Below are 60,948 nucleotides of genomic sequence, written 5' to 3'. Positions count from 1 at the left end.
GGTGAGGAACAGAGGGGTGGAGAAACTTACCTAAGGTCACACAGAGTAAGTGGGGGAGCTCGGATTTTGGCCACAGTATTTTGGATCCAGAGTTTGTGTAGATGACCACTCTGCTGTACTATCAAGAATTCAACCAAAGGTAAATTCTCTATTCTTTTAAAAATTATTGATTGATTGATTGATTGATTGAGACAGGGTCTCACTTTGTTGCCCTAGCTGGCCTCAAACTCCTGGGCTCAAGCAATCCTCTCTCATTGGCCTCCCAAAGTCCTGAGATCACAGGCATGCACCACTGTGCCCTGTCAAGTTCTCTACTCTTACTAGATGTCCAGAACAATTCCTTGTGCAAAGAATGTGTCTTCCACTGCAGCTCAGGGACTCCTGTGCACAGGGCTGACTGGACATTTGAGACTCCAGCACGGTCGGGGTTCATATTCCCCACAGTGTCTAGGGGGACTCTAGCACGGTCAGGGACCATATTCCCCACAGTGTCTATTGGGACTACAGCCCGGTCGGGGACCCTATTCCCCACAATGTCTATGGGGATTCCAGCACGGTTGGGGACCATATTCCCCACAGTGTCTAGTGCAGTTCCAGCACGGTTGGGGACCATATTCCCTACAGTGTCTAGGGCGGCTCCAGCACGGTCGGGGACCATATTCCCCACAGTTTCTGGGGGGACTCCAGCATGCTCGGGGACCATATTCCCCACGGTGTCTATGGGGACTTCAGCATGGTCAGGGACCATATTTCCCATGGTGTCTAGAGGGACTTGGAGAGTGAATATGGAGCAGCCCATAACGTTTGACATCCTGGGAGATCGGTGGCTGTGGGGCCTGATCACCCAGCTTGACTGTACCCAAATAAAGCAGAAAATACCTACTAATTTAGTTCCAGGGTTAGTTACAGGTGAAACATAGAACTGAGGAGCGATTTTTCTCCTTTTGACCTTAAAACAAGGGTGAAAAGGCAGAGTGAGCTGAGCTTTGCTCCCCAGAAGCTGCCAGTCCCAGTTGTTTCTGTCTGAGGGGAGTTTGGGAATTGGGGCTCTGGTCCCCATGTGCAGTGAGCAGATGGGGCAAGTGGGTGGTGTGGGTGGGGGAGGGGCATCATCGGTTGTGAGGTCAGCAGATATTTATCTTCAGAAAGAGAAAGTCTCAAAGCCGGGCGCAGTGGCTCACGCCTGTAATCCCAGCACTTTGGGAGGCTGAGACAGGTGGATCATCACTTGAGGTCAGGAGTTTGACACCAGCCTGGCCAACATGGTAAAACCCCATCTCTACTAAAAATACAAAAATTAGCTGGGCATGGTGGCACATACCTGTGATCCCAGAGAATTGCTTGAACCCAGCAGACGAGGCTGCAGTGAGCCAAGATCGTGCCACTGCACTCCAGCCTGGGTGATGGAGCAAGGCCCTGCCTCAAAAAAAAAAAAGAGAGAGAGAGAGAGAGAGAGAGAGAGAAAGCCTCAAGCAAAGGGAATTGTCCCCTGGAGGAGAACTGTGTGCTGAGCAGGCAGTGGGTCCTGACTCAGGGGTGTGGCCAGAGCAGGGTGGGTGCTGCCCTTCACTCTCATCGCCCCAGTGGAAGGTGACTTCCAGATCTGTTTCAGGACAGGGACACCCAGGTCCCCCTTCTCCCCTCAGGGGTGTGAGATGGCCTGAGGACAGTATGAGTTTGGGAGTAAGCTGCCTCCCAGCAGCCTCCCACACTCTCACATGTGCACACACGTGCACACATCACACACACCCAGGGCACACATGCACAATCACACACACATAAGCATGCACACACCCAGGGCATACATGTACACACACATGCACCACCACACATATGCTCATACATGCATGTGCACACATGCATAAGCAGGCACACACTGATGCAGGGCACACATGTACACACATGCACAACCACATACACATACATACATGCACGCACGTAAGCACACATGCACTTATACAGTGCATGTGTGCACATATATGCATGTGCACACACAATAAGCATACACACACGGCACACATGTACACGCATGCACAACCATACATGCAAATACATGCGTGCTCACACACACAAAGCATGCACATGCTTATATAGAGCACACATGTATGCACATATGCACAGATGTACATGCACACACGCACACACGGCACACATGTACACACACATGCATACATGCACAACCACATACATGCACCTACATGAATGGGCACACACACAGAGGCATGCCCCCACATACACACTCCCCCAGGCCCAGACTCCCAGAGCAGGAATAGTTCCAGGGCTCTCCTTTAAGGCTTGGCATCCTTGCTGGGGCACTGACAGACACTCCAGGGTTTACCCTGGGGACTCAGCGCCAGATGCCTTTGGTAGCCGGGGCTGCTCCCAGGAATTTGAGGGGAAGCCTGCCAGAAGAGAAGAGCCAGTTAAGGCAGACGACCTGCAGCACCTGGAGAGATGGCTGCCCTGGGGAAGGGAGGGACGCTGCCACTGTGCCTTTAGCATAAGTCTTCATTTAGATGTTAATTATTCACTCAAAAAGATCTACTGAGCGCTTACTGGGTGCCAGGCACGGCTGTCTAGGGTGCCATGGTCAGCAAAGCAGACAAAGCCCTGCCCTCGTGGAGCTGGCATACCAGTGGAGTTAGCAACAGTATTTTAAAAAGTAAAATATGTTTCTGTTTGAGGCTGAGTACTGTGGAGAAGGCATAAGGGATGAGGCAAACGGAGAGGAGAGCCGCGATTGGAAGCAGGTGACCAGGGAAGGCCTCCTGAGAGGGCGAGGAATAGGTGCAGACCTGGAGGAGGGGAGGGAGGAGCCCTGCAGACAGCGGGGAAAGAGCACTCCAGCCAGACGCACAGCAAGTGCAAGTGCCCTGAGGCACTGAGAGGGTGTGGCTGTGTCCTCACCCGAATCTCATCTCCAATTGTAATCCCCATCATCCCCGCGTGTGGAGGGAGGGACCTGGTGGAAGGTGATTGGACCACAGGGGCGGTTTCCCCAATGCTGTTCTCGTGATAGTGAGTGAGTTCTCACGAGATCTCATGGTTTTATAAATGGCGGTTTCGGCTTTGCGGTCTTTTCTGCTGCCTTGTGAAGAAGGTGCTTGTTTCTTCTTTGCCTTCTGCCATGATTGTAAGTTTCCTGAGGCCTCCTCAGCCATGCAGAACTGTCAATTAAACATCTTTCTTTTATAAATTACCAGTCTCGGGTGGTATCTTTATCGCAGTGTGAGAATAAATGACTATGGGCAGAAACACATGGCCAGTCTCCAGGAGCAGACAGGAGGCCCCGGAGCGGAGCCAGGGAGAGGAAAGCGAGGGACGCTGAAGCCGCGTCCCGAGGGCCTGGAGGGCGGCTCTGGTGACCTTGGCTCTTGCTCTGTGTGAGCCAGGAGCCATGTGAGGGTTTTGAGCAGAGGAGTAACGTGGTCTGATTTCATCGTTTTGGGCTGGAGGGACTGGAAGATGGAGTTGCCGCTGAGCTGAGAGATGGCTGGGGACAGCTCTGGGGAATGTGGATTTGGACGCGGTAATATGCAATGCTTATTGGACATCCCAGTGGCGCTACTGGGGAATCTTTAGGAAAAGTGGACCTGACATTTGGAGGAAAGATCACAGATGGAAAACGTGCTTTTGGGAGATTTGAGTGTAGGGCTGAGGCTGGACGCGCTCACCAGGGGTGAGTGGGCAGAGAGGGAGAGATCCCAGAATGAAAACCTGGGCCCCACTGTTAGGAGGCAGGGGAGGAGTGGGATCCACAAGGGCAAAGCAGCCACGTCCCCTGACTACGGGGTCACCATTCACCTCGCAGGCCATGTGAATCGCACCCCTGGAACTGTGCAGGGCCCACCTGTGTGGCCACACGCAGTGACCCTGAGCAAAGGAGTGACCAGAGAAGTGCATGGCAAAGCAGAAAGGTGTGACGTCTTGGAGGACCCGGGAGGAAAGCACACCCAGCGGACAGGAGCCATCACGCGGCTGCGGGCTGCTGCTGAGAGCCTGGCGTGGGCCACCGTCGTCAGCAGCGTGGAGGTAACTGACGACCTTGGCCAAGAAGTTGGGTGGCAGCGTGGAGGTCATGCTCAGAGTGAGTGGGCGCAAGAGACGGTGGCGGGAGAGGGAGTGGAGATCATAGGCGTGGATGGCTCTTATGAGCCTTTTCTCTGTAGAGGGGAGTGGGGGAACAGGGGAAGCCAGGAGGGAGCTGTGCCTTGTGCATTGTGTGCTGTGTGCTTATCAGTTAAGGGGAAAAAGAGCAGCAGGTGAGTTTTGTGTGTTGCGGGGATGGCATGGCAGAGGGACTATCCCACGAGGGAGCAGACGGAAGCAGGCTTGCTGGGGTGATGGCCTGGGCAGGGGCGAGGGGGTGAACTTAGTGCACAGGGGGAGGGCTGGCACTGGAGGGGGGCCTGGACTGGCCCCTGGGGTGACAAGGGAGAAGGTGGAAGGCATGGGCACTGAGGTGGGTTGTGGAATCTCCTGGAAACTCCCATTTGAGACAGTGACATGATGCCACCACTCAGGAGACCAGCGTGTGGAGGGGCTGGGGGCCGGGCCAGCAGGGAGGATGAGGGGCCCCCTTGAGATACATGGGCTGAATGTAAAGTGAGGCCGATGACATGAGCTGTTCCTCATCCTTGTTGAGCCGAAGGATGCGGGTGCTGCGAGTTGGGGGACGGGCGACTGTCCCTGGGACTGGAGCTTTGCAGGCTGCCAAAGCGACAGGGCATGAGGGTCTTGCAAGGAGACCTCTAAAGATGAAGCAAAGGCGAGGGGGGCTGAGGAGCTGTTGGAGGGGTGGGAGTCGGTGGCAGGAGTGCAGGGAGGGCCACAGGGGTTGGGGGGAAGGGCTGTGGCAGTCGGCGTGGCCCAGGGAGGGGCCGGGAGGATGGCAGCGGTGGTTGTGAGGGTGTCTGACATTGCGTGGACATGGGGGAGGAGTTCAGCCAATGCTCGGTGAGGGCCGAAGTGGGGGAGGGGCTGAGAGGAGTCAGACTCCCCATGACTGGGTGGGAGTGGGACGGGGGCAGGGCGTGAGTGACAGAAGCTGAGTCTTCTAGGAACCAGGGCTGGAGGGGGACTTGGCAAAGGGGACGGGGGCCACCACACCCACTGACATGGGACTCAGAAAGGAGGCTTTGACTGTGGAGGGAGGGTACGGGGTCTGTGCATAGACTGTTGGCAAAAATGACCCCACTCCCGCCCTGTGTCTCTGCTCTTGGTGGGGCGGGGTCCCACACAGACTCTGGGCTTGGCTGCGTACCTCACTTTGACCAGTGGGACATTAGAGTCGAAGGCTAGAAAGCCCATGTCCACTGGGGCTTGTCCTTTTGCTGGGCCTGGAGTCCCAAGGCTCCCACGGGCACAGGCCCAAGCCAGCCTGCTAGAAGGTGAGATGCTGCCCGGGGGAGAACTGGGGAGCCCTGGCCGATGGTCTGCTGCATGCAGAATGGGTGAGGAAGCCCAGCGAGATTATCCAGCTGCTAACCCACCAGCCTGGGGAGCATGACACATGAGAGAGCCCAGCCGGGACTAGCAGGGCCCAGAAAATTCACCCAGACAACCCGAGATTCGTGGGAAGGAACCATTGTGACTGTGGTGTGTAGCTTTAGTGCCACTGTTTTTTGGTCATTTGTTAGACAGTGAGCAGAAGCTCACCAGTGTAGCCTGAAAGCCACCGTAAAAAGCAGAAGGCCACCCACCCAGCTTCAGCTCTGTGGGCCGAGGCCGTGGGAGGGAAAGCGGCCCCCCGCTAAGACAGAGCAGGGGAGGCATGCACCATGGGGGAGAGAGCCGGGGCCCTGCTAGAGCCAGTGGGTGAAGGGACCCTCTAGAGGAGTGCTTGGAGGTACAGGGGATTTTGCTGATGACTGGCTGTGGGATCTGAAGGTCAAAAGTGGAGGGGCTTTTGAGAGCTGGAGTGGGTGGGTAATGGGGTCAGAAGGGTGAGCGCTGTAAACAGGCTCGCGGGGCTTGCTAAGACAGCTGCTCCAATCCAGTTCAATTAAGATGTCGTGAGGTCCCGCCAGGGCACGGCCCGGGGCCAGCTGCTGCAGGACGCGTGTCTACTGTCCACTGAGTGTGTAGAGCTGCCCCCAGCCCTGGCAGCACATGTGGCGCTACTCACTCACCATGCTGAAGAAGGAGCCAGTCCTTAGCCCTTCCCACTAACAGTCAGTGGGGTTTTTTCTTTTCTATGGGAACATGTCCTTGTTTTTAATTATGAATGTCATAGGAAAATCAGATTTACCTAGCAGAAATGTCATTTGTTATCCATGTATCTGTTTTGTGGGGTGAAGCCTACCTAGCGGGGTAAGTGACAAAGCAAGAGACAAGAGCTCCCCTGCCATGAGCCCCAGGCCCTCTTGGTGCTCTGCTTGGTCATGGAGAGACCTTGAACTTGCTGCTTTGAGGGCTCGTTAGCATGTAAACCAGCTATTATTAGATTTCCAAGCTCATATTTATGTTTTAATAATCTGTGTAATGAAGTTCCCTTTCTCCCGACACCATCAGGGAGGCATTTGCCCAGGAAGGCTGTGCCTGTGGCGGAGACTCATGGCTCCGGCCTATAACAAGGGCCATGTACATCTTGCAGCCTGGTGGAGGCCGTGGAACACCATCCTGCAGTTCTGGGTCCCCTGACAACTGAATGTAGCCCCCACCAGCTCTCCTGGAAGGGCCCTCTCTCTCAGAACCAACCTTCAGCTCAATTGCTTCCCACTCTGGAGGGATGCTGGGGAGCCCCGTCCAGAACCCCAGCCTACTCCAAGTCCAGCAGCTATTTCTTTCTTGTGTTTCAAGGATTTGCAGCCAGAAGCTCCCATTCCTTGGAGTCTCAGAGTGATCAGCTTTTCTGAGCTGTAGGTTTTGGAAAATATGGCTTTCTTGAACTTGGCCACAAAACCATTTGATTTTATAGGCCAAGGAGCCCCCTTGGAACATCCCGTGAAGCCCCCTTGAGAAATAGGCACAGACAGGACCGGCGATTTGCCAAAGTCTGGTCTGACCTGCGTGAGTGTTTGCGGTGCCTTCCTCTCTGTGACAGTCTTCATGGTTTAGATAGATTTTTCTGCCTTGTTGCTCCAAATTAAACAATCACTACATTTTATTTAAACAAGTTTGTGTTTGAAGGGCACTGTGGTCCATGAGGAAGATCCCTGGGCATTTATTAATTCATCTGTGTGAGTCTGCTCTCATGCTGCTAATGAAGACATACCCGAGACTGGGTACTTCATAAAGGAAAGGGGTTTAATTGACTCACAGTTCAGCATGGCTGAGGAAGCCTCAGGAGACTTACAATCATGGTGGAAGGGGAAGCAAACATGTCCTTCTTCACATGGCGGCAGCAAGAAGAAGTGCTGAGTCAAAGGGGGAAAAGCCTCTTATAAAACCATCAGATCTCATGAGAGCTCAATATCATGAGAACAGCATGAAGGTAACTTCCCCCGTGATTCAGTTACCTCCCACTGGGTCCCTCCCACGACATGTGGGAATTATGGGAACTACAATTCAAGGTGAGATTTGGGTGGGGACACAGCCAAACCATCCATATCATCCATCCATCCATCATCTGCCCATCCTTCTCTCATCCACCCTACATCCATCCATCCATCATCTATCTGGAGTGGTGAGACAGATGAAGAGTTGCCCACCTCACAGAGTGTGCAGGGTCTTGGGGAGGGTGACAGTGGGTATTTTAGCTGGGGTTATCAGCGTGGGTTTCTCCAATCAAGTGTTTTGATCTGAGACCTGAAGAATGATAAGGCATCAGCCACTCAGAAAACAGGACAAACTCTGTGGCTTCTTGCCCATACCCCGGAAGACCATTTTGAAGTGTCGGACTCTTTTCCCTCCTTGCCGTTGGTGTCACTTTTATGTCCCGGCTGTCCTCTCTCCCCTCCTCTTTGCTGTCCCTAAATCTTTGTGACAAGATGTTCAGAGGAAAGTGGTGCAGGGCTGAGACACAACCCAGGCCCCTTCCCTTGTCCTGCCCTCCGTAGCAGGTGCATTTAATCTTCAAGGCTGCAGAATGGCTGCACTGCTTCCAGGTACTGCATACACATCCCAGGCAGGAAGAAGGCAGAGGGGATGGAGAAGCCATCTCACTTAGATTCCCTTCCCAAGGCCTGCAGGGTTGATCTACAGGGAAGGCTCTGAGCTGAAGGGAGTTCTCAGCAGGGCTGTAGGTGGCAGGAGTTTGGGAATCACAGAGCCTGGACATCCAGTCCCTTCAAATCAGGCTTATGATTCACCAGTGTCCCAGCTGCCTCTAACAAGACTCACTGCTCAGCAGACAAGCTGAAGAGCCCGCTGGAAGTGGCACATTCCTAGCAAAAGCAGCTCAAAAGGATTAGAAAGGAGAGGCAGCGTGCATTCCAACCCTGTTGGGCTTCTGGCCCAAGGCCTGCATATGTTTACAAGCCCGGCTCACACCTTTGTGATCTGATGCTCACTGGGGCCGATGTGTCTTGGGAGCCACTGAATCTGTTAGGGACCATGTTTCTCCAGCATGGTCCTTGAGTTGCTGGCTTTGAGCTGTTGGCTTTGGAAGGGTTGGCTGGGCCCAAGCGTTCACAGCCTGGGAACTGCACGTGAAGAGAAATGGAGCTTTGATCACAAGATGTGAAATTTGTCATCTCTTTCCCCACCTGGACATTCACCCAAGCCTCTCCCTCCCTGTTCCTTTAATAACATTTATTTTAACCAGTCACTTGTATCATTTTTCTTGATTCACTTCACCTTGGGCACTTTCATTATTTTCCTCACAAAATCAAGGCTCAGATTTAATTTCCCTCTCCCGTTCGATGGCCTGGCAGAGTGGCCAGGAGGGGGAGGAGGATGTGTGGAAGAATGAGGTGAGGGGCCCTGGGGGCCTCCGGCAGGAAGGGCTGTACCTTCCAAGGGGTGTGCGGGCAGGAGGGAAACGCTGCATCTGGGAGAGCGGGGACCCTCACAGGCAGTGGGTCGGGCTGCTCATTCCTTGTGGGTGGGTGGGGGGAGTTTTCAAGCCCTTCTCCTGGGGTCCCTCCTGGGAAATCTTTCCCCAGAGTCCAGGCAGGCCCCTTCTGGCTCTCAGTCTGGCCAGGGTGCCTGCTGGGGATTTTGCTGAGACCCCAGAGGGGAGTTGTCTATGCCAGGGTCTGCCTGGGTACCCAGAGCCTGTGGCCATTTGGAGAGCACTGGGCCGAGCGCCAGGAGACCAGGCTGCAGTCCTGTCAGTTGGAACTCTGTGTGACCTTGGGCAAGTGGTTCCCTGTCTCTGCACTTTCAGGAAGTGAGGGAGCTGAGCTTGGTGGCCACGGCTTTGTGCAGCTTTGCAAGTCAGCATCGCTGATGCATCCAGGTGCTCCATCTCTGTGATGGGATCACAGATTCAGCAGGCGTGCGGGGACCTGGGGACCTGGCAGTGTTCCTTTGCACTGTTGAAGCCACATGCCTAGATTTCCCCACAGGGTGGTGAATGAGGCCAGCCTGGCGTGAGCCAGCGGCCAAGTTCCTCTTCTGTCTGGAGTCTTGTGGGGCTTGGGGAGGCCACAGCATCCTCTGTGGGTCTTCCTTTCCTTTCAGGTCTAGGCGATGGCTCTCAGGGAGGGGGTGGTGTTGTAAGCCCTCCTCCCAGGAGACATTTGGCAATGTTTGGAGCTATTTTCAGTTGTGGCAATAAGAGATGTGTGTGTGCGTGTGTGTCCAAACTGTCAATAGAGTCCCCTACCCAATTTGTATGTTGAAGTCCTAATAATCAGAATGTCAGAGTATGACTGTATTTATAGTTTTTTCGGAATTAAGTTAAAATGGGATCATTAGGGTGGGCCCTAACCCATTATGATTGTGTCCTTATAAGAAGAGGGGATGGAGACACAGACACACACAGAGGGACGACCCTGTGGGTACAGGGAGAAGATGGCATCCACAAGCCAAGGAGAGAGGCCTCAGGAGAAACCAACCTGCCCGTGCCTTGATCTCACTTCCAGCCTGCAGGACTGTGGGGCAGTAAGTGTCCGTGTTTAAGCCGCCGGGCTGTGGTGCTTTGCCATGGCGGCCCTTGTAAAGCCAAGCCAGTGATGGCATTCCAGGAGTAAAGCCAGGATGGCTGGCAGAGCAGGCTTCGGACAGAGAGTGACTCCTGTTGAGGGGTGTGGATCTTTCCCACTGCTTGGCTTCTCTTCCCCTTCTTGCTTTCTTTATTTTTAAAATTCCTGTTTTAAGATTGTTTGTCAGCTCCATGGGTTGAAGCACTGGTATAGGGAAGAGACGGGCTTATGGGGTTTTGATTCCAACTTCCTCTCTGCCTCCGCTCTGGGTGGCTCTCGGACCCCGAGGCTTGGGGTCTCTGAGCTGGGGGAGCTGTCTGGGTGAGGCGGTTCCTGCCAATGTGGTTGAGGCTCCAGAAACTTGAACTCCTAGCATCCCTTCCCATGGCAACCACAGACAGTGGCTCACTGAATGGCAGCAGCTTCCGAGGTCCCAGCAGGAGGGGACATGGTGAAGAAAACAATCTGCAGTTTCCCCACAACGAGAGGGCGGCAAGCAAGAGGGAGGAGGAAGAGGAAGAGACCGTGGGGGGTAAAACCACCTGGATCACGGGAAAAAGAAGACCAGGAACAAAAAGAATGTATACAGTGTTCAGTCCCATTTTTATTAAAAAAACTATAGAAAATATAGTTTATCGACTCTCAGACATCATCATGATTATTACAGGGGTATTATAGCTGGACGGTGGCAAGGTGTATGAGCTGAAGGCGTTTTTACATCTCTTTTATTTATTTATTTTGAGACGGAGTCTTGCTTTATTGCCCAGGCTGGAGTGCAATAGCGAGATCTCGGCTCACTGCAACCTCTGCCTCTGGGTTCAAATGATCCTCCTGCCTCAGCCTCCTGAGTAGCTGGGATTACTGGTGCGTACCACCACTCCTGGCTAATTTTTGTATTTTTAGGAGAGACGGGGTTTCACCACATTGCCCAGGCTGGTCTCGAACTCCTGACCTGAAGTGATCCACCCCCGCCTTGGCCTCCCAAAGTGCTACTATTACAGGCATGAGCCACTGTGCCCGGCTACACCTCTTTTAAAAATGATCTAAAACATATTATTTTTGTAATGAGGATAATATAATAATAAAAAGACTTGCTTCTCTCCAGGAAAGACAGGGATAAGGGCTGCCCCTTTGGCATCAGCCACCTGTGCTCCTGTCCTCTTGTAAAGCCGTGGGGACTTGAAGAGGTCACACCAGCTACCCAAGCCTGTTTCTTTGGCTGTGAAATGAAGAAAGAAAGAGCACTTTATCCTGAGGTTTAAAGTAAGGATTCCAATTAAGTCATATCCGTGAAGTACTGGGCACACCATCTGCCCTCAATAAATGTTAGCTATTTTTGTTGTTATGACATTTTCCGGCCAGAACCATCCCTCAAGAAGAGGAAGTCTTGCTGAACAACCTCTCAATGAAACCAGAGTGGCCAATTCTGCTCTTCTTTTATTAGAAAGTGATTCTTCCCTTCTTGTTTGGAAATGGGTTTCAGGGAAGCTGCCTGCGAGACAGAGACACCCCAGCCCCTCTTCTGGCTTGTCTGAATGAAGCTGTTTGACTACAGCTCCGAGAGCTGGCCCTGCAATGGACTCCTGGCCAGGTGTCACAGAGAAAGAACACCTTGGTCTCTCCCATCTAAACTGCCGGAGGGACTGCATTTGTGTTTTTTTTGGGGGGCTACCCACCAGGACAAAGTCATGAGCTTGAGGCTGGGGAAGCACCCGTGAGCCGGCGCGTTACCGCGGTCAGGGGATCTGAGGCCCTTGTATGATCAGGGAACACCAGTTCCGAGACGTCCAGAAGGATGGGGGAGAGAGGAAGGCTCCACATTGCTGACCTTTAACTTTTGTTCCCACTTCTGCCATGGAGGCTAATTGTTACATTTTCCTTGCTGAGCAGCGTTCAGCTTCCTACACCCTGGTGGCTTCGCCTGTGCCTACTCCCAGTGCTCGCACGTTTGGCCTAAAGCAGTTAAACCTCTGAGCTGCCCAAAGACCTTGTAAGAATGAGAAACTGCTCCATGGTTTATTAAAAAGCAAACAAAAAAACCTTCCACAAAACAACAGCAATTAAAAAAAACCATTTAAAATGACGTCCCTTCCTTCATAGGATGTGAGCTCATATTTAAACCATATATTGCTCCAGCAGGGTCACAGGTGGAGGTCAGGTCCCTGCCCCGGCCTCTTCCCATCCCTGGCCGGTGCCTAGCGGCCCCACTTTCACCTTTACTGTATCTTCTGGGGCTTTGCAGAATGGTCCTGTAAAACAGGACAGACAAAGCTCCCAATGGGACCACAACTGTAAGAACAGTGAACACTCTAGCTGGGTGTGGTGGTGCCTGTAGTCCCAGCACTTTGGGAGGCTGAGGTAGGAGGATCGCTTGAGCCCAGGAGTTTGAGGCTGCAGTGAGCTGTGATGGCACCACGGCACTCCAGCCTGGGTGACAGAGTGAAAGCCTATCTTTAAAAAAAAAAAAATCTATGTCTATATCTATATGTATATCTATATCTATATAAAGATATATATCGATATATATATAGGCCAGAAGAGGTGGCTCGTGCCTGTAATCCCAACCTGGGCAACATGGTGAGTCCCCGTCTCTATCAAAAAAAAAAAAAAAAAAAAAAAGCCAGATGTGGTGGTGCACGCCTGTGGTCCCAGCTACTTGGGAGGCTGAGGTGGGAGGATCATTTGAGTCTGAGAGGTGGAGGTTGCAGTGAGCCCAGATGGTGCCAATGCACTCCAGCTTGGGCAACAGAGTGAGACCCTGTATCTCTCTCTTTCTCATATATATATATATAGACAGAGAGAGAGAGAGAGAGGAGAGAGAGAGTTTATAGATAGGGTTTCGCTCTGTCACCCAGGCTGGAGTGCAGTGGTGCCATCACAGCTCACTGCAGCCTCAAACTCCTGGGCTCAAGCGATCCTCCTGCCTCAGCCTCCCAAAGTGCTGGGACTACAGGCACCACCACACCCAGCTAGAGTGTTCACTGTTCTTACAGTTGTGGTCCCACTGGGAGCTTTGTCTGTCATATATATATATATATATGTATTTAAAAACATAGCGAACCCTCCAGCTCTTTCACAGGGGCTGCTCAGATGTATTCATCACTGTACGATTTGAACTTCAGGGCCTGAAATCACTGCAGCTCTGAGTTTTAAAGCAGTTTGTGGTGGAAGAACTCCTGTCAATTACCCACGCTGTGTCGGAGGGGCCAGTGGAGTCTTCTGATGTGTCTTTGGATTGAATGTTGGTTCAGATCACTTTCCAGAAACTTCTGGTGCCACTCCAGGCAGAGAAATGCAATGGCAGAAAGCGTCCCCGACCTGGGTCCCTGGAGTCTCCGTGACTTTCCCCGCCATGACGGGTAGAAGCAAAGTGTCCCTGTGAGGCAAGGTGCACTCACCCACCCCAAGATTGTTTTTCATTCAGACCCTAAAGCTGACTTCTTGTTTGAGGTTCGGAAGTGATGAACACACTTTACGAAGCAGAAGTTGACATCCTGGGTGAAAGCACAGGTCACCTTTTTAAAGGACGCCTTTGCAGTATCGTGCTGTATCTTGATAAAAATTCACTCTCTTGGCTCCTGGGATGGGGTGCAGGCTGAGGCACCCCTGAGCCTGTCTATGCCTGGGGCAAATCGCCACCCATTTGTGGCCTACGTCACTGTCACCCCCGTGGATGCTCCTGGGGCATGGTGTGTTAGGAGTCTGGGTGGGAGGTTCCTCAGGCGGCCATCTGGGTGCTGGCTGGGCCTGTGCTCCTCTCTGGAGTTCGGAGTTTTCTTCCAGCCTTGTTCAGGTTGTTGGCAGAATTCAGTTCCTCAGGGCTGTAGTGCTAAGGTCCCTCTTCTTGCTGGCTGTTGGAGAGGGCTGCCGTCCACCCTGGAGACTGCCTGCACATCCTTGCCATGAGGCCACCATGGACAGCTCGCAGTGGGGTTTTTGCTTTCTTCTAGGCCAGCAGGGCACATCTCTCTGACTTCTGTCTCAAGCCTCTAGACTCCCTTTTAAGAGTTCCCCTGATTAGCGCAGGCCCAAGCAGGACACCCTCCCTTTGAAGCACTCCGTTGATTAGGGACCTGATGACATCCTCACACATCCCTGTGGCCGTGTGACGTGACATAATCCTGGGGGTGATGCCCCCTCGCCTCCCGGGTCTCCCTGCACTTGAGGGGGCCACCATATGAGGGTGTGGGGCTTGGGGGCTGGCTTTAGAATTCTGCCCACCACAATCCCTGGGGTGCCTCGTGTGGGGGTAAGGGAGGGGTTCCCCTGTACATGGAGGTGAGGGAAGGCGGGGCTGTGCCTTGTGTGGGGAGCATGTTCAAGTCCCCATGTCGGCCTCTCTCATGCAACCTGAATTGTGGGTTGCCCTGGCCTCCGGACCCATGTGTCCTGGTGCTTCTTCATGAGGGATCAGCGCACACATCTGGACTCTGCTATGCGTCTGCCTCCCAGTAGAGGAGGTGGCTGGGGTTTGGGTTTGGACTCTTAAGTGGGCTGGAAGTTACTGCGGAGGCTCAGAGGAGGGTTTCCTGCAATGCGTGGCTTGATCCAGTCTGCAGGGATGGGTGGTGTCTGTCAGTGAGAGAGGTGGGGACAGGTGCCCCAGGCTCAGAAACAGGTGGCCCAGGCTTGGGGACAGGTGATCCAGGCTGGGGACAGGAGCACCAGACATGGGTACAGGTGACCCAGGCTCAGGAACAGGTGTCCCAGCCTTGGGGACAAGTGGTCCAGGCTCAGAAACAGGTGGCCCAGGCTTGGAGACAGATGCCCCAGGCAGGGGGAACAGGTGCCCCAGGCTCAGAAACAGGTGGCTTAGCTTGGGGACAGGTGGCCCAGGCTCAGAAATAGGTGGCCTAGGCTTAGGGACAGGTTTCCCAGGCTTGGGAACAGGTGGCCCAGGCTTGGGGATAGGTGCTCCAGGCTCCAGGACAGGTGGCCCAGGCTTGGGGATGGGCTGAGCAAAGGTGCTGTGAGGGGTCGGGGATGGGACAGCTCCCCTGGGGTGGATGGGAGGGCCCCTGGCTCGGGTGGTCTCTCCTCTGGTCATGGTGCATCAGTATCATAGTGTCACCCTGGGGAGGGGTCTCTGTTGGATGGCACACCATGTGGCGTTTCAGAATGCCCTCTGCCAGGCTCCAACACTTTCCCTAAATACTTTGAATAACTCATTTTTAAAAGTAATGGGGAGGCTACTCTGCTTGTGCAATGAGTTAAAGCAGCCCCGGGCCAGGGTTCTGCGGTGGTGAAAGGGCCGTGAGCATGTAAGGAGGGAGCCTGTGCCTGGGTTCCTGGTGAGTTGCCCAGATGCAATTAGGAATCAGACAGAGATACCTTTTTTTAAAAAAATTAAATTCATCAGGATCATGCTGACTGTCCAGCCTTCAACACCACCCATCAGCCATCAAGTACCTGCGGAGGGTCCCTGTGGTACCAACCTCAGCCTGCTTTTTGCCCTGAGCTCTCCTGGGAGAAGGAGCCAGGGATGGGGCGAGAGAAGGTACCACCCTGGAGCATGTAGAGTCGTGGCACCTTCACCTACTTGCCCGGAACCTTGGCCCAATGATGCCCTTCCTGTGAGGTGCGGTTTCCCACTCATAAGATGGGGATGGCATGGACCTCAGAAGGATGTTGGATACAAATGTAAAAAATGACACATTGTCAAAAACAAGCATTTTTTTTTTTTTGAGACGGAGTTTCGTTCTTGTTGCCCCTGCTGGAGTGCAGTGGTGCGATCTCAGATCACTGCAACTTCCCCCTCCTGGGTTCAAGTGATTCTCCTGGCTCAGCCTACCAAGTAGCTAGGATTACAGGCATGCACCATCACACCTGGCTAATTTTTGTATTTTTAATAGAGATGGGGTTTCACCATGTTGGCTAGGCTGGTCTCGAACTCCTGACCTTGTGATCTGCCCGCCTCAGCCTCCCAAAATGCTGGGATTACAGACGTGAGCCACCCCGCCTGGCCAAAAACAAGCATGTTTTCTGTGTGTGTCAAAGAGTTTAATTCATGAAAAGAAAACAGCTTACAATAAATCATTTAAAAAGCTTGCTTACATTTACCTTTATACCTGCTTATGAGCACCTGTGTGTTGTGAGTCCATAAAGGAAGAAGCGTGCTCCAATGATACATTCTCAGTGTTTCTCTGTCATATGCTGCCATTCACTAAAATAACCTGATTATAATGCATCTTATAGAAAGCTTGTTTACATTTGCCTTGGAAATAAAAACTTGTACTTTAAGTTCAGGGTGCATGTGCAGGTTTGTTACTTAGATAAACTGATGTCATGGGGGTTTGTTGTACAGATTATGTAGTCACCCAGTGATTAAGTCTAGTACCCATCCATTATTTTTCCTGATCCTCCCCCTTTTCCCACCTTCCACCCTCTAAAAGGCCCCAGCGTGTGTTGTTCCCTTCTGTGTGTCCATGTGCTCTCATCATTTAGCTCATACTTACACGTGAGAACAAGTGGTGTTTTGTTTCTGTGTTAGTTTGCTAAGGATAATGGCCTCCAGCTCCACCCATGTTCCTGCAAAAGACATGATTTCATGCTTTTTTATGGCTGCATAGTATTCCATGGTGTATATTTAATGCATTTTCTTTATCCAGTCCATCATTGATGGGCACTTGGGTTGATTCCATGTCTTTGCTATTCTAAATACTGCTACAATGAACATATGCATGCATGTGTCTTTATAACAGAATGATTTATATTCCTTTGGGTATATACCCAGTGATATGGTTGAGCTGTGTGCCCATCCAAATCTCATCTTGAATTGTAGTTCCCATAATCCCCACGTGTCATAGGAGGGATCAGGTGGAGATAATTGAATCATGGGGGCGGTTTCTCCCATCCTGTTCTCATGATAGTGAGTGAGTTCTCATGAGATCTGATGGTTTTATAAGGGACTTTTCCCCTTTTGGCTCAGCACCATTTTCTTTCTGCCGCCATGTGAATGACGTGTTTGCTTCCCCTTCTGCCATGACTGTAGTTTCCTGAGGCCTCCCCAGCCATGCTGAACTGTGAGTCAATTAAACCTCTTTCCGTTATAAATTACCAAGCCTTGGGTATGTCTTTATTAGCAGTGTGAAAACGGACTAATACACCCAGTAATGGGATTTCCGGGTCAAATGGTAGTTCTGTTTTTAGCTCTTTGAGGAATCACCACACGGCTTTCCACAATGGTTGAACTGATTTACACTCCCACCAACAATGTATAAGCATTCCTCTTTCTCTGCAACCTCACCAGCATCTGTTATATTTTGAGTTTTTCGTGACAGCCATTCTGACTGGTGTGAGATAGTATATCATTTTGGTTTTGATTTGCATTTCCCTAATGATCAGTGAGGTTGAGCTATTTTTCATATGTTTATTGGCCACTTGTATGTCTTCTTTTGAAAAGTGTCTATTCATGTTCTTTGCCAACTTTTCAATAGAGTAGTTTTTTTCTTGTAAAACTGTTTAAGTTCCTTTTAAATGCTGGATATTAAACCTTTGTCAGATGCAGTTTATAGAAATGTTCTCCTATTCTGTAGATTGTCTGCTTACTCTATTGGTAGTTTCTTTTGCTGTGCAGAAGCCCTTTAGTTTAATTAGACTCCATTTGTCAATTTTTGCTTTTGCTGCAATTGCTTTTGTCATCTTTGTCACAAAATCTTTGCCCATTGCTATGTCCAGAATGGTATTGCATAGGTTGTCTTGCATCGTTTTTATAGTTTTAGGTCTTACATTTAAGTCCTTAATCCATCTTGAGTTGAATTTTTGTGTATGGTATAATAAAGGGGTCTAGTTTCAGTCTTCTGCTTATGGCTAGGCAGTTATCCAAGCACCATTTATTGAATGGGAAGTCCTTTCCCTATTGCTTGTTTTTGACAGCTTTGTCAAAGATCAGATGGTTAGAGGTGTGTGGCCTTATTTCTGGGCTCTCTATTCTATTCCATTGATCTATGTGTCTGTTTTTGTATCAGTGTCATGCTGTTTTGGTTACTGTAGTCCTGTAGTATAGTTTTAAGTCAGATAGTGTGATGCCTTTAGCTTTGTTCTTTTTGCTTAGGATTGCCATGGCTATTTGGGCTCCTTTTTGGTTCCATATGAATTTTAAAATAGTTTTTTCTTAGTTTTGTGAAGAATGTCATTGGTAGGTTGACAGGAATACTGTTGAATGTATACATTGCTTTGATGATATTGATCCTTCCTATCCATGAGCATGGAGTATTTTTACATTTGTTTGTGTCATCTCTGATTTCTCTAAGCGGTGATTTGTAGTTCTCCTTATAGAGATCTTCCACCTCCTTAGTTAGCTGTATTCCTAGATATCTTATTCTTTTTGTGGCAATTGTGAATAAGATTGCATTCCTGATTTGGCTCTTGGCTTAACTGTTGAAAAACAAGGATTCTTTTTTTTTTTTTTTTTTTTTTGAGAGAGAGAGTCTTGCTCTCTCAAAAACCCAGGCTGGAGTGCAGTGGTGCGATCTTGGCTCACTGCAACCTCTGCCTCCAAGGTTCAAGTGATTCTCTAGCCTCAGCCTCCCGAGTAGCTGGGGTTACAGGCATGTGCCACCATAACCAGCTTTTTTTTTTTTTTTGTATTTTTACTAGAGATGGGATTTTGGCATGTTGGCCTGGCTGGTCTTGAACTCCTGGCCTCAAGTGATCTGCCTGCCTTGGCCTCCCCAAGTGCTAGGAGTACAGGTGTGAGCTACTGTGCCCAGCTGAAAAACAAGGATTCTTAACAAAGTTTACCTTCATATTATTTCCTGAAGAGGCTGGTGTCTTGCAGTGATGCTCTGGGGAGAGGTGATGTCATGGGGGAGATGATATCATGGGTGAGGTGATGCCATCGGGAGGTGATGCCATGGGGAGGGGATGTGTTGGGGAAGTGATGTCATGGGGAGGTGATGTCATGGGGAGGGGACGTGATGGGGAAGTGATGTCATAGAGAGGTGATGTCATGGGGAGGTGATGTCATGGGGAGGTGATGCCATTGGGAGGGGATGCCATGGGGAGGGGATGTCATGGGGGAGGTGATGCCATAGAGAGGTGATGTCATGGGGAGGTGATGTCATAGGGGTGATGTCAAGGGGGAGATGATGTCGTGGGAGAGGTGATGTCATGGAGAGGTGATGCCATGGAGGGGTGATGTCAAGGGGGAGATGATGTCGTGGGAGAGGTGATGCCATGGAGGGGTGATGTCAAGGGGGAGATGATGTCGTGGGAGAGGTGATGTCATGGAGGGGTGATGTCATGGAGAGGTGATGTCATGGGGAGGTGATGCATGGGGGGGTGATGTCGTGGGGAGGGGATGTCATTGGGAGGTGATTTCCTGGGAGAGGTGATGTCGTGGGAGAGGTGATGCCATTGGGAGGTGATGTCATGCGGAGGTGATGTGATGGGGAAGTGATGCCATGGGGGAGACAATGTTGTGGCAGTGGTGATGCCATAAGGAAGTAATGTTATGAGGGAGATGATGTCATGGGGGTAAGCCGTTGAGGAGGTGAAGTTGTTGGGGAGGTGATGTTGTTGGTGAAGGATATGTCATTGGTGGAGGCGGGATAGTGGTGACACCTGTGTGCAACCACTGAACGCCTCATGACTGTGGGATACTGAGCTGTGGCAGGAGACTCCAGGAGGGGAAGGTGGGCTCTTGCCTTAGCAGGTCTTGCCGGCAGGCTGTGCCCAGTCCCAGCTACAGCAACTCCATAGGGACTGAGGGTAGGGCCGGGCAGGTGGGACCTGGGGTGGTGGTGGGGGATGCTGCACTGAGTCCTGCCGCAGACCCAGAGCCAGGCCCTTTCTGTGCTCCCTTTCTTTCCAGTGAAACAGAGTGGAAAGCTGGAAAGCTTACACCTCTCCATGACATCTGGGCCCAGACCTGGACCCAGACCTATCTGCCTTCAGCCTCAGCTTTGAGCAGGCAGGGGCTGGGATGAGTGTGCTGGGGTGCATTTAGGCTGGAGGTTGGCTGCAGACACTTGGGAGGTGCATAGCTGGTGGGACGCCAGGTGGGTGTCAGGACTCCTGGAGGCCTTGAGTGCCGGACAAAGGAGTTTCTGGGCAAAGTACTCTCTGGGTCTTAAAGGAAACCTCCTTTGTGCTACCAAATGGAGTGCTTTTTCTTTTTGGTCAGCACCTAGTATATTTGTCAGTACCATATTCTAACTGGAGTTATGTGACTCCCTGGTGCCGTGGTCCAGAAGGCATCATTGTTACCTGTACTGACTCTTCCTAAACATCAGGCATTGCAGCAACAGGCAATTCCTCTGCTGCTCCTGTTTCCTTGTTTTCAACTTGGAAAGTAGCCCTTTGGAAAACGGCAATTTTGCTCTCCATTCTATACATGGGGAAACTGAGGCTGAGAGGCTTAGGAGCGCGGCCAGCTGTCAGCCGGCGGAGGCGACCTGGGAGGCCCTCCCTGTCTGGGAGGCTTCTCACCATTGCTGCCAAGTGGACAACTGCTTAATGTATTTTCCCCAAAGCTGAATAAATGGGCCTTTACAGAAATTTAGTAGGTGAATAAACCACAGATGAAAAATCAAACACTTAGAAAAACCATTTAACGTTTTTATTTACACCATAGTGAAAATACCAGCTTGGTTTGGGATCAGGGAGCTGTTACATAATTTATGGCCACAAAGCCAATTCCTAACATAACGTACTCTCAAGTTTTGCAGGTCCCCGAGGCGCCCAATTTATATTCCGTTCTAACTTGGAGAGGATGAATGGCAGGCGGTGGCGGGGAGGGAAGGGTGCCTTCCTGGGAGCCGGGGAAGGGACGGCAGCCTGGAGGAACGGGAAGGCAGCTTCGGCATGTATGTAGGGCAGGAGAGTGGCTTATAATGGAAGGATTGTAATTTATTTTGACACTGATCATCTATTATTCAGCTAGAGTAAAAATAAACCTTATTAGCCAGGAAAATAGATCCCTTTCGTTACGCCCACGCAATGCCAACTGCAACATCACAATGATGATCAGGACAATAGCGGAGTTTGCTCAAACATCTTATCAGGCACTTGAAGAATCAAATCCCTCGTTGGGAAGAGATTTGCAAACACGCAAGTGCATCTACATAATATGCTTAATCTCTCGCTGAGCCCTCTGAGCTCCCAGAGAGGGAACCGGCGCCCAGGAGGCAGCCCCGCCTTTTCCTCCCAGGTGGGGCCTCGCTGTTGGGGACGCTTCATCTCCGCACTGACGCCTCTGTTCCACACCAGGCCTGTGCCAAACCCTTTCACACATAACCCCCCTTATCTTCCTCATGACTCCCCAAAACAAGTATTGTTGGCCTTAATTTTGCAGATGGTGGAAGCAGATGCACTGAGGCTGGGGATGTGGCCGCAGGCACGCTAGCTATGGGCACAACAGGAAGCCCTCCAGCCCCAAGCCCAGCTTTAGTCCCCACCTTGCTGACCCCTTCCTACAGTGGGTTGAGAGTGTTCCCCCAAATCCGTGTCCACCGGGAACATCAGAACAGGACCTTTCTTGCAAATAGGGTCTTTGCAGATGTCATTAGTTAAGACGAGGTCATATCAGACTAGAATGGGCCTTAAATCCAACGACGATATCTTTTTTCTTTTAGTTTTTAAAAATAGGTAGGACCTTTCTGTGTTGTCCGGGCTGGCCTCCTGGGCTCAAGCACCCACCTCAGCCTCCTGAGTAGCTGGGATTGCAGGCACATGCCACCAGGCCTGGCTATGGGGTCGTTATAAGAAGAGAAAACAGACACAGGTACCCAGAGGAGGCCACACAAGGGTGGAGGCAGAGACCAGGTGATGGATCTATCAGTCACAGAACACCAGGGATGGCTGGGGCCCCAGAAGTTGGGGAGAGATAGGTTTTCCCTCAGAGCATCCAGAAGGAACCAGCCCTGCCCAGCTTCAGTTCAAATTTGTGGCCACTTGAGCTGTGAGATAGTAAATGTCCACTGTTGCAAGCCTGGTGGCTTTGTGGTCTTTCGTTAGGGCAGCCCCGGCCATGTAGAAGTTCCCTGCTCCACCAGCCAAGGACGAGGCCTCCCAGACTGCCTTCGTTCCTGGCTTCTCTCTCCTGAAAAGACAAGAAGGGATGAGGGGGAGGACCAGGTATGGCACCACCAAGCAGAAAGTGGTTCTCCTGGGGGCTTTTTGAGTAGGGCCGCATGGCCCTGGCTTTGAGTGTCCAGTCCTGGCGAGGCCAGCACCTTGCTGTGGGCACCTGGGCCAGTCATGTGCCTGATTCTCAAGGGGCTCTCAGGTCGGCTTTGACTTCTTGAAGATACAGGCATGGCTCAGTTTGCAGCCATAGCAGCGAGTGAGACAGGACAGTCATGTCCTCAACTCTGGGTAGCTGCTGCAGAGGCCAGACTCTTCAGGGTCCTTCCGATCCTCGGACCTCATGTGTGTGTCTGCGGGAGCCTACAGGGCCACTGTGAGGTCACTGCCACACCGTGGGGTGATTGGGGTAAGTCAGCGATTCCTGTCCCCATGAGGCTGGCTCGGAGGAGGCCAATGGACCCCCGGTCTCCACTGGCTCTCAACCTCTGCAGAGGCCGGACTACTCGGGGTCCTTCTGACCCTCGGACTTCATGTGTGTGTCTTCAGGAGCCTGCAGGACCACTGTGGGGCCACTGCCACCCTGTGGGGTGGTCCGGGTAAGTTGGGCGGTCCCTGTACCCCTGAGGCTGGCTCAGAGGAGGCTGATGGACTCCCAACCTCCACTGGCTCTCACCCTCTGCTCCTTCCAGGGAGCCGAGGGGCATGGACACCGTCTTCTCCTTCCAGCAGGCACAGGTATGGAAGGAGACTGAGGCTGGTCTTGGATGGTGAGTGTGGAGCTCACAAAGCTCAGGGGGATGCTCAGGGACAGGGTAGGAACCCAGAAGTGTCGTTTTCTCCTGCCCAGCTACTGGGAGAAGCAGCCTGTGGAGGGCCAGATACATCGTTGAGAGGCCCCATGTGGAAAAGAGGATGGTGGGTAATTCAAAACAAAACTATCTTTTTAAAAACGATGTAAGACTTAGAGACGCCAGACAATAAAAACAGGTTCTTTCTAGAACTTTCTGACTACCAAGTTGTTCAGGTGCGCCTTCTTGGATTGTGCTGAAGTTTGTGCCTGGCCCGTCTCTCTGGTCACCTGGCACCAGCTTGCCACTAGGAAGTGACTCGAAGACCCTGTAACTCCTGCTTCCACCCGAGGGAGCTGGGGTCCCTGCCTGCATCTCCCCCTCATCCTCTAACTCAGTTTTATAAAGAGATGCAGAGTTATCATCCATTCCCCATCCTTGCATCCCAAAGCTTTCTCCTCCAAAGTAGGACTTCTGGGGAGAGACAATAGCGGCCATGGAGATGGAGGAAGTGGTCAGAGTCAAGGTCTGCGGTAGAGCTGGAACTGGGGTCTTAATGTCAAGGATGCCTCCTTAGGGACAGCTGGTGATCGAGCTGGCATTTGGGAGCAGGCATCTCTCTGTGCCTGCTCTCAGTGGCCCTGGGCGACTGCCTCCTTGGCAGGCCAGCATCTGCATTTCCCGCTGCTGTAACAAATGACTGCAAACTGCGTGCCCTAAAAGAATAGAGATTCATTCTCCCTCTGTTCTAGGGGCCAGGAGTCTGAAATCAAGGTGTCTGCAGGGCCGTACTCCCTCTGAGGCTTGTGGGGTGGAGGCGTCCTTGTCTTTCAGCTCTTGGTGGCTCCGGGCTTTCTTGCTTTATGGTTGCGTAGCCCCAATCCCTGCCTCCACCTCTGTCCCCTTCTCTTTTGTCTCCTAAGGACACTTGTCATTGCAGTCAGAGCCCATCTGGATAATCCTGGATAAATCTCATCTGGAGATCCTTTACCAGATCACATCGGCAATGACCTGTTCCCCAAATAAGGCCCTGTGCACAGGTTCTGGGGGTGAGCATGTGGATATATCTTTTCTTGGGATTGCCATTCAGCCCACTACAGTCTTGAAGTCACGTGGGGTCCAGGTCCTGATGGAACCCCCTAGGGCCCTTGACTGTCATGCACATTCCTGGGCCCCACCCTAGATTTGGGACACAGCGATGGTGTAGGATGGAGTGATGGCACGGGATGGAGCAATGGTGTGGGACAAAGCAATGGAGCGGGACTGAGCGATGGTTTGGGATGGAGCAATGGTGTGGGACGGAGCGATGTTGTGGGACGGAGCGATGTTGCTGCAGGTAGTGATGGTGCGGGATGGAGTGATAGTGTGGAATGGAGCAATGGTGCCGGATGGAGCGATGGTGCAGGATGGAGCAATGGTGCAAGATCGAGAGATGGTGCAGGATGGAGTGATGGTGTGGGATGGAGCAATAGTGCGGGATGGCACCGTGGTGTGAGATGGAGCAATGGTGGGGGATGGATTGATGCCGCGGGATGGAGTGATCATGCGGGATATAGTGATGGTGCTGGATGGAGTGCTGGTGGGGGATTGAAGGATGGTGTGGGATGGAGTGATGGTGCAAAATTTAAGGATGGTGTGGGATGAAGTGATGGCGCGGGATGGAGTGATGGCGCGGGACGGAGTGGTGGCGCGGGACGGAGTGGTGGCGCGGGACGGAGTGGTGGCGCGGGACGGAGTGGTGGCGCGGGACGGAGTGGTGGCGCGGGACGGAGTGGTGGCGCGGGACGGAGTGATGGTGCGGGATAACGTGATGGTGCGGGATGGAGTGATGGTGCTGGATGGAGTGCTGGTGGGGGATTGAAGGATGGTGTGGGATGGAGTGATGGTGCGGGACGAAGTGATGGCGCGGGATGAAGTGATGGCGCGGGACGGAGTGGTGGCGTGGGATGGAGTGACGGTGCGGGATGGAGTGATGGTGCGGGATGGAGTGATGGTGCGGGATGGAGTGCTGGTGGGGGACTGAAGGATGGTGCGGGACGGAGTGATGGCGTGGGACGGAGTGATGGCGTGGGACGGAGTGATGGCGCGGGACGAAGTGATGGCGCGGGACGGAGTGGTGGCACGGGACGGAGTGGTGGCGCGGGACGGAGTGGTGGCGCGGGACGGAGTGGTGGCGCGGGACGGAGTGGTGGCGCGGGACGGAGTGGTGGTGCGGGACGGAGTGATGGTGCGGGATAAAGTGATGGTGCGGGATGGAGTGATGGTGCGGGATGGAGTGATGGTGCGGGATGGAGTGGTGGCGCGGGACGGAGTGATGGTGCGGGATGGAGTGATGGTGGGGGATGGAGTGATGGTGCGGGATAAAGTGATGGTGCGGGATGGAGTGATGGTGCGGGAAGGAGTGATGGTGCAGGATAAAGTGATGGTGGGGGATGGAGTGATGGTGTGGGATGGAGTGATGGTGGGTGATGGAGTGATGGTGCAGGATAAAGTGATGGTGCGGGACGGAGTGATGGTGCGGGACGGAGTGGTGGCGCGGGACGGAGTGGTGGTGCGGGATGGAGTGATGGTGCGGGATGGAGTGATGGTGCGGGATGGAGTGATGGTGGGGGATGGAGTGATGGTGCGGGATAAAGTGATGGTGCGGGATGGAGTGATGGTGCGGGATGGAGTGATGGTGCGGGATGGAGTGGTGGCGCGGGATGGAGTGATGGTGCGGGATGGAGTGATGGTGGGGGATGGAGTGATGGTGCGGGATGGAGTGATGGTGCGGGACGGAGTGGTGGCGCGGGACGGAGTGATGGTGCGGGATGGAGTGATGGTGCGGGATGGAGTGATGGTGCGGGATAAAGTGATGGTGGGGGATGGAGTGATGGTGTGGGATGGAGTGATGGTGGGTGATGGAGTGATGGTGCAGGATAAAGTGATGGCGCGGGACGGAGTGATGGCGCGGGACGGAGTGGTGGCGCGGGACGGAGTGGTGGCGCGGGACGGAGTGATGGCGCGGGACGGAGTGATGGCGCGGGACGGAGTGATGGCGGGGGACGGAGTGGTGGCGCGGGACGGAGTGGTGGCGCGGGACGGAGTGGTGGCGCGGGACGGAGTGGTGGCGCGGGGCGGAGTGGTGGCGCGGGGCGGAGTGGTGGCGCGGGGCGGAGTGGTGGCGCGGGGCGGAGTGGTGGCGCGGGGCGGAGTGATGGCGGGGGACGGAGTGATGGCGCGGGACGGAGTGATGGCGCGGGACGGAGTGATGGCGCGGGACGGAGTGATGGCGGGGGACGGAGTGATGGCGCGGGACGGAGTGATGGCGGGGGACGGAGTGATGGTGCGGGATAAAGTGATGGTGCGGGACGGAGTGGTGGTGCGGGACGGAGTGGTGGTACGGGACGGAGTGGTGGTGGGGGACGGAGTGGTGGTGGGGGACGGAGTGATGGTGCGGGATAAAGTGATGGTGCGGGATGGAGTGATGGTGCGGGATGGAGTGATGGTGGGGGATGGAGTGATGGTGCGGGATGGAGTGATGGTGCGGGATGGAGTGATGGTGGGTGATGGAGTGATGGTGCAGGATAAAGTGATGGTGCGGGATAAAGTGATGGCGCGGGACGGAGTGATGGCGCGGGACGGAGTGATGGCGCGGGACGGATTGGTGGCGCGGGACGGAGTGGTGGCGCGGGACGGAGTGATGGCGCGGGACGGAGTGATGGCGCGGGACGGAGTGGTGGCGCGGGACGGAGTGGTGGCGCGGGACGGAGTGGTGGCGCGGGACGGAGTGGTGGCGCGGGAAGGAGTGATGGCGCGGGATGGAGTGATGGTGCGGGATGGAGTGATGGTGCGGGATAACGTGATGGTGCGGGATGGAGTGATGGTGCGGGATGGAGTGATGGTGCCGGATGGAGTTATTCTATCGATGGAGTGATTCTATCGATGGAGTGATGGTGTTGGATGGAGTGATGGTGTGGGGTGGAGTTGTGATGCTATGGAAAGATGCTATGGGATGGAGTGCATGTATGGCCAGCACTCACATCTGTGTGCCCCAGCCTTCAATGGGCTTTAAGAGTGTCACTTCCTTAGTTCTTATCACAGCCCCGAGGGGGAGGCTCTGCTATGTTCACAGCCCCAATTCACAGATGAGGCACCCAGCAGGCAACTGGAAGTGCCAAGGCCACTGAGTCATAGCAGAGCTGGGACTGCATTGGCTCTGGAGTCAACGCAGGATTGAAAAGGAAGCAGGGCGTGAGTTGAGTCACTTTGTCGTGACCACCAGGGAGAGGGATGCTTTGAGGCTGATTGGGGGCTTTGTGTGTAAAAACACAATGGCCTATTATCTGTTTAATTTTTTTTTATTTAAAAAATTAGAGAGGTCTCGCTGTGTCACCCAGGCTGGCCTCAAACTCTTAGATCTGTGGTGTCCTCCAGCCTCAGCCTGTTGAGGATGCAGTTTTTATTTATTTATTTTATTTTTGCGAGACAGGGTCTCACTCTGTCTCCCAGGCCGCGGTGCAGTGGTGTGATCACGGCTCACTGCAGCCTCGACTCCCTGGTCTCAAGCAATCCTCCCACTTCAACCTCTCTAGTAGCTGGGACTACAGGCATTTGCTACTGCATGGTTAATTTTTTACTTTTTGTAGAGTTGGGGTCTTGCTATGCTGCCCAGGCTGATGTCACACTCCTGGGCTTAAGCAATCCTCTTGCCTCCACCCCCCACAGTGCTAGGAGTGAGCCACCATGCCTGGCCCAGTTTTTAATGCTTGGACATCTCCAAAATCAGGACATATCTTGTAACTGAAGACGTCTCACCATAGCGGCCAGCCATGCAGCCACTGGGCTTGTCTGTGCCTGAACAAGACACTGGCCTGCCTTTGCCTGAACAAGACAGCCTTAGTCTCAAAGCTTGCAGATGGGTGTGGGCCTGGTAGAAAATTCTCAAGACAATGGCGGAGCACACTTGCCCCTAGGAGACCAGGTGGCTGGAATGTTGAGAATCAGCCTTTCGCAGAAATCCCCTAAGCAGGAGGCAGCAGGCTGACTCCATCAGCCCCAGGCAGGCTTCTGGGCCCTGCAGCTATGGCTCTTCATCCTTTTACATGTTCTTCGAGAATCAGCTGCACCCTGGATGCTTCTGACAGCTCAGAGGACATCAGCATGAGGACAAGCACAGGGCTTGATGGCTCGGAGGGAAATGGAGTTGGAAGATTTGGACTTAATGTGCACACATTTTAGAAATATCTTAACAAATTTTATTTTGCTGATATCTTTCTTTTTTGTGTGTGCCAAAGTGATGGCTAGTACAAATCCATGTCTAATTAAGTCCAGAAGAGCTCCTTCAATAAGCGTAAAATGAAAGTTATGAGTGATAAGAAAGCGTCATGTCAGTTTAATTGGCAGCATTTTCTCTTTCTTAGTGGTTCATAAAATAAGGCAGTGCTTTGCTATCGACGGTGTCTGAAATTCTGTGAATATTCGAAGTTAAATCTCATGCTGGACAGCCACTGTGTGCAAGGCGGGTGATGTGTGTGCTGTGTGTGTTCGTTCATCTGATGCTCATGACACCTTGTCAGCTGTGAGGGAGGAGAGGGAACTGGGGAGCCCCGGGGATGGGAGTGCAGGGTACAGTTTAGAAAGTGGGGGGTGGTCAGGGTGGCCCCTGGGAGAGGTTTGAGCCAAGACAGCAGGTGGCAAGGGGATCATGCCTGAGCCTGGGAGGGGGGGTCCCAGGTCCCAGCAGTTCTGTTTATTTTTTATTTTTTAAATTTTTGAGACAGAGACTCACTCTGTCATTCAGGCTGGAGTGCAGTGGCACCATCGGCTCACTGTAGCCTCAGCCTCCTGGGTTCAAGTGATTCTCTTGCCTGAGCCTCCTAGTAGCTGGCATCACAGGCATACACCATCATACCTGGCTGATTTTTGTATTTTTAGTAGAGACAGGGTTTCGCCATGTTGGCCAGGCTGGTCTCGAACTCCTGAACTCAGGTGATCTGCCTGCCTCGGCCTCCCAAAGTGCTGGGATTATAGATGTGAGCCACTGCGCCCGATCCCCAGTGGTTCTTGGGAGGCACTTGGGCGCAGGGCCCTGAGCTCCTGGGGCACAGCAGTGGCTGTGACTGCCATGAATCAACCAAGCACTCTTGAGTCTGCGTTGCTCTGTGGCCCTGGCTGAAGCCAGAGCCGCCCAGAAGGACGCGCCACAGAGAGGGGAGGGGGCCACACTGCCGACAGGGCGGGCATGGAGTTGCAGGACGCGCCACAGAGAGGGGAGTGGCCACACTGCCGACGGGGCAGGCCTGGAGTTGCAGGACGTGTCACAGAGAGGGGAGTGGCCACACTGCCGACAGGGCGGGCATGGAGTTGCAGGACGCGCCACAGAGACAGGACGGGGGCCACACTGCTGACGGGGCGAGCCTGGAGTTGCAGGACGCGCCACAGAGAGGGGAGGGGCCACACTGCTGATGGGGCGGGCATGGAGTTGCAGGACACGTCACGGGGGGTGGGGGCCACACTGTCGACGGGGCGGGCCTGGAGTTGTCCACAGGCAGGGGCTTTAATCTTCAGGCCTGAAGATGTTTGCGGTTTTGAGATGAAAGGGAAGGATGGGCACGGATCGTGTTTTCTTTGTGGTCCCTTCTTTCACCCATGGCCCTCTGGTCTCCTCTGGGGAGCAGCGTGTACGGGCTCTGCCTCTGTTGGCTCCAGCTGCTCTGAGACCAGGGGGCCTGCAGCCAGGTTCTGGTGAGGACCCTTTCTGGTGCAGCCTTCTTGCTGCGTTCTCACTTGGTGGAAAGAGGGAGAGGCCGCTCTCTGGGGGCCCCCTTTATAAGAGCCCTAATCCCATTCGTGAGGCTCCACCCTCATGACCTATGACTTCCCAAAGTCCCCACCTCCTATTAACCATTGCTTTAGAGGTTAGGATTTCAACATATGAATTTAGGGGGCCACAAACAGTCCAAAACAGCTTCTACCCTGCTCTGTCTGACACCCGGGGGGCAGAGGGCACCAGCCCACAGTGCCCTCCCCGCCGGCCACAGCCTTCCCTGTCAAACGCACAGGTCTCCCTAATTGGGTCCCAACCTCTCTCTTACCATGTCTTGGCGTGCTGGGGTAGGTTGAGGGCTGTCCTCGGGGCTGGCTCTGTGGGGCAGGGGCCTGAAACAGCCAGAGCCCCGCTTAGATGTTTCCCGTGTGGAGGGGCCGGACCCTCTGCAGGCTGCTCTGGGGGTGAAGTGACCAAGGCCACCTCCAGGACCATTGAGTGCCGGGCACTGGCTCGGGTGCTCTAGGGCTCCTGATTCCAATCCCTTTCCCTTGGTCACTAACTGCTTTCCAAGAGCAGGTGGCAGAGGGGTAGGAGACTCACACCCTTGGGCCACGTGGTTCTGTGGCTCTGCTGGGGCTTGAACACATCGGGGGTAAGGGCTCAGTCGCTTACAGCTCAGGGTTTGTTGTGCATTTTCACATCTTGCCCTCCCCAAGGACAGTCACATAGGGACCACTAAGCAAGCGCTGGGCACAGAGGAGGGCTGGACACACAGGAGATGCCCCGTGGCCTTCAGTGACTAGAGGCCGTGTGAAGGGCCGTTCACTGGGGCAGCTTCTTCATTGGTGTAGTTGGTGGATTCCATGGGTCCTGGAGGTACCTGGGGGATATGACCAAATCAGCACAAGCCCCAGCTGCCCCAGGCAGCAGTGACTGCATACTCCATATGCCCTCGTGGCTGGCTTGAAGACCTCCAGCTGCTGGCTGGGGAGGCAGCGCCTTCCGAAGGTCACGTGTGCAGGAGCGACAGGGCATTGCTGTGTGGCTCAGGGCGGCAGTGAACAGAGAAAGCTTTCGATATCCATGAGCTGAGTGTGGAGGAAAGAGACACACGACGGGGGTGGGAACGCAGGGGGTTCATCGCGACTGTCACTGGCGGAACACCTCCCCTGGGACTCCACTGGCCTCAGTCCCAGTCTCCATGGCCTAGATAACAAAATGTTACTATGTGGAGTGTCAAATAGATAAAATCCATCTGTTCCCTGATACTGTACCCCAACCTGGGCCCTAAAGTTTTTTAGGATGGTGTGCAAAGCTCAACCTTTGAGTGCGGATTCCGTAAGGGCTGGCGCAGAGGCTGCTTCACCTGGAGCATGGGCAAAGCATCGTTTCAGAAGTGTCTACAGGTTTTTATGTAACACTTCGGTGAACGTGGGCTTTTGTGGTCAAGCGCTTTTGCAATGTAGCTGCCCTGGAGGCGCCAGCCCCTGTGCTTCTCGGGGTGTTCATGTTGGAAGGGAGAGGGAGGCTGTGGCAGTACGACCCGGGGTCTGGGGTGGTGGCAGGGAGGCTGTTTGGACAGGTGGTGGGGGGCAGCCAGGCTGAGTGAGATGAGGCTGTGAGGGACCAGGAGGGGCTGGAAAAGGGAGAAGGGACACGTACTGTCCTGGGACAATTTGCTTTCTGTATCACAAGCAACAGTAACACCTGCCCAGGGCACCCTAAACATTGCCATGGGGTTGACATATGAGGCCGTGAGAAGGGGCTGCCGTGCTGGGCATTCATGGAGATGCCCGTATGTCCCAGTGCCAGCGGTGCACCTGCCCAGGCCCAGGTCTCCGTCTCTGTCTTCTCTCCTGGGCTCTGCTGGCATCAGCAGTTCCCACACCCCAGGCATGGACAGGATGGCTCTGCTGGCACCAGCAGTTCCCACACCCCAGGGCATGGACAGGACGGCTCTGCTGGAGCAGAGCTGCAGCCCCCGTGGATGAGCTTCCGCTAGAAGCCCATGTTTCAGGGCGGTTTGCAGGTGCTGTCTCTTCCCCCTCCGTAGGATTCTTAGTGAAAAATTGCACTTCTGAGCCTCGGCAGCAGCAGTGCTCCAGGTGATGGAAGCAGCGCCCCTCCTTGCCCATCAGAGAGCCAAAACTGCGCAGATGCCAGCTGCTTTCAGACCCACCACTCCTCCACACCTGGCTGCTGCCCTCCAGCTGCTGGGAGAACCGAACCTCCCCGCTGTGGCTTTGCCAGTGGGCACTCTGATGGGTACAGTGCCTCTGCCAGGGCCGCCAGTGGGCACTCTGATGGGTACAGTGCCTCCGCCAGGGCTACACAGCACACTGGGGGCAGAGCAGCTTGTTCTCCTGACAGCCTGAGTCTGCTTATTAGCCACATGGTCCTGGGTAAACTATTTGCCATCCCCACAGCTCAACTCAGCTGTGAGGTGGGCATGGGAGTTTCCCATCTCAGCTGGCCTGAGCATGGTTGGATTTTCTAACTTTGGCCCTCCGGGAACACTCAGGTGCTGACCCAGAAGTAGTTGAATTTTCTTGAGGATAAGGCAGGTTAGATAATGGGTGTGCCACTGTCAGGAAAATACAGGGAGTAGTCTTCATTATTTCATCCTGAATCCCATGGTGGAGAATGTCCCACTCCCTTCCACTCCTCACTCTAATCTTCAGGCATGCCGTGGGTAGTTGCCCAGGTGGAGCACTGCACAACTTTGGGGGCACCATCCACATAGATGACACTGAAAACAGCACTCCCTGGAGTTACACAGGACATGACTCGCTCAGCAGAAAGCTGGTCCTTAGCCATGTCATGTATGCAACCCCCAGGACGTGCGTCTGGGGGATGTCGGGGCCTCCTTGTGCAGTAGGTAGTTCCAGGTTGTGCTGTGTGAGGAAGGGGTGCCCCTGGGGGCAGGGTGAGGAAAGGTGACACCTGAGAGGCAACTGCTCTGTGGCCTCGAGCTCGCTGCTGGATGTGGGGAGTCGGCCATGGGGACCAGTGCCTCTGGACTCCAGGCCAGGCCATGGGCACTGGGGCACAGCTTCCTTTTCCATGACAAGGACCAGTTCCCTTGGAGCATGGCTAGCCCTGGCCTCTCTGACCGTGCCACTGCTCATCCGATCCAGCAGGGTCACTCTGTGTGATCGCTGTGGTAGGTGCAAGGGGACTCAGCTGAAACCAAAAATTCCTCCTAGGCTGAGACGTTTGGTTACTGTGGTGGGCAGAGTAATGGCCCCCTAAGTTGTCTGCGTCCCAATTCCCAGAGCCAGTGGATATGCCACCTGGCAGGGCAGAGGGGACTAAGGTCGCAGATGGAATTTAGGTTGCTCATGAACTGACCTGAAAATAAGGAGGTGGCCCTGGATTATCTGGGTGGCCCAGAGTCATCACAAAGGTCCTCACATGGGGAAGAGGAGGCAGGAGAGGAGGTGAGAGAAATACTGTGCTGGCCCGACTGCGGATGGAGGAAGGGCCAAGCCGGGTTATGACAGCGGCTGCTGGAAGCTGCAAACGGCGAGGAACAGATCCCCCCAGAGCCTGCAGAGGGAGCGCAGCCCTGCAGACCCTTGCTTATAGGCGAGGGGGCCCTGTTTCAGACTTCTGACCTCCAGAGCTACAAGGCAATACTTTCATGTTGTTTTAAGATGCTAAATTTCCAGTAACTTGTTGCAGCAGCAGTAGGAAACTACATTAGAGCGCTCCTTTGCGTCTCAGCCGGGCATGGTGGCTCACGCCTGTAATCCCAGCACTTTGGGAGCCTGAGGTAGGTGGATCACTTGAGGCCAGGAGTTTGAGAACAGCCTGACCAATATGGTGAAACCACGTCTCTATCAAAAGTACAAAAATTAGCTGGGCGTGGTGGCATGTATCGGTAGTCCTAGCTACTTGGGAGGCTGAGGCAGGAGAATTGCTTGAACCTGGGAGCCTGGGAGGCAGAGGTTGCAGTGAGCCGAGATCATGCCACTGCACTCCAACCTGGGTGACAGAGCAAGACTCTGTCTTAAAAAAAAAAAACAAAGAATTCCTTTTGTCTTTTGAAGTTGCCACATCAAGGAATGAAACAACACTGAAGTTTGTTGTGGTCCATAAAGAAAAAAAGTCTGACAGGCGTGGTGGCTTATGCCTACAATCCCAACACTTTGGGAGGCCAAGGCAGGAGGATGGCTTGAGTCCAGGAGTTTGAGACCAGCCTGGGCAACGGAGTGAGACCTTATCTCTACAAGAAAAAGTCTTTGGGAGGCCGAGGTGGGCAGATCACTTCAGGCCAGGAGTTCAAGACTAGCCTGCCCAACATGGCAAAACTCCATCCCTACTAAAAGTACAAAAAAATTAGCCAGGCATGGCGGCACACACCTGTAATCCCAGCTACTCGGGAGGATGAGGCATAAGAATCGTTTAAATCTCAGAGGCTGAGCCTGCAGCGAGCCAAGATGGCTCCACTGTACTCCAGCCTGGGCGACACAGCAAGACTCCCTCTCAAAAAAAAAAAAAAAGTCTTAAGAAGTTTATAATTACAAACATCTGCTATTCTATTTATCCTTCCATCAGCAGGTAATAGCAACGCTATTGATGGCAGGCCAGGCCAGGAGGCTGGAACCAGGCTGTGGAATTGCGTTGTACCTGGGCTGAGCCTGGGTGTGGGTCGTTCCCCTTGCTGGGCCTCAGTTTCCTCATCTGTGCAAGGCTGGGAGTGAGGCTGGCCCATCCCTGCTTCAGCCTCTCAGGAGACTTGTCGTCTGAAGTCACTGGGACTCCACGCTCTGTCTGAGTGTCTTGGGGGACACGGAATCACTGCAGGCTCCTGAGGGCGGGAAGCAGGGGCTCCAAGCCCAGCCCTCCGATGGGCAGCCAAGCACCTTCTGCATTGGCCGCACATGGACTTCGCTGCTTAACCTCGTGCTCCTCTCAGATGAAATCCTTGCTCCAATGGGGCCTGCCTGCTCCGTGTGCCTGGAATGTTCCACGTCCCTCCCTGCCCCCTCTGCCTTAGGTCTTATCTGTCCCATGCCTGCCCCGTCTTAGTGCCAGCTCAATTCCCTCGTCTTCCACAGTGCCAGCCACTGAGTTCTGCTTTCCTGAACCTCACGCTCTCTGGCTGCCCCATATCCAGCTGCTAATCACGATAGGGATGTAGCAAGGCAGTACACGATGTTCCGGAATCTTCCCCTTCTCACCTTCAAAAGGAAAAGGGAGGTGAAGGGGTCTTCTCAGAAGGAGGAGGAGGCTTTTCCAGCAAAGCCTGAAGAACAAGGGTGTGTTAAGGCCGAAGACGGGGTGCAGGTGGGATGGGCTGCTCCTATGCCTTGAATGTCTGAGGCCAAGGGTCCAGTGTCTGGGGCTCGTGCTCTGCCCTGAAGCCACCAGGGGCAGAGCCCAGGCCACATGACCTTGCGTCTTGGGAGCCTGTGTACTGCCAGTCCCTCAGGGAAATAGGAAGGGCACCGGGGTTCCTGTCTCAGGCCAGGGGCACTGCACAGGCTGGGAGCGGTGGGCTCACGGCAGGCACTGGGCACTAGCTCACTTGTTCACCTTGGAGCATTCACGGTGGGCTCTTCCACTGAACACACAGCAGCCTGCGGGAACTGGAGCAGCAGCCTCCTTCCTTTCCCGGGGACAGAAACCCAGGCACAGAGGGGCTAAATCAGCCACTCCAAGTCACACAGCTAACAAGTGCCAGAGTGGAGACTAAAACCTCAGTTGCTGCCAGTGCCGGTGTCCTTAGTTTCTGTTGGGCATCTTTCTCTGTTTTGGACACAAGGGGCTCTGTGCGTGGCGGAAGGTTGGTCGGGAGCAACACAAGTTCCTCCCTGTCTGTGTGCAGGGCAGACAGACATCCCCTGCCAGCCAGGACCCCAGGGAACAGGTCCTAGAAGAGCTGCCACGTACCACAGTGGAGGAGAGAGGGGAGCACGCTTCCCTCTGCAATGTATTTGCAGAATTAAACATTTGAATATGCGTGGATAATTCACATTACAGAGAGACCTGCTGCACACGAACAGGAAGGGTGACTGCTGAGTGGCAGTCCTTTTCGATAGGGTTTGGGTTACAGCAACAGGAGGAGACCATTTCAGAGGAAGAGCAAGAGGAATCCAGGCTGGGCATGAGGGAAGGGGATGCAGAAGGCAGGGCAAAGGCCTCACCTGCCCAGCCCAGCTGGGGCTGTCTGCATCCCCCAGAGGTCTTGGTAACGCAGGGGTGAGGGCCGTGCCTGTAGCCGGGAGCTGTCTCCTGTGCTGTGGCCAAGTGGGCCATGTGGAAATGCAACAGGAAGTCCCAGTCATCCCATCATTTTTCTCTACCTTGTTGGAGCAGCTCCTCTGAAGGGAGCCCCAGAGCCCTGTGCTGATGGGTCACTTGCTGCCTTCTGCAATTTCTTTTTCTTTTTTTTTTTTCAGATGGAGCCTCGCTCTGTCACCCAGGCTGGAGTGCAATGGCGCAATCTCAGCTCACTGCAAGCTCCGCCTCCCGGGTTCACACCATTCTCCTGCCTCAGCCTCCCGAGTAGCTGGGACTACAGGCACCCGCCACCACGCCCGGCTAATTTTTTTGTATTTTTAGTAGAGACAGAGTTTCACTGTGTTAGCCAGGCTGGTCTCGATCTCCCTACCTTGTGATCCACCTGCCTCGGCCTCCCAAAGTGCTGGGATTACAGGCGTGAGCCACCGCTCCTGGCCTGCCATCTGCAATTTCTCCTGTTTTCTGCAATGACGGGAGGCTGGAGGCAGTGCCCCTCTAGAGCCCACAACCCCACAGCCCCTGGGCCGGGAGCTCACAGGAAAGTCTATACTTCTTCCAACTCCTGCTGGGGCCAAAGAGAGGGTCTTGGGCTACAGGGTTGCCCCATCTGTGCTGACTCTGGGGCCACCTCTGGTCCCTGGGTAGGGTGTGGGTCCTGAGCAGAGCTTCACAGACCCAGTGATTCAGCCAGGGCTTGCCCACTTGCAAGACACCCACTTCAAAATGGAATTGGAAAGGAGGGTGTAACTAATTAGTGCTGCTGGGATTTCCTGAAGGGCTCTGGGGCTGGCCCTCCAGGCAGGGCTGGACTCATGGGTCCAGGCGATGGCCTCAGGACTCTCTCTCCTGGACAGTCCCTCGCCTGGCTCTGTGGGCCTTCGCCTGGCCTCTCTCGCTGTGGCCTGATGCTTCCCTGCAGCTTCCAGCTCGTGTTCCTCGTCATCCTCAAGAAGGGCCCTGCCTGGCTCCGCCTGGGTCCCTGATGCACTCATTATCTACGGCTGCTCACAAGTTACCCAGTTTAGAGCAACAGACATTGATGGTCTCTCATGGTTTCTGAGCTCTGGAATCTAGGAGGGACTTAGCTGGGGGTTCTGCCTCAGGGTTTCTCACGAGGTTGCCATCAAGCTGTCAGCCAAGGCTGCCTCGTCTGAAGGTTCGACTGGGGCCAGAGGGGCTGCTTCCAGGCCCACTCACTTGCTGTTGGCTGGGCCCAGGATGCAGCTCCTTGCCTGATGGCCTCTCTGTAAGGCTGCTTTACAGCATGACTGCTTGCTGTCACCATAATTTGAGAGTAAGGAGAGAAAGGGGTGGGGAGAGAGATACAGAAAAAGGGTAGTGAGACAGGCAGAGAGAGACAGAGACAGAGAGATGGGGAGACAGAAAGAGAAAGAGAAGCAGAGACAGACAGAAAAAGGGAAGTGTGAGAGACAGACAGAGACAGACACAGAAAGACAGAAAAAGGGAAGTGAGAGAGACAGAGAGACAGAGACAGAGAGACAGAGAAAAAAAGGGAAGTGAGAGAGACAGAGACAAAGAGAAAAAGGGAAGTAGAGAGAGACAGAGACAGAGGAAAAAAGGGAAGTGAGAGGCCGGGTGCAGTGGCTCACGCCTATAATCCCAGCACTTTGGGAGGCTGAGGTGGGTGGATCACAAGGTCAGGAGATCGAGACCATCCTGGCTAACATGGTGAGACCCCATCTCTACTAAAAATACAAAAAATTAGCCAGGTGTGGTGGCGGGCGCCTGTAGTCCCAGCTACTCGGGAGGCTGAGGCAGGAGAATGGCGTGAACCCGGGAGGCGGAGCTTGCAGTGAGCCGAGATTGCGCCACTGCACTCCAGCCTGGGCGACAGAGCTAGACTCTGTCTCAAAAAAAAAAAAAAAAAAAAAGAAGTGGGAGACAGAGAGAGACCAAGAGAAAAAGGGAAGTGAGAGAGACAGAGACAGAGGAGACAGAGAGAGATAGAAAAAGGGAAGTGAGAGACAGACAGAGAGAAAAAGATACAGAGACAGAAAAAGGGAAGTGAGAGAGACAGAGAGAGACAAAAAGAGAGAGAAAAAGGAAGAGAAAGACAGAGAGACAAGAGGGAGACACAGAAATAGGGAGGTGAGGGAGACAGAGACACAAAAAGAGGATGAGACAGAGAGAGAGAAAAAAAGAGGAAGAGGAGAGTGACAGAGATAGATACAAAGAAGGAAACCACAGTCTTTTTATAACCTAATCTCAGAGGTGATGTCACCCTTTTGCCAGATGATCACGCAGACCAGTCCTGATGCCATGGGGCAGGAACTGGGCAGGAGGTGTGAATACCACGAGGTGGGGTCACTGGGCATCACCTTGGAGGCTGGCCAGCCACGTGCCCAAGCTGGACCTGTCCCTGTTTCCAGCCCCAGTGACTCCCCTGTGCCTGCAAAGTGGAGGTCACATGACTAGTACCCCTCACCTTGGATCACATGAAGAGAGGCCTGGCAGTTCTCCCCAGCGTCTGACTGTGGGTGATGGCGTGACAGACTCTTATCCGATTGCTGTCACTGAGTGTGACTGGAGGGAACATTCTCTGTTCCCGTTTCTATTTGCTAAGATATTGTTGCCCTTGCGTTCTCTCTGTTGTTAGTGTTGAGTTTCTCAGGCTTAGCTTGGAAACTATAGCCCCGTCTAACTTCTGGTGAAGGATACTGACTTGCCTCCCTTAATGCTGCAATAAAGACAGCTGTGCTTAGAAACGTCACCGCTAATGAAGGCATCTTCCAAGATCCTGGACTCCAGAGAGTCTGGAAAAGGTCACTTTTGTCTTAAAAGTGAGCTGTAATTCTGATAAGTTGTCTTCATAATGTGTTGAAGTGGCAATAATATTTGAACCAACATCTTTGCGTAGTTGTCTTACTTCATAATGTGTTGAAGTGGCAATAATATTTGAACCAACATCTTTGTTTTCTTAAAGGTATAATATTTGTTATTTTTCTTTATTAAGCCAGAATAAAGTCATTAGAACATTTTACTTCTTCCTCAAGAATAGAGGAGTAAAAAATAAAGAAAATAATCCTTCTATGATCCTGTTGGATTTTTAAAATTTAAGCAAAGTGACGATCTAATGATTTTTAAATGAACAACAATAATTCTATAAGGAAAGTTGATTTATTCAATTGTAGGAAGCTCATTCCTAAGCTGTTCTATCTGAAGGGTGCGTGGAGACTCCCTGTGGCTAAAATCAGATGGTCCGGGTGGCGCCAGGTGCTTCTCCATGGCTGCAGTTGGCAAATGGCGTTTCCATGCCGGGGAATTCTGGCCAAGCTCTACTGTGTAGAATTTAAGGGATGTGATCAGACAATTGTTTATCTTTTGAAGTGGAGCCCAAACTACCCCTGTTCATAAACAGTTGGTTTCCTGTAGCGTCTCTCTGGAGGTATGGAGACATTTAATCCCACCAGGAATTTTGATTAAATTCCTTGCCTGTACACCGGGTTGTCAGCCTCACCAACAGCACCCATGCATCACCAGCCACGACGGTGTCTCTGCTCCCTGGCTTCTACCAAAAGCCCAACAATTGCTTTTGAAAGACAGATGATTATTTGCAGGATATGCAGTCCGTCCATGTCTCTGGGTACCCTGAAGTCTACCTCTGGAGGAAGAAGTCCACGTGTCTAGACCACGGGACCGTGCATGTGCAAAGACGGCTCCTCACTGAGCAGTTTCCCGCTGTGCCACCGGCTCCTGCGGAGGCCTTTGTAAAAAACAGCTGCAGGCAGGGTGTCCTCCCGCCGTATTTCTCCATGAAAACAGTATTGAGAATTATATTCCTATTTTATCACACAGCATTCCCAGGTCAACTGCTACAGAATTTTCTTTTTCAGGAACGCATATGCTGCCTCCTTTCTGATAGGGAGACCCACCCACCTGTTCACCTCTCTCCATGTGGTCTGCGAGCGGGCTTGGAGCCATATCTGAAGCCTCACCTCTAGGAGCCAGTTTTGTCTCCTCCTCATCCCTGCTTCTTATCAGTTGTGGTACATTTCTCTTGGGTCCTGACCCTCCACTTCAGTTGGTGTTTTTCATCTTTGGGAAGCACCCAGGCATGGGGGCAGAAGCTTGGGTTTTAGATTCGGCTGGGCTGGGTTCACATCTCAGCTGTGTGGCCTTGAACAGGTGACTTGACTTCTCTGAGCCTAACCATTGCCAGTTTCCATATTTTATATGAAGTGAGCCCTATTTTGCAGGTCAGGGAGCTGGGGCCTAGCTAGGACCCAAAGGATTATTCCAGTTTCTCATAAAACAAGTACATAGCAGTTAATATTTGCCATAGGGTGCACAAAAAGATTCATTGATTGCCTTCCTATTTTTAATCTTCAGAGAAAGACGGATGGGATTTCATTAGCTCAGGGGTGAGAATGTTGCCTCTGTGTATTTTTGGAGATGAGCCCTCCGAAGCAACGGGGCTCATGCTGCCTGAGAACTGGGGAGTCAACCAGCGTTCACTCCCAGACTTACCAGACAGTAGAGCCTCTCCCATAAAAGGCACATCAGAACCCACTTCGGACAATGCTGCTGCGGGTTATGGGTCAGAACTTTTAACAAGAGGTAGGGGTGGCCTCATCCCTTGGGGCTGCTGTGTGTGAATGACCTGGAGGAGGCTGTGGTGGGGCCAGGCAGGGCCAGTGGGCTGAGCCACGCATCAGAGTAACTGGCCACACTTTAGAATGGAGATTCCTGGGCCTTTCCCTGGCTGCTGTGGTTCAGCAGGGGTGGCGGGGACCCAGGAGCTCCCAGGTGATCTGACTCCTGGGGAGCAGGGTTTGTATAAGCCCTGGGCCTGTTGAGGTCAGGGCCTGGTGACCCTAATTCCTTCCAGCCCTGGATAGGGGTCTAGTCCAGAACCTGCCAGGGACGGTTTGTCAAATCTGTTACTCTTCTCCCAAGTAAACCACCAGGAACAAGACACTGTTTTAAAAATTGTTACTTATTATTACCTTTGGCTTATTTTTTTTTCTTTCAAAAGCGGCTGGATGGCAGAGGTGATAAAGCTGGGAAGAGAGGCATCCTGGAAGGGCCCGTGTTATGAAAACCCAGAGTTTCACTCAGATCGACAGCTGCGTGGGGGCCGGCGCTCCCGGCAGTGATTGAGTTACCCTCAGCAGTGGGGTCCCGAGGTCGCAATCCCTGCTGGGGGAGTGATTGATGCCGGACTCCAGGGCCCACCTTGGGTGACCCTGGGATGTCAATGAGTGACCGCTGGTTCTGGGCCACTTGGTTCTGGGCCACCCGCATGTCCAGAGACCTCAAGGTGGGCCGACGTCCAACCAGCGAAGCAGAGCAATCCTTCTGGAAGCTTCTCTCCACGGGGGGCTGGCTGCTCCTTCATCACTCCCATCTGAGGGCTTCCGCTTGCAGCCGTCTGTCACACTGAGCAGCTCTGTGGTGGATTCTGTGTTGCTTGCTCTGTGTCTATTTTGTCAAGATCGCCACTCTCTCTGGATTCTCTCCTCTGGGTTGGCCCATGCTCACTCATCCGGCTTTGGAAGGACATTTGTCCTCTAGCTTCCTCCAGGAGGGGGATTTGTCTTAGAGAGTGGCACTTTCTCTTCCCTCCCCAACCCCTTGTGCACCTTCTGCAGGGAGGGGAGTCCCCTGGTGCTGAGAGGAGAGGTAGGAGAGCCAGGTAGGGCCTGTGGGAGTCCAGCAGAGGTGCCCTGGCCACCTCGAGTGTCTGAGACTCACGGTCTATTAAAAATGGAAAAACAAACTGGGCACCGTGGCTCATACCTGTAATTCCAGCACTTTGGGAGGCTGAGGCAGGTGCATCACTTGAGGTCAGGAGTTCAAGACCAGCCTGACCAACGTGGTGAAACCTTGTCTCTACTAAAAATACAAAAGTTAGCTGGGTTTGGTGGTACACACCTGTAATCCCAGCTACTTGGGAGGCAGAGGCAGGAGAATCTCTTGGACCTGGAAGGTGGAAGTTGCAGTGAGCAGAGATTGTGCCACTGCACTCCAGCCTGGGTGACAGAGTGAGACTCTGTTTCAAAAAAAAAAAAAAAAAAAAACAGAAAAAGAAAAAAGAAAAAAAGGAAAAACAACAAAGTTAGCGCTGAGCAGGGTTTCAGGATTCTAGACCTGGTTTAAAATGCATTACATGGAATCACATGTTTAATCTGCAAGTTGACTCTCTGACACAGCGAGTGGTATTATCACAATTTTGACAAGATAAAGGCACAAAACAAGATTTAAGATTTTTTTTTTTAAAAAAGGACAGAAACCCATTAATTCTAAATAATTAAAGATCAATTCATTATGTACACATACCATTGACCCCTGAACAACATGGGTTTGTACTGGCTGGGTCCATTTATACGTGGATTTTCCTCTGCCTCTGCCACCCCTGAGACAGCAAGACCAACCCCTCCTCTTCCTCTTCCTCCTCCTCAGGTTCCTCAATGTGAAGACGACAACGATGAAGATCTTTATGGCTGGGTTCAGTTTTGGTGTCTCAACACCCGTAATTGTAGCACTTTGGGAGGCCAAGGTGGGTGGATTGCTTGAGCCCAAGAGTTTGAGACCAGCTTGAGCAATGTAGTGAAACCCTATCTTTACAAAAAATTAGCAGGGCATGTGCCTGTAGTCCTAGTTACTCGGGAGGCTGAGGTGGGAGGACCTGAGCCCAGGGAGATTGAGGCTGCAGTGAGCCCTGATTGTGCCACTGCACTCCAGCCTGGGAGTGCAGTCTCAAGGAAAACCCAGTCTCAAGAAACAAAACAAAACAACCCCAAAAAGATCTTAAGATGATCCACTTCTGCTTAATGATCAGTGAATATTTTTCCTTATGATTTTCTTAATAACATTTTCTTTTCTCTAGCTTACTTTATTGTAAGAATATAGTATATACTTATATAACAGATAAAATTTGTGTTAACTGACTGTTTATGGTATTGGTAAGGCTTCCGGTCAACAGTAGGCTGTTAGTAATTAAGTTTTGGGGGAGTCAAAAGTGTAAAGCAATACACTTTATGGGGGCAGAGCTCCTAACCCCAATGCTGTTCAAGGGTCAATCTAATTGAACAGCTTCTAAAAATATCAAGCAATACTTATAAATCCAGGGAGAAAAACATACATCAACAATTGTAGTTGGAGCTTTTAATGATCGAACAGAGAAAACAGATACTGAAGTCTTGATCAATACAATGAGTAAGCTGAAGATATGAGATATGTAGAGAACTTACCATTCATCAGACAGAGGCTATGCCTTTCCCCCATGCACGCACACACCATTTACCAAAATAGGCCAGACACTGAGCCATGAAGGAAGTCTCAATAAAGTTCTAATAATTAATACAAAATAAACTGCATTCTCTAATCACAAATCAATGACATTAAAATTAACAAAAGAATTTTTTTAACAACTCCAATATTTTGGAAAGTGATTAATATGTTTATGGATAGCCCTTGGAAATGATCAAGGAAATTAGGAAGTACACAGAGTGTAACACGGTGAAACCCCGTCTCTACTAAAAAGACAAAAAAATTAACCGGGTGTGGTGGTGGGCACCTGTAGTCCCAGCTACTCAGGAGGCTGAGGCAGGAGAAGGGCATGAACCCAGGAGGTGGAGGTTGCAGTGAGCCGAGATCGCGCCACTGCATTCCAGCTTGGGCAACAGAGCCAGACTCCGTCTCAAAAAAAAAAAAAAAAAAAGAAGTGCATAGAGTGAGTACTCTACTTATGTGAGCACTTCCTCTATGTATACGCAATGTGACCTGCCCAAATCAGTGACATGCCTTCGGGCAAAGCCAAGGTAGCTCTTAAAGGGATATTGAAAGATTATAATGCGTTCATCAGGAAACAACAAATGGGAAAAACAAATGAGCCAGCTATTTAATACAAGCAGCTGGAAAAAGAGCAAGAGAGCAACACCTATCCAACTCCACTCCCAGAAAACATAAGAAAGGAGTTGAAAAATATAAGAGTAGAAACAGATAGAATGAATAAAACCTACAGAGGATGAACAAAATCAAAATCTGGTTTAAAAAATTTAATATGCTAGACAGACTTCTGGAAAGACCAATAAAAATGGGATCTGGTGAGGGCCTTCTTGCTGCATTATCCCATGGCAGAAGGCAGGAGGGCAAGAGGGGGAATAAATAAGATAGTAAATTGGTATTATGCATAGGCATATTTAACAAATTTGATACTTAGATGACATGGATGAATTCCTTTTTTTTTTTTTTTTTGAGGCAGAGTTTCACTCCTGTTACCCAGGCTGGAGTGCAAAATGGCATGATCTCTGCTCACCGCAACCTCCGCCTTCCGGGTTCAAGTGATTCTCCTGCCTCAGCCTCCTGAGTAGCTGGGATTACAGGCATGCACCACCATGCCCAGCTAATTTTGTATTTTTAGTAGAGACAGGGTTTCTCCATGTTGATCAGGCTGGTCTCGAACTCCCAGCCTCAGGTGATCTGCCCACCTTGGCCTCCCAAAGTGCTGGGATTACAGGTGTGAGCTACCGTGCCTGGCCGGACGAATTCTTATAAAAAGCATAAAATGCCAAACTTGTGAAAGACAAGACAGATAACTTGAATAGATGAATGCATGTGAAAGAGGTTAAATGGTAGTCAAAGGCACCAAAAAAATCCAAGTCTGGATAACTGTTTTTGGAGATTTCTATAATATTTTCTAGGAATGGTTAATTTCTATTTTATACAAGACATTTGGAAAATTAGAAAATGAATGGAAACTGTCTGGCTCATTTTGTGAGGCTCATGTAATCTGGATTTCAAAATCAAATAGGGACAACAGGAATTAAAACATATATAGACCCATTTATTTATAAATGGAGTTTTAAAAATCCTAAGTAAAATATTAGTTAATAGAATCTAAAAGTATATTAAGAAAAATAAGTGATGAAGTAGAGTTCATCCAGGAATATCTAACAATCTCTCAATATAATTCACTATTGTAATAGATTAAAGAAATATATTTTATCTCAATCAATGCAGAAAAAGCATTTGATAAATCTCAGTATCAATCTTCATCTGTTTTGTGCTCTACAACAGAATACTTGAGATTAGGTAATTTATGACAAACAGAAATGTATTTTCTCACAGTTCTGGATGCTGGGAAGTCTAAGGTCAAGGTGCTGACATCTGGTGAGGGCCTTCTTGCTGCATTGTCCCATGGCAGAAGGCAGGAGGGCAAGAGGGGGATGAACTTGTCCTTTTATAAAAACACGAATCCCACTCAAGAGGGACGAGCACTCATTGCCTAATCACCTCCAAAGGTCCCAGACCTTTTTTTTTTTTTTTTTTTAAAGATGGGGTCTCTCTCTGTCACCCAGGCTGGAGTGCAGTGGCACAATCTCAGATCACTGCAACCTCTGCCTCCTGGGTTCAAGTGATCCTCCCATCTCAGCTTCTGGAGTAGCCGGGACCACAGGTGTGCTCTACCACACCCAGCTAATTTTTTATTGTTTTGGTGAAGATGGGGTTTCACTGTGTTGCCCAGGCTGGTCTCAAACTCCTGAGCTCAGGTGATCTGCCCGACTTGGTTTTCCCAAAGTGCTAAGATTACAGGTGTGAGCCACAATGCCTAACCTGGTCCTACGTCTTAATACTGTGTCCATGACAATTAAATTTCTTCCTTCCTTCCCTTTTTTTTTCTTTTTTTGACAGAATCTTGCTCTGTTGCCCAGGCTGGAGTGCAGTGGCATGGTCTTGGCTCACTGCAACCTCCGCCTTCCAGGTTCAAGTGATTTTCCTGCCTCAGCCTCCCGAGTAGCTGGGACTACAGGCATATGCCACCATGCCTGGCTCATTTTTGTATTTTTAGTAGAGACAGGGTTTCTCCATGTTGGCCAGGTTGGTCTCAAACTCCTGACCTCAGGTGATCCGCCCACCTCAGCCTCCCAAAGTGCTGGGATTACAGGTGTGAGCCACTGCGCCCAGCCTGAATTTCAATATGAGTTTTGAAGTGGATAATCATTCAAACCATAGCAGTACTAATCTGTGATAAAACATTTTTTTAAAAACCGTGAATTCTACCTAACACCATATACACAGCTGGATTCTAGTTAAGTTAAAGTCCTAGTAGCAAAAGCAAAAGTTAAAAGAATATACAGGAGAAAAATCTTTGTTACTTATAAGCAGGAATGTCTTAAATAAAAATCTGAAAGCACAAACCATAGGGTAACACATTGACACATTTCATTATGTCAGAGTTAGAGATTTTTGTTAAATGAAAGACAAGATGGACAAAGTTAATGCACAGCTGAACAAATGAGAAAAGATATTTGCAATGTTAATAGTTGATGAGGGATTAACAAGGGACTCCTGCCAATCAAAAAGACAAGGAGAGCAACCGCAGCAGAAGAATGGGCAAGGGATATGGACAGATGACAGAAAGAAAAACCCCAAAGCTAGTATGCATATAAAGAGAAGCTCAAGGTCATTAGTAATCACACACATGAGAACTAGAACACAATGCCACTTTCCAGCTGTTGGACTGGCAAACAGTTAAAAAGCTGGTTAAGCCAAATGTTGGCCTGGATGGGTTCTGCAGGCAAGTTCATGGTGGCTGATGGAGTGTGGATGCTTCAGCCTTTCCAGAAGGATCTGGGGCTCCTGATGCTATGACCCAGTGGTTACGCTGCTGAGTATACAACTCAGAGGCATTCCATGGGATCTGCCGCGGTCCACGGGTTTGAGGCTGTTCAGTGTGGAGGAGGTACGTGGGAGAGCATTGGAGGCAGCCGGGTGCCGGCCATCAGAGAAAGAATGCGCAGGTGAAACGTGGCTGATCGTGCTGGAGCCACATGCAGCCATGGGAACCTGGATCAAATGTGCCCCTGCCACACGGGTGAGACTTCAGAACCTAGTGGATTTTTAGAGAGAAAAGTCAGGAGAAGAATGAGGTATATAATGCAATACCATTTATGCAAACAAAACATACACACAAATAAGACTGCAATGCCTATTTTGTAAGAACATGAAATGCAGAAGCAACTACTTGGAAATCAGAGCAAAACTGTTGCCTCCGGGGGAGGGGAGGAGGTGAGAGTCAGGGGAGGGGAGGAGTGAGAGTCAGGGGAGGGGAGGAGGTGAGAGTCAGGGGAGGGGAGGGGTGAGAGTCAGGGGAGGGGAGGAGGTGAGAGTCGGGGGAGGGGAGGGGTGAGAGTCGGGGGAGGGGAGGGGTGAGAGTCGGGGGAGGGGAGGGGGTGAGAGTCAGGGGAGGGGAGGGGTGAGAGTCAGGGGAGGGGAGGGGTGAGAGTGAGGGGAGGGGAGGGGTGAGAGTCAGGGGAGGGGAGGAGGTGAGAGTCAGGGGAGGGGAGGGGTGAGAGTCAGGGGAGGGGAGGAGGTGAGAGTCAGGGGAGGGGAGGGGTGAGAGTCAGGGGAGGGGAGGAGGTGAGAGTCAGGGGAGGGGAGGGGTGGGAGTCGGGGGAGGGGAGGGGTGAGAGTCAGGGCAGGGGAGGAGGTGAGAGTCAGGGCAGGGGAGGGGTGAGAGTCGGGGGAGGGGAGGAGGTGACAGTCGGGGAGGGGAGGGGTGAGAGGGGAGGGGAGGAGGTGAGAGTCAGGGGAGGGGAGGGTTGAGAGTCAGGGGAGGGGAGGAGGTGAGAGTCAGGGGAGGGGAGGGGTGAGAGTCAGGGGAGGGGAGGAGGTGAGAGTCAGGGGAGGGGAGGGTTGAGAGTCAGGGGAGGGGAGGAGGTGAGAGTCAGGGGAGGGGAGGGGTGAGAGTCGGGGGAGGGGAGGGGTGAGAGTCGGGGGAGGGGAGGAGGTGAGAGTCGGGGGAGGGGAGGAGGTGAGAGACGGGGGAGGGGAGGGGTGAGAGACGGGGAGGGGAGAGGTGAGAGATGGGGGAGGGGAGGAGGTGAGAGACGGGGGAGGGGAGGAGGTGAGAGATGGGGGAGGGGAGGAGGTGAGAGTCAGGGTGGGGAGAAACGGAAAGGAATGTGTAGACAACAAAATGACTTGGGAACCTTGCAAAGATCGATGGTGAAAATATGCTACAATAGGATAAATATGTGATTAACTCCACCCTCTTCATCTGGGGTCTCAAAAACAAGCAAGCAAACAAGCAGATAGAAAACGAAAGCAAAAAGAAAAGCTCTGAAACAGAGATACCAAAATGGTGGTAGGTTTAATATATTTACATTGAGCAAATATAAGTTTTTAACAAAAAAGATAATTTGAAGGTAATTTCCACATTTCATGTTCCATATTTCCATAGCAATTTATAAGCTAATTATAGGATTTATTTAAAAATAGTAATTCTGAGAGCACTATAGGGGTATGGCCTGAGAGAGGGACACAGATTTTGAATCTCCTCTAAATTCTGACAAAATATCTCCATGACTATAAATATTTGGAGGCAACATCAACACTTTAACTTTGGAGACCTTTGTAAATGTGAGGCCGGGGCCCAGTGGCGCCCTCTGCCCCTGCCCCATTCCCCTCCCAAATCCTGTGTCCCCGCATAGGCTGAGACCATGATGTGGGAACCTGGTCTGGGTGGCTTTGAGTACCTCTGTGTGGCAGTGTGGGAGGTTTGGACCAGGAGGAAGCTCTTTCATTGAAGAGCTTCTTCTCATGGCAGTCACCACCCCATAGATGTCGCAGGTCCTGAAACGCTGCTCTTTGTGGCATCTGGATGGGGCATGGGGACCTGGGAAGACCAGTGGCAACGACACAGGACTGGGCGAGTTCTGGGATGGACAGAATACTCTGCCAAGCCTTGAGCCTTAACACAGCCCCACGAGGTCAGTACTATGATGGTTATCATCTTTACTGCACACTAAGGAAAGGGAAGAAAGGTTAGAAATTTGTCCAGGGACACAGGGCAAAGATATGGACTCAGAGCATGGTGGCAGTGGTCACACCGGTAGCCGCGCTATGGTGCCTCTCAGAGGGGAGAGCCATGGCCGAGTTTTAGTTTCCAAACTGGAAGATGGAGGCGTTTAGCAACTTCCTTTGAGGCTTGCACATTGAAGCTTTGTGCTTCCCTTTGCAACAGATCTTGGCTAAAATTCATGTATCCCTGCATGCACCACCACTTGGGCACATATCTGCACACACACACAACCACACACATGCATGCATGCACACATACACATGCGCACACATACACATGCACACACACAAGCACATCACTCAGCTTGGGGATAGTGTTGAGCACAATTCAGGGATCTTGCTTTTTTATTTTTTTGTACTAAGATGCCATAACCTTGACAAATTATTTTATTAAGTTTAGTATATTTGATCAAGCACAACCAAACCCAAGAAGACGAATTATTAAAATGGAGGTTTACCTTCTATCGTTTAGGGCTATTGTTCGACAGTCAGAGTGCATCCAAGTCAGGGCTCTTCCAGAAATGAAGCACGGCGGAGCCACCAGTTAGTATTTTTCTTGCAAAGGATACCAGTTCTTCACCATCCCTGCAACAATCTCTCATCTCAGCTTCCTGCCAAGGTTTCAGATCTCAGGGAGACACAGGCTCCTTGGCACGCACTGATAATCACAGAGCCAACTTTGGAAGTCATGGATTTCTGAGCTGGTCTTGCATAGGGCAGGCATTTGCCTTTGGCTGAGTGGCGTGAAAAATGTTTGTGGGCGAGTGGTGGGCCGAGCGCTGTGTGTGTGAACATACCGTGTCCATGTTCTTCCTGGCTGCATGCTCCACCTCTGGCTAGGATCAGGTTTGCCCTGAGTCAGCAGGAGCCGGAGCATGACACCCGCATGTTTCAGGGATGGCCAACAGCGTCTGTTCCAGTGGATTCGTGGCGACTCCTTGAGCTGAGAAGACCGGGGCACATCCACGTCCACATTCCCCATTGGATGTCAGGCCAAGGGCAGGATTGGGCAGATGGCACCATGCCCTTGTGTGCGAGTCACGGGTGCGGCCAGCACGTGGCTGCCATCCTGCTGTGTCCTGGAGTGCTCCCATTCTTCCCTGCTACAGTACATCCGTGCTTCTCATGAACCTTTGCCCACCACTGTCCACCTGGCAAGCCTCTCTGGGAGGGTTTCTGGAAGGATCCTCTCCCCTCCTCACAGTGCGGTTCCTCCCACAAACCGGCCTCATCACCCCCGCTGCCCATAGCCCATGCCCCTCCCAGCTGCCTCCTTGAGCTCCTGGCGCTCATCGTGAGCCTTCTGTTCACACGCCCTCCTTCCCGTTCCTCTCCCGCCCCATCTCACACTCCCACTCCTCCCCTTGCTCGCTCAGCCTAGATCTACTCAGCCCTCGTGCATCACAGTCCATCCGTGAGTGAGTCTGTGTTTTCTAAATGATTTGCTTGTGAAAGTCCTGGTTTCCTGGTTTTCCAGCCCTGATCTCTTCCTCTCAGGGCTCAGCCCTCGTGCATCGCAGTCCATCTGTGAGTGAGTCTATGTTTTCTAAATGACTTGCTGTGAAAGTCCTGGTTTCCTGGTTTCCTGGTTTTCCAGCCCTGATCGCTTCATCTCAGGGCTTTACACAGGTCTTGGTGCTGAGGATTCCCACCGGGATTCCTTGTCCTTGATGCCACACCTCTCCTTGGACAGCCTGATTCCTGGGCGGAGGTGCCTGCCTGGCCCCTCCACTGGGCGTCTCATAGGAACCCCAGACTCTGCAAGACTCAACCTGCTTTTGGTCCCTTCAATCTGTCCCACCCCCGGCCTTCCAGTCTCTGTAAATGGCGCCACGTCCTACTCCTCTGCTGGCGCCCACACGCTAGGACACGCCCTCAGGTCCTCTCTGTCTCTCCCCAACACATCAAGCCCCCTCTCTGCGACCTTCACACTATGTCTGTGGTCTACAGGTTAGGTCTAGAGGGTGGGGTCTGCTTGTTCCCTGCCCTGTCCCTGTGGCCCCAGTGTTGCCTCCTGACCATGCGCCTGTGTCGGCTGAATGAGCGAGTCCAGCCTCTTCTCTCCAGCACCAACCCCCACTCCTTGCAGGAATCTCCTATGTGGTCACTGACAGTGGATCCAGAAGCCCCATCTCTGCCTAGTGTCCTTCCTGGCTTCTTGTTGCTTGGCAGGTGAAATCCCAGCTGGTCACCTCGCCTGGTGTGAGCCCAGCTGCGCCTTCTTCCCCATACCCTGTGCCTGGTGTCTGTCTTTTAGTATGCCCTGTGCTCCCCCGCCTCAGAACTTTCCTGGGGCTCTCTCCTCTGTTCATGGCTCTGGCTGTGGCTCTCTCCATGGCTCTGTCTGTGGCCAGCTCTTCCTTCCCAGGCTGAGCTTATCATCACCTGCTCAGAAGGCTCCCTGAGCTCTCTCTGGAAGTGGTACCTCCCTCCTCCCCCTCCACGGTCATTCTCCATCACCTCCCCACCAGTTCCCTTCATGGGCACTTAGGGCCTGACCTATCTGTGTAGTGGACAAGTGCCATCTCCCTCACTTGAGGTAAGCCCCATCGAGTCAGGGACTGGATCGGGGCAGCTTGCATGCTCAATGCACGGGGCCAGCAGACATCAGCTGGATGGGCGAGGTTGGGACTGGGCCTCTGGTTCTCTGTAAGGCACGTGGTGGACATGCGGAGGATGACGGCCCATGACTAATGGGGATCTGACTGAGAAGCTGCTGCCCCTGCCCTGCCCTTGTGGACAGTGCAAGGGCAGAGAGCAAATTATGGGTTGAGGAATTATGCACTGAACCTGTGCACGTTCTAGTACAGAAGGATCTCGCTCCCGGGGCTGAGCTCTCTGAGGCTAGCTCTCTGACTCTGTTATCTTGGCCATGGCCTCCCTGCCTGCCACTGAGGATATCCAGCTGATGTCTGCTGGGGGCGAGGGAGGCAGAGGATGGTGGACTCAGGCGTCATCTGGAGCCTGTGAGCAGAGCCCCCCAAGATGACAGACACTCTCTTTCCTGGCCTCGGCTGGACTCCAGCTTTAGAAGGCTGGGGAGGGCTGCTGTAGACATGGCCGGGGTCCTCCCAGCAACCCTTGCAGCCTGGGAGCAGGGGGTCAAGGGAGGCAGGGGATGGAGTGAGAGTGAGTGTGGCAGAATTTCACCCTGACCTGGAGTCAGGAATACTGATGAGAGAAAATGCGTGGACAAGGGTCATGCCTAGCCCCGGGCAGCCCGGAAGCCATCAGGAGAGTTCTGGCACAGATAGAGACTGGGAGAAGTAAGCTGCATGGGCAGACGGGGGCACGGGGCTACCTGTGCAGGGCGGGGACCACGCTTGGCACCCATCTGCTCCTGCCTCTCCCCACTCAGCCTGGAGCTGTCCCGAGATGCTTGCAGCTTTGATCTGAGTGGAGACAGATGCTGCCCATCGGGGACACAGACCCATCCCCGTTGTCCGTTAGTGCCAGTCCCTGGGCTCTGGGTGGGCAATGCCAAGTGAAGTTGAAGCTGGCTTGCCCCCTTTTATTTCTCTCTTTCTTAACTCAGGAAAATGTATTTCAAGGGCTGCATCCCTGCAAGGAAACTGGAAAGGTGGGAGATGAGCAGTCTGTGTGTGTTCGCCAGCAAGTCCCTGGAGACCCAGATGACCTCCCCAGGGCAGAGCCAGAGAGCCCGCGGGGGCCTTGCCTGGCCCACATCACAGAGTGGACCTAGCTGCCCAGTGAGGAAATGGGTGGCAGGGGCTCAGGGTCAGCCTGCCTGTGTGCTAGCTCTCCCCCAGGCCCCAGAGGAGGAGTCTCCTTCTTGTTGTCTTGCCTGAGATGGAAGCTGTATGAGTCAGACTTCTCTGGAGATGAACCAATTGGATATAGATATGGAGAAAGAGAGGGAGAGTGCTAGAGAGATTACAAGGAATTGGCTCATGTAATTATGGGGCTGGCAAGTCCAAAAAGTGGTACTCAGCAGGCCGGAGACCCAGGGATGAATTGATGAGACTGCAGGGAGAACCCGTCCTCTTTGGGGGAGCCTCCATCTTTACCATCATCTGATTGGACAAGGCCCACTCACACTCCAGAGTCTGCTGGTTTAAATGTTAATCACATCTTGGCCAGGTGCAGTGGCACATAATTCCAGCGCTTTGGGAAGCTGAGGCAGGCAGATGGCCTGAGTCCAGGAGTTCAAGACCAGCCTGGGCAATGTGGCAAAACCCTATCTCCAGAAACAAAAGAAGTTAATCACATCTGAAGAGTCCTTTCATAGCAACATTGAGACTACTGTTTAACCGAATGTCTGGGTACCATGGCTTAGCCAAGCTAACACATAAATTAACCATCACGGGATCACACCCCACCAAGACCAAGAATGTGGGAGAATCCTGGGGCTCCCCTAGGGTGGTGGGAGACACGCTATCCTGTGTCCTGAGAGGAAGGCACCCTCCTCCCTTCTGGGGTCTCAGCCACACTCGGGGCTGGTTTGCTTTCACCATTACAGTGTCTGCTCCGAGGGTGGATCTTCAAGGACAGGGATTAGGGTGGATGCGGGGTGGTGAAGGTGCTGGGCTGCAGAGGCAGGGGGTTGAGAAGACAGTGCGGAGTGTGAACTCCCATAGGTCTCGCCCCTTCCTGGGCCTCAGTTTCCTTTCTTGAACAAAGGCATCATGGCACGACTTTCTTTGGCATCTCGTAAGTAGGGCCAGGGGAGCTGCTGAACAGCTTGCGATGTCCAGGACAATGAAGAGGTTTTTGGCCCCAAACGTCAGTGGCGCTGAGCAGAGCAACCCTGATTTAGCGACTCCTTGTTGGTCCTGGCTCCCAGTGTGTTGGGGACATGACACAGGCAACTCTGCTGTGGGCTTGCAGGTTCTGCTGGTTCCATGGACAGAAATAAAGTGGAACTTCATGCTGCTGGAATTCGGGCGGTTGTGCTGCGTTGCACCCTCCTCCTTTGCGAGCAGCGACCTTGAAGGCTGGCTTGGGGCCGTCGTGAAGGCAATGGGAGCTGGGTTGCTGAGGTGGAGCCCCGGGGAGCCTGCCAGAAGGAAGCAGAGGAGAATTTGGCCCTTAGGCTGCTGAGAGACTGAGGAGGAAGTGGGGAGAAATGGAAAGGCACCCGTAGGACTCATCAGGGAAGTGGAGGAGAAGGAAAGTCACTTTGGAGAGGAGAGGGCACATGGTGGGCATTTGAACAGGAACTCGTGTTGTTGGAAACTTTCTCCAACAGCTCAGCCTTAACTGGTCCAGGGTCTCCATGAACCTCCTCTCCCCAGCTCCTGGCCTCCAGGCTCCTGTGTGGGCCCCTGAGCCCACCTGCCACTGTGCCCTGCAGCTCCCGTGACCCAGGGGCTGGCACAGAGGAGCAGGTGGGCCCTCCTAGCACCTGCCACACACTGGCTCCTGTAGCTTGAAATATTAATACTCTATTGACCTGAGTTTCTTTTGGCATCTCAAATTAATTTCATTTTATTTGGACCATGATGGAGTTTAACATAAGATAAAAGCAAACCTTTGCCAACCTCAGACAGTTTAATAACCAAAATATTTGATTCAAAATTGTAATAGTTTGGAAGGATGGAACGTGTAGGATCGGGACAAATTAAGCCTCTGCCATTCACGTTGATGTACATTTTTCTGCCTGGAATGGGGAAATCTATTGTCTTACTACTTTTCCAAGGGAACCGGAAAAAAAATTAAACTCTTTAAAACAAGGTTTTCTTACAAAATGAACTTCCATTCTGACAGCATGCCTCTTCTTTATTTACTGGGAGTCACAGGTGTGCAGGGAGGTGAGTCCTCAGCCTCCACCGCCCCACACGGGATCTGTGTGTCAGTCTCCTGGGGCTGCTGTAACAGATGCCACAAACCAAGGGGCTTAAAGCAACAGGAATGTATTCTGTCACTGTTTCAGAAGGCAGAGGTCCAAAGTCCAGGAGTCCTCAGGGCCATGTTCCCTTGGAGGCTCTGGGGAGAGTCCTTCCTTGTCCCCTGGAGTTTCTGGTGACTGTGGCCACATTGCCCCAACCTCTGTCTCTGTCTTCATGGCCTTCTGCCCCTTGTGTGTCTCCTCTGTGTTTCCTGGAAGGACACTCATCCATGGACTTAGGGCCCACCTGGGCAATCCAAAATAACCTCATCTTGAGATCCTTCACTTAGTTACATCCACAAAATAAGGCCACATTTTCCAAATAAGGTCATAGCCACAAGTACCAGGAATTAGGACTTGGGCATATCTTTTGGGGGCCATTATATTTCAACCCATTAAAAGCCTCATATCAACCTGGGAGGAGGGTGATCATTGAAGAAGCTGATTGTCTCTGGCCCAGTGAGAAGGAAGCATGACCAGATTTGGGTTCCTGTGCTGGTGCTGTGGTGGAAACAGCACCCCTGATCCTGGCTGGTGGGGAAGGCAGGGGGTGGTAGGGACTGGATGTTTATGTTCCCCCAAAATTCATATTTGGGAGCCGTAACCCCTAATGTGATGCTATTAGAAGGTGGGGCCAGTGATTAGGAGGTGATTAAGGTTAGATGAGGTCATGAGGATGGGCCCCCATGATGGGATTAGTGCCCTTATAAGAAGAGACACAAGAGAACTTGTTTACTGCTCCCCTACCCCTTCCCAATGCCATGCAAAGACACAGTGAGAAGGTGGCTGTCTGCAAGCCAAGAGAGAGCCCTCACCAGGAACTGACTGTGAGGAAGAAATGTTTAAGCAGCTAGTTTCTCGTATTTTGTTATGACAGTCCAAACTAAGATAGTGAGGTCAGCTTTCAGGAAGTCAGCACAGATGTCTTGATCACTCTCCAATTCTCCTTATGTTTATCTATCTATCTATCTATCTATCTATCTATCTATCTATCTATCTATCTATCTATCTATCATCTATCTGTCATCTCTATCATCTATCCTCTTTCATCAATCTGCCATATATTTATCTTCTATTATCTATCATCTATCTATCTTCTATCACCTATCTATCTTCTATCTGTTATCTATCATCTATCTATCAACTTCTATCTATATATCATCTATCTACTATCTATCATCTGTCTATCATCTACCTATCTTTCTTTTATCTATCATCTATCTACCTATTATCTGTCATCTATCTACCTATTATCTATCTATCATCTATCTGTCTACCTGTCATGTGTTTATTATCTATCTAGCTATCATCTCTATCTAGCTATCATCTATCTATCTATCTATCTATCTATCTATCTATCTATCTATCTATCTATCTATCTATCCATCCATCCATTCATCCCTCTGTCTCAAGGTCTCAAGGGCTTGGAATGTATGTGTCTTTGAACCAGAAGTGTTCCTCTTCTAGGAATTTATTTATCCTAAGGGGCACTTCAAGCAGGCATTGAGCTATACACTCTGGATGCCAGCTGCAGTAGGGTCTTTAATACTGAAAAATAGGAAAAGATCATGTCTAAAATAGGGGACTGGTTGCATAAATGAATTGGAGCCATAGGATATTTACTAACATGAACTGATACTTGCTGACTGAAACCATAGGATGTTTACTGACATGCCGCATTGCTCCATGAAAAAAGGTTGGAAAGGAGAAAGAATACAGGGCACCAATTTTACAGACAGAACTAGGCAGAGGAAGGGACCTGACAGAAGAGTCAGATGTTAACAGCCTCTAGTTCTCAGGATCACAGGAGATATTTGTAAAATGTATGTTTTCTCTGTTTCCTGTTTTTCTGCATCTTTCAGGAGATGCTGATGAAGTCCTGGGATCCAGAGAAGTGGTTTTGGCCCCCAGAGAGCTCCTAGTGTAGCTGGAAGAAAAGAAAGAAACAGACACAAAAGACACATAGGCACCTATGTATAATGCCATGTGGTTGTCAGGAACAGACCATGGACAAAGTCATCGTGGCAGGGAAGGTTGGGCAGGATGTGGGAGGCAGGTCCTTCCCAGCAGAGGAACAGCCGGGACAAAAGCCTGGCCGTGGGTGCAGTTGTGCTGCGTTAGGGTGCAAATGTCTGGCAGGCTGGGGTGCAGAGCATGTGTAGAGAGGAGAGGAGAGGGAGGCTGGGAGCTGGGTGAGGACAGAGACCACCATGGGGAACTGCTGGGTTCTTAAAAAATATATAGTAGACGATAAAAATACTATAAGTATAAATTTAGATGTGCAGCATGATATTTTGATACATATAGATAGTAAAATGGTTATGATAGGCAAGCAAATTAACATATTATCTCACATAATTACCTTTTTTTTTTTTTTTTTTTGGTGGCAAGAGCAAAAATCCTGAGCGCAATGCAGTGTTATGAAGTATCATCCTCAGGCTGTGCACTGGACCTCTAGAGCTGTTCAGCCTCTGTATCTGCTTCGTATCCCTTGGCTCACATGTCTCCAGTTCCTACCCCAACCTCACCATGACCACTGTTATATTTTCTATCTCCTTTTTAAAAAAGGAGTAAAAAGGAGTAGCCTCCTTTTTTTTTTTTTTTTGAGACGGAGTCTCGCTCTGTTGCCCAGGCTGGAGTGCAGTGGCACAATCTCAGCTCACTGCAACCTCTGCCTCCCGGGTTCAAGTGATTCTCCTGCCTCAGCCTCCCAAGTAGCTGGGACTACAGGCGCCCACCACCACGCCCGGCCAATTTTTTGTATTTTTAGTAGAGACGGGATTTCACCGTGTTATCCAGGATGGTCTCAATCTCCTGACCTCGTGATCTGTCCACCTCAGTCTCCCAAAGTGCTGGGATTACAGGCGTGAGCCACCGCGCCCAGACGCCTCCTTTTTAAAAAAAGATTCCACATGGATACTGAGGACGGCTTGTCCATGTCCCACAGTGGGGCTTGGTCTTCTCCCAGGGGGCCTTGGGAGCTATTGCGTTTTAAGTGGGGACATGACGAGACCACAGCTGGGCTTTGGAAGCTCATGGGGTTCCGTGGAGGATGGAGTGGTAGGAGATGATTCTGGGAGCTCATGGGGTTCCGTGGAGGATGGAGTGGTAGGAGATGATTCTGGGAGCTCATGGGGTTCCGTGGAGGATGGAGTGGTAGGAGATGATTCTGGAAGCTGGGGCACCAGATTAGGGGCCAGGGCAGTGAGTGCTCCAGAAACTTCCATCCCTGGCACCGGAACCACACATTGCTTGTCTATGATGCCATGCTCCCACCTTGGGGACAGGGGGCTCTGTCATCTGAAATAAAACTCTCCAGCTACTATTCCTGATGGAGACCCCCATTTCCGTGGCGGCCCCTGACGCCGGCTGTCCTCCAGGAATAATCTGGGGTCCGCTGGTGCCGCCGTGGCTGCCGTTGCATTTATTTATGTCTTCAGCGCTGTGGGGAGAAGTGGCACAGGCCTGGATTCCCCAGGGAGACAGTAAACTGTCAAGCTTGTGTTTATTATTATAACACGCATATTTGAAACTCCACAAATCTCCGATCCAGGGAGATGGAAATACGTTAGCCTCAAAACATACTTCAAAATACTTCGGTCTCAAAAAAACCTCTCAAGTCTAGCAAATGGGTTCAGGGACCCAGGGAACCCAAATCGCCCTCAGCCCTTGTTGAGAAAATCACTTTCTGGTGAGCGATCGAAGCCACTTACTGCACTTTATTATGTTGCCTCAGCAAGATGGGTTTGGGCAGAGAAGAAAGTACAAGAATGGAGTTTAATCAAACTCGAGCCTGGCCTTGGGAATAGCTGAAAAGTTAGCATTAAAACAACAGCTGCAGGTGAAGCTATTTCGCCGGCTGCATCACCGCACCCACCCCCTCTTCTGGCAGGCACCGTGGGAGGGTGGGGGCGGGGAGAGCATCGGAGTGGTGAAAAGAGGTGCGATCAAAGCACAGCCGGGTTTCTGTTCCTGTTTTCTGGTCCCTTCGCTGTTGAGTTTCCAGGGGCCCCACCAAAAGGTGTGGGGTTGCTCTGCTCTGCCTGAGAATCACCCTCCATATCCAGACCTGGAGGAGTGCCCAGGGTTGTTGAGGTTTTCTGGAAAAAACTGGTAGCTTAGGATATTCATGGAGCTGAGCTGGGGTTCCAAGGACATGATCCCACTGCAGGGTCCTCCTCAGCGTAGTGACAATGTCTGCGTAGTGGGAGGGCCAGCCCCAGACTCAGATGCAGTGGAGGCTGCTGTGCCTGATGAGTTTTTTTTTTTTCTTTTTTTCCGGGTCCCTCCAGCCCCAACAGCCTGTCCTGGTGCAGTCCTTCCCTCTGACCTGGCTTGAAATTTCTCCCAGGCCAAGGCAGTGAGCCATGACCCCAATTCCATGTCAGGGGGAAGAGTGAATTCTGGGTTCCGAGGCCCAACTATCTCGTCTCTCCAGTAGCCCAGGAAGGTGAACTGTGAAACTTCTTTAAAAGGGTCCAACTAAGCAAGCCCCTCCTATCTTCAGAGGCAGCCTGTGAATGTGAATGTACGAAAGGGGATTTCTCCTGCGGCATCTCAGGAGGCCATAGGAGCCATAGGGGTTCTCCTCTGGACAGGCCAACGGTTCCCTTATAGACGCTAAAGGATAAGCTAATGTGGGGAGAAGAAAAGTTGAGCTTCTAACAGCTGGGGGTGGCAGTTTTCTTGGGGGAGAGAAAAAATTGTTGGAAAAAAAAACTAAGTCGTTCCTCCTTTTATACAATTAAAAAATTGTTATAGTAAAATAGGCTTCTTTTTAGTTTATAGTTCCATGAATTTTAATACATGTATACACGCATAAAACTCCACCTTGGTTAGGTCACAGAACAGCCCCATTGTCCCACAAAGCCTCCTCATGCTACCCTCTGTGTCAGCATCTCCCCGTTATCCCACCCTTGGCCATCACTGATCTGTCTTTCATCACCATGGTTTTCTATTTTGGAGAATACCATACCCATGGAATCATGTTGCATGTCTGTTGCTGTTTGAGACAGGCTTCTTTCACTCAGCAAGATGCCTCTGAGATTCATCCAAGTTGTGGCTCAAGAGTTCCCTCCTTGTTGTTGCTGAGTAGAATTCCATTGTATGCACACATCAGTTTGTTTATGCATTCACCCGAAGGACCTTTGGCTTGTTTCTAGTTTCTGATGATTATAAGTAGAGCTGCTCTAAATATCTGCGTAACCTAAGGTCTTTGTGCAAACCTAAGTTTTTATGTCTCCAGGGACAATGCCTAGGAGAAAGATGACTGAGTCCTATGGTAAGTGTATGTTTAAGTTTATAAAAAAACTGCCAAACTGTCTTACTGAATGACTATACCGTTTTGTATTCCCATGAATAACAATGAGAGCTCCAGTTGCTCCATGTCCTGCTGCCATTTGATATTATCGTATTTTGACTTTAGCCACTCTAAAGGTATGTGGTTGCTATGTTTCAAATGTCTCCTTCAAAACTCATGTGGAAATTTAACTGTTATGGTGGAACTGTTAAGAGGTGATTGGGTCATGAGAGCTCTTCTTTCATGAATGGATTGATGCCATTATTGTGGGAGTGGGATCCTGATGGCAAGCTCGTCCATCCCACTCTGCCTGCTCTCCTATGCATGCTCTTTTGTCCTTCTTCCTTCACCTCTGGGATGTGGGATGACACAGCATGAAGGCCCTCATCAGATGTTGGCCCCTTGATGTTAGACACTCCAGGTTCAGAACTGTAAGAAAGAAATCTCTGTTCTTTATAAAGTACCCAGTCTGTGGTTTTCTGTTACAGCAGCCAAAATGGGGTAAGGCAGTGGTGATGTCTCATTGTGATTTCAGTTTGCATTTTCCTAATTAGTAATGGTGTTGAACTTCATTTCATGTGCTTATTTGCCATCCACACAACCTCTTTGGTGAAGCACCTGTTTAAGCCTTTTGACCATTTAAAATTGAGTTGTTGAGTATTGAGAGTTCTTTATATATTCTCAATATAAGGCTTTTATGGATATGTGATTTATGCATATTTTCTCTCTTCATTCTTCTAATGGTGTCTTTGGAAGAGAAAATGTTTTTAATTTTGCCAAAATTTAATTTGTCTTTTTTTTTTGTTTGTTTTATGAATCATGCTTTTGGTGTCATGGTTAAGAACTCTTTGCCTAAACCTAAGTGGTAAAAATTTTCTCCTGTGTTTTCTTCTAAAAGTTTACATTTCCCATTTTCCATTTAGATTTTTGATCCATTTGAGTTAATTTTTGTATAAAAGTGAGGTGTAGGTTAAGGTGTGTGTGTATTTGTGTGTGCGTGTGTGTTTTGCCTATGGATGACCAATACCATTTGTTGAAAAGACCACCTTTCATTATTGATTTGCATGTGTACCTTTGTGAAAAGTCAGTGAGTTGTACTTGTGTGGTCCTGTTACATTGATCTA

At 51.6% G+C, this 60,948-nt stretch overlaps 1 protein-coding gene across 6 annotated transcripts; it reads left to right on the top strand.

Annotated features, from left to right (window-relative positions):
• Window positions 1–3,027: 3,027 nt before the first annotated feature.
• On the top strand, window positions 3,028–42,782 carry LOC134758549 (uncharacterized). 6 transcript variants are annotated; one of them, XR_010133857.1, is made up of 5 exons: window positions 3,028–3,133; window positions 3,812–4,032; window positions 22,751–22,828; window positions 23,773–23,898; window positions 27,557–28,285. XR_010133857.1 is itself a non-coding variant. In XM_063706607.1 (3 exons), exons 1-3 carry the CDS (start codon window positions 3,055–3,057, stop codon window positions 39,809–39,811), a joined length of 408 nt encoding a protein of 135 aa, XP_063562677.1. In that variant the 5' UTR covers window positions 3,028–3,054; the 3' UTR covers window positions 39,812–42,054. The 6 variants fall into 6 exon arrangements, 3 of the variants coding, with proteins under 3 accessions (XP_063562677.1, XP_063562675.1, XP_063562679.1); XR_010133856.1 differs by lacking the exons at window positions 22,751–22,828; window positions 23,773–23,898; window positions 27,557–28,285 and adding exons at window positions 39,704–39,856; window positions 40,846–42,782; XR_010133855.1 differs by lacking the exons at window positions 22,751–22,828; window positions 23,773–23,898; window positions 27,557–28,285 and adding exons at window positions 39,704–39,856; window positions 40,846–42,782 and having other exon boundaries at window positions 3,812–4,087.
• The last annotated feature ends 18,166 nt before the right edge of the window (window positions 42,783–60,948 follow it).

Source organism: Gorilla gorilla, chromosome 1, assembly GCF_029281585.2.
Source record: "Gorilla gorilla gorilla isolate KB3781 chromosome 1, NHGRI_mGorGor1-v2.1_pri, whole genome shotgun sequence".
In the NCBI taxonomy this organism is placed as follows: Eukaryota; Metazoa; Chordata; class Mammalia; order Primates; family Hominidae; genus Gorilla; species Gorilla gorilla.
The sequence above is the reverse complement of the archived record's forward strand: the minus strand, read 5'-3'. Positions and strand labels throughout refer to the sequence as shown.

Coding starts and splice junctions, on each gene's coding strand:
- LOC134758549 (XM_063706605.1), top strand. CDS start 3,055: ATGGCGGTTTCGGCTTTGCGGTCTTTTCTGCTGCCTTGTGAAGAAGGT. Junction 3,134..3,811: donor CTTTGCCTTCTGCCATGATT/GTAAGTTTCCTG, acceptor TTCACCTCGCAG/GCCATGTGAATCGCACCCCT. Junction 4,033..6,513: donor CCGTCGTCAGCAGCGTGGAG/GTAACTGACGAC, acceptor CGACACCATCAG/GGAGGCATTTGCCCAGGAAG.